Source organism: Amblyomma mixtum, chromosome 8 (genome assembly GCF_055824585.1).
Source record: "Amblyomma mixtum isolate Tamu chromosome 8, ASM5582458v1, whole genome shotgun sequence".
In the NCBI taxonomy this organism is placed as follows: Eukaryota; Metazoa; Arthropoda; class Arachnida; order Ixodida; family Ixodidae; genus Amblyomma; species Amblyomma mixtum.
The window spans coordinates 33,104,104-33,175,912 of record NC_143019.1 but is presented as its reverse complement, the minus strand read 5'-3'; the positions used below and the strand labels follow the sequence as shown (position 1 = coordinate 33,175,912).

Below are 71,809 nucleotides of genomic sequence, written 5' to 3'. Positions count from 1 at the left end.
ACGTCAATTGCTCGCCGCGTATGTCAGCGCTGATCGTCGGGAGCGAGCTGAACGCGCCCTGCAGTCCCGCATGCAGATGCCCAATGAAACGGTTACCATGTACGTCGAAGACATGACGCGTCTCTTCCGGCGGGCTGACCCAGCCATGTCGGAAGCCAAAAAGCTGCGCCACCTAATGCGTGGTGTGAAAGAACAGCTTTTCGCCGGCCTCGTGCGCAGCCCCCCAAGCACTGTTGCCGAGTTTCTAGCAGAGGCTGTCACGATGGAGTAGGTTCTCCGGCAGCGTTCCACCGCGTACGACCGGCCAGTCCTTGCTGCTTCTGTTACGGAGCCTCTACCGGCGTTCAACACCAATACCGACTTCCTCCGTGACATGATCCGCACTGTCGTCCGTGAGGAGCTGCAGAAGATCGGTGGTACGTCGCAGACCACGGCCAGCTCCTTTATGGGCGTTATCCGCGACGAGGTGCAGCAGGCTGTCAGGCCACAGTTACTACGCGGCGAACCACAGCCAGTACAGCCAGATTACTACCGCCCGACGTACGCTGAAGCTCTACGACGCCCTGCCCCAAATGCAACGGCGTTTGTTCAAGCCCATCACGACGTCCCGCTACCCTCCGTGCAGCCAGTGCAGCACATCCCGAGTGACCGACGATCCCTGCGCAGAGCGGACGTCTGGCGTGGCCCAGACTGACGACGTTTGTGTTTCCATTGTGGGGAGCCCGGTCACCTGTTCCGGCGGTGCCCATATCGTGAACTTGGCCTGCAGGGTTTTTCCCCCGATGAGCCAAGACCCCGATTTGGTGAACGGCCCCCTGCGATTGAAGAGTACGTGACGCAGCAACCTATGTGGTCCATGGCGCCCCGTCAGTCCCGATCACCGTCCCCTCGCCGGTAATCATTTTCACCGAATCCGCAGAACTTTTCGCGAGCGACAGCGGACCGCTCGCCCAGTACTCGCCGGGAAAACTGAAGACAGCGACCTCCGGGGACGTGGTCGCTGGATATCGATGCTGTAAGGACCCCCTGACGACGCCGACATCCGATGATAGAGCTTTGTCGACGTCGACGACAGCAGGTGATCTAAAGGAGCGATTCTCACTCGACAGACCCGTGCTTCTCGACGGTCACAGTATTCACGCGTTGGTCGCCTGAGGTCGTGCACGTACTGCGCATGAAGCCTTACTGTACACAGTAAGGGACGTAGCCTCTTCCGCGTGTTCTTTTTATTTGTACCTGCAGCCGTTGAGCGGCATGTGACCGTTTGTTCACTTGCTTACTTCCTCCCGTTCACTCAATGTGCGCCCACGTTTTTGCTTTCTTTTTTGGGGGAGGGGGAATAATGCCGCCAGGTGTCCCCGTGCGGCGCCGAAAGGACGAAGAAGTGAAGAACTCGCGTGCTCTCGGAGCTGGGACTCTGCTTCTCTGTTTGCGGCCTGTGCCTAGCCTGTGTGATTAAGGACCCATCTGTGACAATATTATTATCATCATCATCACCACCCTGGCTGGGTACAGAGATATAGAGATACTGATAACGGGTAATTGAATTACCGTTGCACTTCGGCAGACCCTGCCGCACTACCCGAACATATTATTAGCTGCTTTCACTAGGGTCAGCACTGTTTTCACAACGGACATGCCGCCATATCCCCTGCCTAATTACCTCTAGGTTATCACCTGTTTCTCGAAAATTTCTTATTGGCACTACCCCTCTTTTTGATTCTTAACATTGCTCCTATAATTTTTATTGAAACGAAAAGGGTGAGCACAAGAAATTAAAGTCTGAGAACTATTATATAGAAGGTAAGGAATCAATTGTGCCTCAATTTGGGCGAGAAAAATGTATTTCTAAAGCGCTACCTTCTCTTACAGGCTCGTCGCTGCACCAGAGATGTCAAGAAGAATCTCTTTTTAATGGGCATTAAGTGCTTAAGCTGACGCCGGCTGCCACACCAGCTTTTAATGGTGGACGGGAGGCACAACGTGTTCAGTGAATCGCCACCAAGGAATGCGATTTTCTTGCGCAAGTACATATTTTCCCGCTTGTGTGCGCTACTATTAAAACTCATTATTACTTGTGTTACTCGAGGTCGCGTTAGTATGAAGCACAATGTCATTCAGTGGGTGGTACCATTGGTACACATTTTGTGGACCGCCTAATTGGCGTAGAAATGCTCGGAATGGTATCAAACGATTTAGCGCATTACGGAGCATAAGATTACTAGTCGAATCAAAACGTAGCGAATCATGGGGACTCACAATAACTACATTTGGTTCCCCAAACCATGGCTTCTTGAAATGTCAAACGTCCATTACGGGCAAACTAATTGACGTAGGGCATTCGAAGTGGTGTCAAAAGCTGAAGAATCTCACTTTTGGGCGTCTCAGAAGAGACGCCGAAAGAAGAGGTCGTTCTTCCATGAGGTTCGTTCTTCCATGAGGTTGTTCTTCCGGTCGCGCCCACGATGGTGGGCGCGACCGTGAAAGTGAGCAATGTTCTTGGGAAGATATCTAATGAGAAGTTTTCGAAATGCTCAAAATTCATGTAAATACTTGGCTTTTAGCCTGCTGTGCCCCTGTCCTGAGCATCATCAACACTTGAGGACGTGAGCGATGGAGCTCTCAGGACTCACGATACGTGGGCCTCAAGGCCTAGGTCACGATGAAAGGTCTTATTGCTGTCGCAGCCTGGAGCCGTTAGAGATAATTTTCCGCCACGACATTTCTCATTTACTGCCACCCCACCCCACCCCAATTTATCATCCAACAATCATGCACACTCGGACCACATTAACCCAACGCTCTCTGCGTGATGTAATGCTTCTGAGCATACCGTACCCAACCTTTCATACCCTAACTCCTGCTGTATATACAACTACCTGGAGCATTTTCGCTACCTCTGCTCCGTCGCACCAATGGTCACACAAACGCTGCCAACATCCAGGAAATACATTTCAGGTGCAAACCCGCAAACTAGCAGCAGTCAACAAAGCGCTTTCTGGTGGATCGGAGTTCATGTTGTGGGCTGGCGTCTTGAGTCTTCATTTTCCCAAGTAAAACACTACCCGAGACTAACAGTTACTACTGGTATTCAAAAAGCTATCTCGATCGCAAAAAAGATCACGATACCTAGGTCGTTCGCATGAAAGTCCTGGTATCAGGAAATCTGCCATGTTAACTAAAAGGAAACGGCGCTCCGCACTCTTCAGTCCCGCCTAAAAATTCGTCGCTTGGTAAAAAAGTCGCCAATTACTTTTAAACTTAAAGTTGACTTTTTTATACAATATAAACGATAAAATCTAACACTGCGGGAAGTGCATTGTTGGCTCAGAAATAGCACATATTTTCTGGTCACCGGTGCCCCATGCTCCATGAGCGCGGCCAGGGGAAGTTAAACACTGCACCCACAAATCGACTTCCATGCGCCTTCGACAAATGCGAGCGGTTTGGATTTCGTTGAACACCTGGTGACAGAAGAAAAAAGACGGACAACTTTATGTCCCACAATATTCTGAAGTCTACAAGAGGGAAGAACAATGTACCGGATGGAATACCTTTTCTGTAAACCATGCTTGCCGGAAGCATAGACAACCGTTAGAAGCCACTGTGTCTGTTTGCAACCCGGGCGCTGACCGACTACGCTGAAAAGGGGGAGTCATTTTGAGAAGTGCGCCGTTGTCTACTTCTTTAAATGTGCCATCAAAGCACTTTCATTTGCGCATCGTCTATTCGGAACCGGTATAAATGGAGTCGCAGAAGGCGACTTCTTTCTCGCTGTCTATCGCAGCCATATTCCGTGTTCTCTATCCCAGCTGCTTTCAATCCAATAATGAAATGAATTAGGCAATGTAATTAACCACTCTCAACACGTTCATTTTGCTTTAGGTACTACAGGGTGGGCACCGGAAGTAGTTTACACCTACTCTATCTCGCTGAACGCCTGACACCGAGCTCGCGCAGGACGCATGGCAAGCCCGGATAACCTGGTACTTTATTTAAATGAACTTGAATAACCACTACCACTTTGTTCAAATCCTACAGTCAGCTACCACTGATTGCCTCGGGGAATCTTTTCATATAAGCACAGTTCATTGCATAGATCTTGCTGCAGAGAACATAACACGGTTGATGTGCAAACTGAGAGAGTAGGTGAAGGTACTTATGCAGCAATGCGCAAGAAACAATCTGAGGAAGCGTCGACATTGATGGCACAAAAAACAAACAAAAAACACTACACCAGAGGAAGAAGTAGTGCATGAGCGCTTCTGTTTAGTGTTTTTTAGCTGTTTTCTCTTTCACGTCCCCGTGTGTCTTTGGCGCTATGAATGTTCACTTACTTAAACAGGCGCATTTACCACGCGTCGCCCTGAAGGAATCAAACTGAACGCTTCACTCAGAGATCGTACTGGACACGTCGCAGGTCCAGATAATCACGTATTTTTTTTAAAAATGAACATGACAAACCATCACTGCATGTTCAGGCCCTAAACTTTACTACTTATGGCCTCAGGGACGCTAAACGTATACGTATCCTGGAAAAATTTTGCTGCGAGTCAGATGCTACAGTAACGGATATACTGTAAGAATGACTGCGATCGCTTATTCAGGCACACGTAAGCAAACACATTCACCATGCGTTGCCCCGAAGGCACCAAACTTATAATGCGAGATACATTAACGAAATGAGAGGCGTGCGGCATTGCTAGTAAAGAGACCACTCTCAGGCGTACCCTCTCGTGCAGGGTAGGAAATCGGTACCTTCTCCTGGTTATCCTCTCCACCATTCTTGTTCCACTCTCACTCTCTTATTCCCTACCCTCCAGGCAGGTGGCTTGTGGGCTGTCGCAGCCGCACGCCATTGTCTCGTATTTCAACTCCTCTCAACTCTTCGAATGCTGTGCTCCACAGCACAGCGCCCGTCACTAGCGTCGACCGTCGAGGTCACTTCGAAACTGTCTGTTGATGCCGGACATCGAGAAGGAAAGTGCTGAGGTGTGGCCCTATAAATACTAAACACCCAAAGAAAAATGCCGCCTGCATATGTCAGCTTCAACGCCAATTTTCATCGAACCGCATCCGGCCCACCCCGGGCAATTTTACCCAGGATCGTTTTTACTACTTTCATCGCCAGCGATAGGTGATCAGCATTCCAGCATGACGAATGGCCCCGCGCTATACGCCAGAAGGCTTTATGCCAATGCTTCCTGACACGCACACGAAAAAAAAAGATGTGAGAGAGTTGTGTGTTTGCGCTTTTCCTGATAGGGGCGTGGCTTGAATAGGGAAGAAGAGGGAGCCAGTTCTCGGAATCTCGGCATAAAAAAAAATCTTTAGCCCAATCACAGAGAGTTTACACGCAATTTATGGACTGCGAATTGAACGTTTTTCCGGGCGACACGTCCACTAGAACACAAAGGTGAGAAGCTCACTTCTTGACTCGTTTACAGGAGCTACAAGTCAGCATTTAACAAGACAAACAGGGAAACAGCGCAAACAGAGGACGAAGTAAGAACAACACAGTTGCTCACTAACAACTAAATAACTTATTTTAACCCTCACCTCTTTGTTTCCTCCATTTTCATTCCAATCTTCTCAAAATTCGTTGCTCATTTTCCAGGTTTCCTCAATTTTTATTTATGAGCTACTTGAGATAATTTAAGGCAGAAAGCTGGGCTAGTTAGTGTTTGGACTGAGAGGACATAGTAGTAGCGCTAAAAAAACAAGGACGACAGGGTAGAGAGAGACAACACAGGCGCTAGACATCAACTGACTTTATTCTCGAGAACAACAACGAATTTATAGACGACAATCAGGAGCATAAAAAATCTGTCAGTGCAGATCAGAAAGAGCGGGAGGTATTGGAAGCCTTTCTCATTCACTTGGAAAGGCAAACGTGCGTGAGCAAACCAAATGTTTATCTGTGCACTTAAGATTTGAGGTTCTTGTATCGGGAAGTGCCATCATCATGCGATTCAAATGTTGATTTTTTTTGCTCCTGATTGTCGCCTATAAATTCGTTGTTGTTCTCGAGAATAAAGTCAGTTGATGTCTAGCTCCTGTGTTGTCTTTCTCTACCCTGTCGCCCTTGTTTTTTTAGCGCTACTACTATGTCCTCTCAATACTTGAGATAAGCCTGGATGAATTTTTCTCCTGTTTGGATCTGCACCAAACCCTGGCAAATCCCCCACTGTGGCTGTGTGCCATCAACTCTGAGACAACGACAACAATAAGAACAACAACTGAACAGCTTACTAACAAGGGAAGTCCCGCCTTTTGTATGCGATATTTTGTTATGTTCTTTGTTGCACTTCTTACCCTGCGTTTGCTTCTTTAATTTTTGCGGTGCTCTGCTACTTTTATTCACCTCTTTTTACCGAACCTCGAAACCCTGAAATTCGCAGCCCATCTGTCGCCACATACCTTGCTTCCAGTTTTCATCTGTCACTCTACTCACAGTCTCAAACCATCGTCCTTTGTTGAAAATTTTATCGCTTTTATAAATTTTACATTTTATCGCTCTTATTCGGCCTTTACACTTCTTCATGACGTTGACTCCGCCTTTAATTCACCTCAAGGCCCCTTATTGTACGCGCATCTTCGAATAAACTTCAAATATTAGTCAGTGCCTTTGTTGCTTTTCTTACTCCGTCCTGTGTTCGCGCTGTTTTCCTTTTTGTTATATTCCGTCAACTAGTCCGCAACAGCACAGCCATGATCAGCATTTAATCTGGGAACATTTGGTCATATTTTTAACTTTTAACTAGCTTCTTTGGAAGATGTCACCGCTCCAATTTGGAAGCGTGCTACAGAATGGCACTGCTAAAACCCTATAATCTATGCCGCTGTCATAAAAGTGAATGCCCAGAATAATTCTACATGTGCAAGCAAAGCAGAACCATGCTTTGAGGCAAAAACTTTACTGTGACGCAGCTTCATTTAAAGAATATAACTAGCTTTCTTCGTACTTGTCAGTACGCGATAGTTCTCGTTGGAGGCTTAGCTTTTACCTTAGAGGATTAACCAGGGACGATAAAGTTTTTAATAATTTACCAATATTATTTCTCTATTCTTCCTTTTGTTTGCTGACTTATAATATTAAACATTCTTTGATTATGATTACTTGCGTAGAAAAAACTTAGGAAACATGATATTCATAAATCAGACCCCTATAACGGTAACACTCTCTGCATCTTATATACTTAAAAACCGAATAATTTAGTGATTGTGGCGTTAATAAAGAATCATCTAGTCCACATATATCTGATTACTCTTTTCAGTACCAACTGTTTTGCATGGATTTGATTTACCTTTCTATTCGCACGTGTGCACACCACTTGCCTTAACGTGCAACCACAACCTCCTGACCATTATAGACTCTCGATGCCACAATTATAGGTCGAATATATGTCCGAATGACACATAGATCGCACCTGACTTTCCTATAGAATTTAGTCACGAGTCTATATGTTACCATAGTATTGCTTTACAGAATAATCTAGCGCTGATCGACCGGAGGCGATACCGAACATTGCAGTTCAAACGCATTTCTTGCTGTCTTGAGCACCAAGATTTCCCTTTTTTGTAATTTCTTTATGTTTATTGGTTGGAACTCTTACTTCTGGGTTCTTTCTTAAGTCTTTGCGATGCTTTCCTTTGATTTGCCACAAATGCTTTGTATTTGGGATTTAGATGATGCTAGTTTCTCCATGTTTTTCTTTCTCGCTCTCTAGGCTTCTATGCTGTGAATTTTTTTTAAATATTAGTTCCGAGACGTGTGTTTTGAAAATCTGCTTGCCTGCATCCATAAAGAAGGATTTTACCTGTGATCCTCCTTCTCCTGCAGAGAGGAAGATCAGATTTAATTTGAAACCTTGGTATGGTATTGTAATCACGACATGGTATAAGAAGCTAAAGGTCCCAAGGCCTCTGAAGGACACCATAGTTCAGCACGGCGAAGTTCTGAGCCAGTTGGTGCGACTTGTTCAACGGTAAAAAGAACCGTGACAGGAAAAGGACGTGCGAAGAGAAGTGGACAAGACCAGCGGTGTCTAGTAACACTGGTTTATTGGAAAGAGCGTCGTCCAGCAAAAGTGTGCGCCTGCGCTAGCCGTATCACAACAGAGTGAGGTGAACGCCCGTGCCAGAATTCCGGAATAGAACCTTGAAAACTAAAAGAATACAAAAAAAGGCACACAGAAAAAGCGTACTTATCTTGTCAGGAACTGAATCTCCTAGTCTAGAAGAGCCCGAGAAGGCTCACTAGCATATGGGACTAATCCAAGTTTAGGATGCATGCCGCTTCTAAAATTTCCCTTTCTAGCCTAGGCTTTCTCCTCCAGATGGCAGTATAACTTTTGAGGGATTGGCGCCATTATCTGGTTTCAAGGACCGAAAGTGCTCACGCAGCCTGTCCTTCGAGCATTGACCCGCCCGGCCGACGTAAACGCTGAAGCATTGCAGCGGAAACTGGTACACCACTTCTATGGTATAGCGTACGCATTGGTGCTAGTGCTTGGTGATACAGCCGGCCAAATCTTTAGCTGGCGTGCGCAACGGCCGCGTTTTTCGTGCTTCTGCAGCTTATGACGGAGCAAACTTGCGGAAATATCAAATTTAAGCAGAAGATCACTAAGTCTCTGCCTGTAAGCCTGTAATATTGAGGTTTCTAGAAGTTTGCGTTGTCTCAAAGCGCAGTAGCGCTGAAAAAGTGGTCTCGCGCCCGCCAGCGAAAGATTCGGCCGGCTGTACAAACAGCACTGCGCTGATCATCCTCCACGCGCTTGCACAGTTAAGTTTCAGGGGGCTGAAAAAGCGGCTCGGATGACTTGCTTGCCTCAGGCTGTTGGCCAGCTTATGCACATAAGGCACAACTGCTAGCGTACCTTGGCTCAAAGGGCAGCTGGCACCTATCCACTCACTTTGTTCCTCAGCTTCCACATCAGCTATTCAGCGATTGCCTGAAGAAGTGTGATGAAACGCCCCACTGATGTAACAACCATATGGCCCTGAAAACTTACCGCTACTTTCTGCTGGCAGGACTTCAAACGCGCTGATCTCAAACAGATCATATCTATGCCTCTCTTGATTAGCTTTGTTGAGTGGGACGAAGGAGATGGTAAGATGGCTTTCTTAGAACGTGGCCTATACGCCTGGCAGCACAAGGTAGCGGAAAGTTTTCAGGGCCAAGTGGTCAGTTGCAGCAGTCGGGTTGCAGTACCCCTTCTTCAGGGAATCGCTGATGTGGAAATCGTTTTTTTTTCCGCCCCCTGTAAGTTATCTCAACTCTGTAGGCGCGTGGCGGATGGTCAGCGCAAGGCTGGTTGTTCCACCAAGCACGAGCATCAGTACGTGCGCTCTGACACGGAAGTGGTGTACCAGTTTCCGCTGTGATGCGGCAAAGTTTACGTCAGCCAGATAGGTCATTGCTTAAACGGCAGGCTGCGCTAGCACTTTCAGTCCTTGAAACCAATGGCACAAATCTCAAAAAACCTTGCAGAGAATGCCAAAGGTGCTACCCCGAGCTGAGCAAAGCTATGGTGTCATCGGGAGGGGAAAGTCTAGGTAAGAGAGAGAAATTTTAGAACAGCATGCGAGCGAAAACTTGTAGTAGATATATGTATTGGAGAGCCTTCTGTGGCTATTCTAGATAAGAAGATTCGGTTCATGACAATATAGGAACGCTTTTTTCTTTGTACCTCTTGCTTTTGTTTTTATTTAGTTTTCAAGGACATTTTTCGTGAATTCTGCCACGGGTGTTCACCTTGGTCTGTTGTGATACGGTTTGCGCAGGCGCACACTTTTGCTGGGCTTCTTACACCATGGCCAAGCTCCTTCCAGTAAACCCTAGTTGTTAGTTAGCGCTCACCCTGCCCACTTCTCTTCCCACGTCGTCTTCCTGTAGCGGTTCTTTTTCTTGAACACTCACGTTAACGTCTTCAACGTTGGTAAATTTAATACTTGTGGCTAAATACCGTCAGGAGCCTTGTGCTTCAAAATTTGAACTCCCGCACATCAACAGTATCGAGTTTCGGGACAATTGTTTTGGACCGTTATATTATGGAAGCGTTACGAAAACAAGGGACATAAAGAAAGACAACTATGTCACTGACACTGAAATATTTGTTTATTGAAAAAGAAAAGCGCAAATATAGCTACAGAAAAAAATGGCACTCGATTTGGATAATCAGGCCAAATACGGATATGTGCGCTAGAATGCCGTAAACTGCCAGTTGGAGCTACGATCTACTAGGTGCTACCAGGCTACCACATAATTACTACCCCAACTACTTCTGCCATTGGGCTACTGTGTCAGCACCATTCCTATCACGTTCTCCTCCTAACCGCTGCTGCTCATTCCGCTTAGCTCGGTGCGCTTAGGGGCGGTGCCGCCTAATTAGAGCCCCATGTTCTCGTCTGGTTAACACCGGCTATAACTTGGCAAGTAAGCCACCCTGTGGGCAGGTGGCGCAGTGGCGCAAAGCAGGTGCTATGGCAGGTGTTGCCATCGGTGGCACTTGGGTTGGGTTGCGACCCAGCTTGCTCTTCAGGAGCAGCCTTTCACGATTAAATGGGCTGCCGCCTGACACGGTGGACAGGTTGCCCACCACCCGGTGAAAAGGTGAGCTGCCTGCCAAAAAAACCGGCTGCAGACAGACCGACCGACAGGCAGACGGACGGACAAGGACGGACAAGGACGGACAAGGACGGACAAGGACGGACAAGGACGGACAAGGACCATTCATATTTGTTTTTGGTAGTAATATTTTAACCTCTTTCTAGCACCATCTTACGGTATTTGGACCCAACAGCACGCTTAGCGTATGAAACAAGCCCCATAGTTCATCAGGAAACCGCGGAGACCTTTTTGCGTGCGGTGAGGCAGCGCCGTGAGTTCTAGGTAGTCATCGTGTTGGTATTTGCAAGCGTCTGCGTACAACGTGCGTATCTGCGCGAAATATTGTCTTATTTTGATGTGTTGATCTGACTAAATGTCACAGTGATAGCAAGGTGAAGGCTATGAGCGCATGTAGATAACTGTAGCTGCTGCTGCGTGCGTGTTTTCTCGGACGCTCCGACCATGCTGCGTCAGCGCTTGGTCCCCCGGAGGCGTCGCGCTAAGTGGTCGCACGTTCTGTGGGTGCACACCTGCTCGACCGGTGCCTTGATGCGTCGCTTTTACATGTAACCCTGAAGGTTATTATGGTTTGGTTTGGTTTATGGGAGTCTAACGTTCCGAAGCGACTCAGCCTATGACGGACGCCGCAGCGAAGGGCTTTGGAAATTTCGACCACCTGAGGTTCCTTAACGTGCACTGACATCGCACATTGTAAGGGCCTCTACAATTTCGCCTCCATCAAGTTCTACCTCCGCGACCGGGTAGAACCCGCGTCTTTCGGGTCTGCAGCGCGGCTCAAAACCGTGGAGGTGAGGTTTTTTTTTGCTCTCAGGACATGCGACGCAATGCGAAAAGCCTTCCGTACGTCCCCTTTGCTGCGCGTATACTATAGGTGAATCCTGCCCGTAGGTGAATCTGCTTTGTTACTGGCGGATGCATTTGTGAACGGCAGTTATTGCAGCGTATGCCTTAGCGTTGACGTAGCCGTTTTAATAGGGTGGCGTTATTCTAGCGGTCTCTCCATCATCCTTCGATGCTCGCTGCCACCGCAGCTGCAGTCAATGGTGCAATAAAGCACGCATCTGAATAAGGACGGGAGGGACCTTAGTAAATTTGGTAGATATTTAGGCTTTCGCATATAGCCAAACATGTGTGACCAGTGCCGCTTAAACTGTTCGCTTTTTCGCTTGCATTAGCATCTATCAGCGTCAAGTGCAACCCGAGCTGAACGAATGAACCGCGCATACCCTGACGAGTTCTGAAGAGAACTGAACTACTGCGCAGTTTATTTCCACCTCTAACACGCAATAGCAGCTCTTTTTTAGCGACAATGAACCCCGTTTGAGATTCCTATCCAGGGGCTCATACTTCTTTGTTTTCGCGCTCGCGTTTCAGTTATCTTGTTCGTATTTCTTTTGCCGTCGCGGTGGCTCAGTAGTTACGGTGCTCGTCTGCTGGCCCGAAAGACGCGGGTTCGATCCCCGCCGTGGCGGCTGAATTTATATGCAGGTGAAATTCTAGAGGCCCGTGTACTGTGCGATGTCAGCGCACGTGAAAGAGCCCCAGGCGGCTGAAATTTCCGGAGCACTTCACTACGGCGTCCCTCATAGCCTGAGTCGCTTTTGGATGTTAGACCCCCATAAACCTTGAACCAAACGTTTTGTTTTATGTTTATTGTATCCGTATTCATTGCTTGTTCGTAAGTGTTACATTCTTATACTGTGATCATGCTTCGTACGCTACGCTCAGATTGCTTTACTGTCACCAGTGCCTACGTTTGAATTCACCACGGCAGATGAATGGAGGGTGGGCACCTTTGTACTGTAGCATTCACCTTAAGACCCTATGTATTTAAGAAGCTGCCTCTATCAGCAAGCAACTGCATGCGTTTACATGAAACGCGACGAAAGACAAGGCAAACGACGAAGGAGGCCCGAGCGGGACCAATCGGCTAAGAATTAACCCAGTTCAACATCGCCACTATAAATTCATCAAACTTGCCAGTCAAAATTCATTTGAAGAAAACTTGCTGGAGAATTATGATTCTTAAGAATCGTCGTTTCCCTTGTACCTCGTTATTCAGATGCAAAGAAGATAAAATTATGCCGTCATCACGGAACGGAATTCCGCCATGATATTTATCAATCCTGGAACTCTGGTTTATTTGTTGCTCGGCCGTTGCACAGCACTTAGGCGACGCCACATGAGCCGTGCCTAGCTCTATCGTAACTCTGGCGCACTATGGGACACTCAATACCAATTGATCTATCTTGCAGATATCATCGAGGAATATTTAATCGTCAACTCCTAGGGACACGCACGTTGCAAAGCCTTTGCAAAGGTTACAGGCAAAACAGATAACTTACCTCAGTGAGTGCCTGACGGTTCAACGTACGCATTGATGCATGTTTTTTTTTTTTGTTGCAGCCTTGCGTGCGCTTCTCCTGTAGCTATGTATGCGCATTTTTTTCCCAGTAAACAACTAAGCGGTAGCCCGCGCCCATGTCGTCTCTCTTTCTCTCCGTTGTCTTCGTCGCACTGTATAGCAATTTTATAGTGTCTCGTCACGTTGTGTCACAAATGCGCTTAATGTACGGAATACTGTGCGATTTAAAGCATTCTGAGCGCATGAATTATGAGGTGCTTCGTCAGGGAGGTGCGTATTTGATGCCGGCGATAAACTTAATGACCACTGGCTTTCGTGTGTCGAATTAAAACTTTGTATATTGCACGACAAGAAGATGAGCAGAGTTCATGTTGTTTTTTCGGGTATTTTTGTGGCATATATGAACCCTCCTACAGGCTTTTTTATATTAATTTGATTCACTTGACGCTAAGGGGAAATACCTTTCCGATCGGTGTTGTCGCTGCCAACGTCGAGCATATCGAAACAGGAAACATTAAATTCTTCTCTTTAATGACAGCAGTACAGAGGTAAAGGACAACACCTTAAACTAGTAAGGGCCTTTTCTTGCCGCATTAATGTATGAAAACCTACGGGAATTAACACGGAACCACATGTGAAGCAGCGCACAAGGGTGCACTGCTAATTATAATAGCACGCAACGTGCAAGTGTTAACATGACGCCCTTCCGCTGATTGCGCTGAAAAGCCCACGCCTTTAGCACGCGTTCAACTCCGGGAATTTTTCTAGGTTCGCACTTTTCAAATACTTGCTTTATGTTGATTTTTGCGCCTTTTATTTCAAATTAGAACTAAGTTACGCACCGGGCATTCCGATATTACGTTTATTTTCTTGATAACTGCATTTATGAAGGCCCATTTCAATGCGGGAAAGGCTTCATTTAGACGCCAGCATAGGTTTTGGTTATTTCAGGCCGTTTATGAACGAAGTCATCAACTAAAGCCTCTTGTCTAGTCACTCAACATCTCCTAAACAATTTTGACGAAATGTTTGTGGTGTCATCGCTACCACATACAAGGTATCACCTGAGGCTGCGCAGCAGCGTTTTAGTATCGCTTAGCCCTTTCTCTACCTCTGCCATTCGCCGACTTTTTTATTCTGTGCGTCGAAGAAAACTTAGGGGACGCTCAAACTTCGCCCATAAGAGTAGAGCACGGTAACTTTATCGGGTCTCGTTCGTTTTACCAAATCAACACTCACGCAATGACCTAATCCCAAATTAGCATACCCATAAATCCGCCACGGTGGCTCAGTGGTTAGAGCGCTCGGCTAATAAACTGGAGTTCCCGGGTTCGAAACCGGCGGCCGCGTTTCGATGGAGGCGAAACGCAAATGCACCCGTGTACTGTGCGATGTCAGTGCACGTTAAAGACCCCCGGTTATCGAAATTATTCCGTAGCCCTCCACTACGGCACCTCTTTCTTCTTTCACTCCTACCTTCTTCCCTTTCCATACTGCGTGGTTCGGGTATCCACCGAGATGTCAGGCAATTACTGCGCCACTTCGTTTCCTCGAAAAACCAATTTTCAATTTCATACCCAAAATTACTTATGCGTGCATCAGTACATGTCTCCAAGACAACTCAGCAATTTGAAAACAATGCATTCACTAAGTCCACCTTTATTCAGCTTGAACTAACGAGCCTAGGACCTGTGTGCCAAGACCGAGTTTAAACCGGAGTAGCACACACTCGTAGTTCTCTTCTCTTCACGGTCTTTTTCTAGTGACGAATGGTTGTTTAGGTGTATGACATTATTATGTACTAGTGATGCGGCCTGAGTCGCGTCTTATCTCGTGCTTATGTGTTTAGGTGCGTCGTATTATTCATGGGGCTGATCTGCGATTATTTTCTTCATGGGCTGTAGTACATAGTTCATGTACATAGGATATTGTTTCACTGTAATACATACCATGTCCAAAAAAAAAGGGCCTTTGTGGCCTATGATTGATATGGCCGATTCCCAGTCCGATAGTCTTGGGTTCAATTTCTACCACGCCAAAGTTTATTCAATTTTCTTTTCAGCTCAGTTGTATTAATTCAATCTTTGCTTCCATCGGAATTTTTCGCTCACGGCTTAGGACGCCGGCTTCTACGACTGACGGTGACACTGGCTTTACTGCCATACTGGACCCTTAACGCTATGAGCTATAAAGGTTTTGCGTAGGCAAAATAGATGACTTCCAGAAATATGGGATTCAACTCATTGTTCAAGTAACTTCTGAAGTTTCTCTTTGAAACACTGACGCACATGGCTCTAAGTACTAGTCGAAAAGGAACACAAAACAGCGTTGAAGACGGGACAATGGAGTGCGTAGGGTGCCGCGGGGAATCCCTTGCCCCATCTTTCACTCGTTTTTGTTTTCTTCGAACATGCACCAACCGCCCCAGTAACGATGATTTTAGACTCAGGACTAGTGCCTATTGAAGAAACTGCCGGCGTGCTCAACGGCGAGTGCTATCAGAGTCCTCTTGCCAAAGTCCTTGGCGTCGGTCGGGAAAGGGAGTTTCGGCAGCTCCCGGCAGTCTTCCGAGCCTCGCCGGTACTGGCCGCACACCAGGCTCAACGGCTCGCCGAATACTTTCTCCATGATGTCGTTCATGAACTGCTTCGCCGGCGTGTCCGAGCAGCCCTCCAAGGCGTTGTCGAAGCAGTCTTCCACGGCGTAGAAAGCACTGCGAACGAATATATAAATAAACAAAAGCTATACTTTCATTGTACATTGTGCATGAGGACCTCCCAAGCCTTGATTAACGATAAGGTAATAAATGTAGGCTATCTGTTGTATACCTTCAGCACGGAAAGTTATCTATTAATTGGTGCCTATTTCTTTCCTACAAATTCTTTTTGTTGCATAAGAAGCCGCTCAATGTATATTAATGTTCGTTTCTACTTATTGATGTAGCGGTCTTCTCTACTGTGCTAACATGGCAATATGTTCTGTATATCTTAGTGCGATGTGATTACTACTATGGTTTACGTTTATATGCTTTTCCACAAAAATTCTTTCTTTTGCATTGTTCGCAATGACTTGAGATGAATCCTTGTCATTAAAAGAACAGTCTACTGAGTTTTCGCGAATTTAATTTTTTGAGTCAATGAAAAGCTTCTCCTATGCTAACATGAAAATATATTCAGAAATTTTTTTCCTTTGCATTGTTCGCAATGACTTGAATTAATTCTTGATATTAAAAGGACAGTTTACTGAATTTTCTAGAATAAATTTTTTTGGCATAATTGCAAAGCTCCTTTCCCACATAAATAGATAGCCGGCTGTGACGCTGAAAAACATACCACAACTGTTTAAAACGTAATTTTTCTTAATGGTACTCTCATTTCTCACAGGAAAATCTGAGCAAATTACTCGTATTGCAAAAAAAGGCAATGCGAATTCTTAAGAGATTGCCAAGGTTACATCACACAGGAGAAATACTTTTAGAGCACAAAATTATACCAGTAACAAAAATCTGACTATCGCCTTAGCCGAACACTTAAACAGGAATTTTTGAATAAAACGACTTTTATTCAATATCTTTCAGGTCTGAAAAGGCGCGAACGAACTTATGAAACAAGAAATAATGACATGTGGCAAACTAATACATTTCGAACAACGTACGGTCTGCAAACTTTAGAAAACCGTCTACCACGACTTCTTAATGATCTACTAAAACAGAATATAACACCCCAATGTGTAACATTTCAGAGACTTCTAACTTACTTTCTTTGTAAACATTTCATGTAATTCTTCATGCAACGAAAACAGCCGCCTTGGAACTGTTGATGTTCCTGGCTCGTATTCATATGTTTTCTATTAAAGTGTCTTTACCATGTAATTGCATTGTGTTAAATATTAGAATTCCTTATTTCTTTTTGCCATGTGTTTATAGTTTTGTACTGCTTTAAATATATGTGCCAGGTGCATCTGTTTTGTAACATGTTTCTGTACTGTCTTTTAGTGCGGTGTGCTCATCGCACGTAGTTTTCCCTTTACCTTGTATATTTTGTTTTTGCGCCACTTTGTATGATGCCAAAAAGGAGGGCCGTTGCTCTGTCAAGCTGTTGAAAGACAGCTTTACTTCGGTCCCCTGCATCATCATGTACAACGTGGTGATCAAATAAACATTATTACTATTATTTTCCCAATAGTAGACGTCATCTGCAAACTCTGGTTTTAGGGACCAGGTGTAGTATGGTAACTCTATGCAACTATAGACACGACGACTGGCGCGCCTTCTAGGCCACATGGCCAAGGCTGTAATGAGTGCGACAATAACCAAAATGCATAGATTTTCTTAAAGCTACCCTTGAGAGCACTAGAAAAGTTTTAAAAATGCCACCGAGAAAACAAAACTGGAGGTATATATCGCAGGTAGCAGCTGCTGTTTGTTCCTCCAGCATCACTGCCGATGGCATCATGTCGGCAGCCTGCCTTTTTGATACCTTAGAATAGCTGATAAGAATGCGTGGTTAAACTGCGCAAGGAATGGTTACAAGTTACAAGAGAAAGAAAAAACTGTCACCTGAAGCTTTTTCCAGGAAAAATATAAAAAAGCACAATGTGTTCCAGGAGATCTAAGGAAAAGTGTCTAAGGAAACGAGGGGCTCGTTATGACACATATGAAGAAAATAAACCAACAGTCATCTAAACCAATGGAAGCATAGAGGAATTTGAATAAAATTTGTGACGCTGATCAATGAATAAATAAGCCGTCCAGTCATTGTATGCCTGAGTAGCATTTCATAAGAAAGTAGGAAGAGAAACCCCAATCCCGCCAGGGGTGTCACTGGAGTCATGTGATTATATTTTATTTTGTTACTTTGCCGCGGCGGTGGATCAGTGGTTATGGCGCTGGGCTGCTGACCCGAAAGACGCGGGTTCGATCCAGGACAGGACGGTGGAACTTCAATGGAGGAGAAATTCTAGAGGCCCGTGTGCTGTGCGATGTCAGTGCACGTTAAAGAACCCCAGGGGATCGAAATTTCCTAAACTCTTCACTACGGTGTCCCTCATAGCCTGAGTTGCTTTGGGGCGCTACAGCCCCCCAAAATATAAAATATATTGTATTACTCTCAAAGTTCACCACTGAATCATCAGATCACTTGATGAGCCGCTATGTTTTGACACAAGAAGTGAAATCATCAGTTCTGGTGGGACTTTGCCGATTAAATATACAAATTACGACCAAAACCTCTAGTATTGCCCGCGCTAGTGTAGTTGCAAGGAAAAGTCTGCAAAAATATGCTGCAATTTTTGTTCTCGTCGCCACGTAGACTGTTCCTTTATAATCACTGTGTTGTGTTACATACCCGCGGTACTTCAGTGGAGCGGGCGAGGTCACTTTCAACCTCAATCTACTTTCTGTGTTGTGTTACAGTTTTTTTCTTCGCGAGCGCTCCTTAATTCCAGCCTTCTAGCTGAAATGAGGCGAGTGCAATTACCGCGAAGGCTGGCACCAGACTAGGAGCACTGAGTTCGACGAACGAAAGTGCTCACCAACAGGCATAGCCTAGTGTCTTGCCCTTCGGTGCAACGACGATTCCTTTTTCCATGTCGTCACGCATCGTCTTCTGGCAGAGGTTGAGCTGAGTGCCGGCCTTGTTCAGGCACGCGATGCTTTTATGGTACACTGCAAGGAAAAGATAAGATTAACGACGAGGAGCTAAACCTGTGAAGTGGCAGAAGGGGTTTGTACTTTCTCAGATGCTATTCAAATGTTCTAACGTTTTGATTTAAAAAAAACAGCCTCTCCCGTAACCGAGAGTAGAGTAAGCATGAAATGTTTACGGGCAGAACACATTGGTTGTAGATGGTACTAGTCAAAATCTTGAAATGGGTCTAGTGTTCAACACACCACACCACACCACACCACACCACCCATACTGTGCACTGGTCCATGTGGACGCAATCGTTTCCTGTGAGTGTTTGGGGAATCTCTTCCGCCCTGCCTCGTCAGCTGTGTCCGGTTTCTGTCAGGCTCCATTGCTCGGCTTAAGCAGCTGTGACGGTGGCGGCATTGAAATGCAGGACGATGCAGAAGCGTACCCGGACACGACGAGACGCAGGCCTGACAAGAATGTATATGCAGCGCGTTCGAGTACTCCGCGAGCGTGTATACACCTGCCTGCCAAAAGGGGAAACGTCATGAGCTGAAGGCCCAGCGGCCGGTCTTTTACATGCGTGAGTGTGGGACCGCGGCGCCATCCTTGGGGACGGCGCGCAAGCAGTTTTTCCGCCCAAAGCCCTTCTCGCCCTGGAGCTCCCCTCTTGCTCTAAGCTGCCCTCTCTCTTAGAGAGTCTCGTTAAATCTCGTACGGTGCCCGGATGCTCTCGTTTCAGCTCCCGGATATGTGGCATTCAGTGCCCGGATGTTGGCTCTTGGTCTCGGCGTGACGTCACCACACTGCCGACAACGGGAGCTAAAAACATTTCATGCTTAAAAAAATGGGTTGGAGGTGAATGACGTGCAGCTGGGCGTGTTCAGATAAGAACGGTAATCGAGGTCCCATGACCATTTTTTGTTTTCAATGAAATTTTTATATATGATGGGCAAATGTGTCCACACAAAGGAATGAACCTTAGTTTTGCAAGAAGCTTCGTAGTTTTCTCGGAAAAAAATCGCACGTCAAAAGAGGTGGAGAATCTCGTTTTTGGCACTTCGCAAAGTTGCAAGTTTGAAGCCTCATTCCATGCACAAAAAATTTTTTCCGCGCATCATTATTTTTTCAGAACTTCTTTACAACTTGTACAATGTGAGAAAGTAAAAATTGTTTGCTTGCTCTTTCAACGTTCCGAGTAAAAAAATTGAAAACTTCGGTTCTGGAGCTATGCGGTGCAAAAAAGGCACTTTTCAGGGCAGCCTTAGGGCAAGATGCCTAAAGATCTTCCCACTGAATATTTTTCTCAGTATTTTTCAGCTGTTTTTACGCACTTCAGGCAAGTTCTGTTGCTCTAGACTTGGCAGATAGTTTTCAGTACGGTCTCAAAATTGGCCGAAGTTCAAAAACGCCAAAAAAGTGACAACTTTGACTTGGGTTTAAAAAAAAACATCATCATCGAATTTTCTTAAAATTTGCCTGAATAATCCTCAATACATGATAATTTTAAGGCATTAGAAAAGTGTTGCATTATATTGTTTTAAAATACAAAAATAAACACAAAACTGAGTTCATGTTTTAGTTATATAGAATTGCTTATTACTGCCTCTTAGAAATAGTAGCTGCCAGAAATTTGATTTAGCACTCATTGAACGTGGTTACATTTTATTTACCCCAATATCCGAACCATTCTCAATACTTACAGAGCTTCTATTCGCTTGTTAGCGGCGCTCTTAATGCGTGAAAATGAGAATAAATTCGCTATTTTGCCTGATGTCGTAAGAATTGGCTGGTGGCGGTCAAACGTTGTTTGTATTTTCAAATTTATTCTTCGTACTGTCTATTGGTATATATAATCGGTTCATGAAAGATATTAGATCATTTCTCGGTTCTTAGAAAAATTTTTGTATATAAAAGTTAATATTAATGCGTTTCTGAAGTCGGCGTTTTCGAACCTGCGTCTATTTACCTCTGTGTTCGATGGTTCTACAAGGCACTGTCAGGAGGAGATAAAACGTCGTCTCCTGAGGGGAACGATTTATCTGCAAGGTTTTTAATCAAGGGGAGTTTTAATCCGGAGGCAATTTAAAAATGGGATTCCGCTTCATGTGCACATTGCAATTCAGAAAATCGTAACAAGAAATAAACGGCGGCAGTTGATTTCGGTTTTGCGCACAGTATATTGTCCAGCACGAAGCACTAACCAGATCACAGCGTCTTCCATTCCGAAGCAGCGGTGGAGGCCACGTAGGATGCACTGCCTTCAGTTGACTGAAACAACTTCCACAGGTGGAGCGTCTGAACTCCAGGCACTTTCTTTGCCAGTTTCCATTGTTCCTTCTTCACTTCGCGAAAGTCTGCAAGCTCCCTCTGTGGCAGCTCCAGAATGGTGATGTTCTTTAGTGTTTCTTGAATTACGTCTACGAAGACTCCGGCTCTGTGTATGGCCTCACTTGCAGGGTTCCACAAGTTGTGGTTTTATGCTCAATGTTTCAGTAGCCCACCAAAGCCGTCGCAAGCATTTTTGCAGTATCCAGAGGCCGAAAACATCAATATCGTCCGTTGACAATCACTGCGCTGCACCTCATGAAACTGGTATTTATTCCTGAAGTGAGCGGGAGCCCGTCGCTCAAATATATTATCTTGGTGTAGATTGGCGCGTTTTCTTCGAAATGTGCTTTGACTCTCGACAGAGCCAAGCATGCATGAGCGGAATCATGAGACATATCGTCGAAATTAACGGCGTAGTTAAGAGTCGATTTTCTTGACATGACAACGCAGGTAAACACGGTTACCTGCTTTTTCTGCCAATGGTACGCTTGTACTGAGTCTGAAAGCACAACTGTTCATTTTTTGGCGAAATCAAAATGTAAAACAATTGCACGTCTCTTGCAGCCGTGTGTTTTTTCATGTATTGCTCTTGCTTGCACAGATATAATATAGTTGTAGCGAATGCATTTCATGGCCACTCTTAGAAATTCTCTCTTAAACGATGAAGCGGTCAGAGTTTTTTTAACTAGCTCACCGTATTCCCATGTAGCAATCAGCACCTCATCCTCGCTGCTCATTTAAAAATTTTCCGAAATGAAAATGCCAACATGTGCATAATGGCACAATTCCATAGGAAACATGACGCAGCATACCACCATTGAGCTTCGAACCACAACTTGCGAAAGCCTGCAAGTGAGGCCATACACAGAGCCGGAGTCTTCGTAGACGTAATTCAAGAAACACTAAAGAACATCACCATTCTGGAGCTGCCACAGAGGGAGCTTGCAGACTTTCGCGAAGTGAAGAAGGAACAATGGAAACTGGCAAAGAAAGTGCCTGGAGTTCAGACGCTCCACCTGTGGAAGTTGTTTCAGTCAACTGAAAGCAGTGCATCCTACGTGGCCTCCACCGCTGCTTCGGCATGGAAGACGCTGTGATCTGGTTAGTGCTTCGTGCTGGACAATATACTGTGCGCAAAACCGAAATCAACTGCCGCCGTTTATTTCTTGTTACGATTTTCTGAATTGCAATGTGCACATGAAGCGGAATCCCATTTTTAAATTGCCTCCGGATTAAAACTCCCCTTGATTAAAATCCTTGCAGATAAATCGTTCCCCTCAGGAGACGACGTTTTGTCTCCTCCTGACAGTGCCTTGTAGAACCATCGAACACAGAGGTAAATAGACGCAGGTTCGAAAACGCCGACTTCAGAAACGCATTAATATTAACTTTTATATACAAAAATTTTTCTAAGAACCGAGAAATGATCTAATATCTTTCATGAACCGATTATATATACCAATAGACCGTACGAAGAATAAATTAGAAAATACAAACAACGTTTGACCGCCACCAGCCAATTCTTACGACATCAGGCAAAATAGCGAATTTATTCTCATTATCACGCATTAAGAGCGCCGCTAACAAGCGAATAGAAGCTCTGTAAGCATTGAGAATGGTTCGGATGTTGGGGTAAATAAAATGTAACCACGTTCAATTAGTGCTAAATCAAATTTCTGGCAGCTACTATTTTTTAAGAGGCAGTAATAAGCAATTCTATATAACAAAAACATGAACTCAGTTTTGTGTTTATTTTTGTATTTTAAAACAATATAATGCAACACTTTTCTAGTGCCTTAAAATTATCATGTATTGAGGATTATTCAGGCAAATTTTAAGAAAATTCGATGATGATGTTTTTTTTTAAACCCAAGTCAAAGTTGTCACTTTTTTGGCGTTTTTGAACTTCGGCCAATTTTGAGACCGTACTGTAAACTATCTGCCAAGTCTAGAGCAACAGAACTTGCCTGAAGTGCGTAAAAACATCTGAAAAATACTGAGAAAAATATTCAGTGGGAAGATCTTTAGGCATCTTGCCCTAAGGCTGCCCTGAAAAGTGCCTTTTTTGCACCGCATAGCTCCAGAAGCGAAGTTTGCAATTTTTTTACTCGGAAGGTTAAAATAGCAAGCAAACAATTTTTACTTTCTCGCATTGTACAAGTTGTAAAGAGGTTCTGAAAAAATAATGATGCGCGGAAAAAATTTTTTGTGCATGGAATGAGGCTTCAAACTTGCAACTTTGCGAAGTGCCAAAAACGAGATTCTCCACCTCTTGTGACGTGCGATTTTTTTCCGAGAAAACTACGAAGCTTCTTGCAAAACTGAGGTTCATTCGTTCGTGTGGACACATTTGCCCATCATATATAAAAATTTCATTGAAAACAAAAAATGGTCATGGGACCTCGATTACCGTTCTTATCTGAACACGCCCTGCTGAAACCTCCGGTGGAAGGATGAAGGCATTACGAACGATGCGACAGGGCGCATTGTCGATAAAAGTTGACAGTAAAGATGAAACGTGTGTCCTGATGGGTAACCTGAACCACGTGCTATCGCAGCGGTGTTTTAATAGATATGAGCATTTGGGTCACATGCGGAAGGTGCGGGGTTCGATCCCCAGAGCTGCCGGGTGCACACCGCTTGTACAATGGGTACAACTTTCACTTGGCCTAGCACCCGGCTTGTCTGGGGAGAAATGGTAGAGAAATGAGTCGACTACCTCGCCTTGTGTTGTTGAGCTCTTTGGACAAAGCTTCCCTTGCGCCAAAAAACAACGCGATTTCTTAAAAATAATGGACCATTTCACTATAACGATCAATACTATATGTGCATATCATTCGATGGCAGTACTGTATTTTTTTTTCTATAATGCTTTTCCTATCGTCGAAAGCGTTCCCCATTGGTTTTCTATGACAGTCGGAAATTTTCGTAGTGATCGATGGAACCACTTTAAAAGAAAGATTTTGCTCTATATTAAAAGAATGGACCATTACTTTCAATATTTTCAGAACAGTGCCTGAGAGTTCTTCAATTTTCAAAACTTTTGTCCGAGAATGTCAAAACATTTAGACATCTACAAACATAAACAAACAAACAAGCAAACATCAACAGCAAAGCTCAAACAAACATCACCAGCATAAACCATATGCTTTGGTCATGTCTTGGAATAGTTACTGTCAATACCATGAGCTGTTGAGCTTTACCCCCACGGTATTTTGTTACTTTTGCATCTTGAGGCGAGGCAAAAAAAAATGTTTCTTGGGATAACCATAAAATAGTCCTAGTACGTCAAGAAACGTTTGCTGAGGCCAGTTGCAATGCAATGGTTCTTTATCTTCCGTTTTATGCCGGACTTGTTGGTTTTAATTTTGCCTGCGCAAAAACGTTTTGCGACTCGATAAATTGGGGCCATCATTGCGCGTATCGGTGTGGCCATGGGAAGCCACAAGACGTCGCTCCAAAATTAAACGGCTTTCACGTCTTTGAAAGAACTGCCTTCGCCCTGCTGGTGGTGGTATAGTCGGGAGCCTACCATGCATCTCAAGCCATGTCCTGGTCAACTGCGAACTTGCATTGTCTCTCCTGTGACTTGCATGTTTCTAACTCTTACTGTTATTTGAGCTCTCCATCATACCGGAGTTGCTCTGCGGACGTGGTATCAGGGTGTATAGGAAGAGACTCTAGTTTATGCCCGGCACCAAAACTTCCACGCAGAAATCTCCGCATCATGCACTGAGGGGAGTAAAGGCAGGAACGAGGTCGTAACTCATCAGAAATCTGGTCCCAAAAGCCTCCTCAAAAGCAAGTGGAGCTGTAACGTAACCACTGCGGATCAACGCGTTTCGTGTAGTTACATTCAAGTAGCATATGGGCTGAGTGGCACTCAGCTACCATGCCTTTAATAGACCTGTCCGCTGGCACTCGGTAAAGGAACAGTAGAGGAAGCGCTGTTAACAGACCTTGACTTGCTGAGGTCTGTTAATATCCTTTCTTCCTTTATTTCTGCGGCTTCCTTTTTGCTATGCTTAGTAGAGCTAAGCTTGGGGGGGGGGGGGGAAAGCTGAATCTGTGTTCGCAACGAGTTTCGCGTTCAAAGAGGTGCATATTCAAAGACACCATGCCCTCTTTCTCCGCGACACTACCCGCAGAGATATTTTATCAATTTTCCATTGAGTATATGCTGTCTGTTAGTTCAAGTACACCGATATTCTGCTTGCTTCACAACACCAGTTTTTTTTTCTGGAGAATTAATTGTTTTGCCTTGCCGGTGGGGAAACGAAAACCAGCTGCTGAGTTTAAAACGTTGAGAACCTTTACGCACCTTCGTTTTGCTCGGTGCCTTCTGTGCAGATGACCTCGTACTGCTCTTCCATGGCCTGCAAACCTATGACGAGGGCCACCCGTGGGATGCCGTCCAGGCAGCGCTGCGCGAAGTCCTCGGAGCACGAGATCTGTTCCATCAGTTTCCTGAAAGCATTGAGTCGGTAAGCACGGGGTCTCATCCATTACTGCGTTAGCATTATAGTTCACGTGAAAAGCAAAAACCGCTGTCTCATGGCATGAAAATTCGCTGATTGGTTGAGAGAGGTCTCATGGCCATCTGACGTCATCACAACCTACCCACCGTGTTGTGAGCAACACCCACCGTGTTGTGACGAACTTAGGTTTTAGGTAGAGGCCTAGGTAGCATTACAGTTCACCTCAGGACACACCCGGGGCCGTCCGGTGTCACGAACTTCACTGATTAGTCGGGAAAGGTACGACGTCATAAGGTCACGTGACACAAAAGGAACCAGTCACAGGCCGCTACTCACTGGAGGCAAATTCAAAAATCGATTGAAATCGATTATCGAATATGAATTCCTTTTTTTAATTTACATGAACATAAAACGAGATGTCGCTGCCCGATTATAATGCCGGCTACTCCTTTGCACATAATTGAACAAAAGCACTTGAACTGGCGACGTAAAGCTCATAAAAGCACAGCTACAACACACAAAATCCACAAGACAAATAATACGAAGGACATGCCAGAAATGCTAACATAAAATAGAAAAATGAACTTTAAGTAATTATATTTCTGAGTGACATAAAATGAGGATGTAGTATAAGCAACGATATGTACTAACCACAGGAAATGTTCTAAAATTCACAAAACAGAGAAATGTGAAATCTAATCCTGTCGTGCTTCATTCTTAGGGGGACGCAAGTGCCCCATAGTTTTTGGGATTCTTTTGGCACTCTGTGTGCTGCGGGTACAGTTTTTGAATGCAACTAACCAAAAAAGAATAGTCGACAACTCTCATCGAAAGATACTGTTCTGCCACAGTGGACACCTGCAGCGAAAACTAGGCTTGTCAGGGCTGAAATTTCCAATAAAATTTATGAAGTCTAACGAAGTAGCCCGAGCCAGTACCTCGCTCAACGTCATATCCAGTGCTATCCTTTGAGCCGTGCAGTCCTTTCAGTGTGGCATTTAACGCAGGCGCTGTAAAAGTGCTCATGTCTGACCAAGCAAAGTGTACTTGCAGTACACTTTGGTCACTTTGAAAATATAGTAAATTGATCGAGAACTCATATTTTAGACAATTTCTTTAGTGCATCTAACATCTTTCTGTCTGTGGTACTCTATTCCGCAATTATTTTGTTAGAAGCTCTGCGAAAATTTTTAGATGAATTTTTCGGCTTCTGTACAAATCTAATTCTTAATGTGCTAAAAGTAACCTCAGCACGACAGCGACTACTGCGGTGACGAGTTCTTTGAGCGGAAACAAATTTACCGACGAACTTGGTGTGTGTGAAATCACCGCTACTATAAGCTGCATTGTCGCTAAAAGCCTTAAACGTTCAGACTAATTTTATGAAGCGCACTACTCGCGGCATTGTTCTTTTCTAGTTTCACTGGTAGCACACATGAGTTAAACTTTGGGATTGAGAATACTGGACAGATGTTTCATGCAGAGGGAAAACAATGCCTTTACGTTCGTTTTTTTACTTACGCACAGTAGTCGTCGAAAGCTTTGCCATTTTCCGGTAGTGTGGTTACGTTACTGTAGACTAGGTAGTCAGAGCCGCACGCGTTCAGCTGGTCCCGAGTGCAACCAGACTTCAGATTCAACTCCTCGGACAAGACTATGAAAGGGGAGTTTGTTCAGAGGAAAAAGAAACGAATACTGTACTTTTTATTTTTTATTTCATTTTCTACAACATACTGCAGAACACAAAAGGGTTCAAGTCATACAGGAACAATTAGAAATAGCATAAAGACCAAAGAGATATGGGGAAAAATAATCAGAGTTACCGAGACAATGGCACAGCTGTAGGGGTGTTCCAGTCTGATGCTGTTGTAGAAGAATAATCTACACCATCATCCGAAAGTAAAAGCACATATCTAACGGCTAGGATAAACGACCATTGGCCGGTATCAGTTGTGCTTTTCCACTGTGTTATAGTTTGGTTTGGTTTATGGGGTTTAACGTCCCAAAGCGACTAAGGCTATGAGAGACGCCGTAGTGGAGGGCTCCGGAAATTTCGACCACCTGGGGTTCTTTAACGTGCACTGACATCGCACAGTACACGGGCCTCTAGAATTTCTCCTCCAAAGAAATTCTAGCCGCCGCGGCCGGGATCGAACCCGCGTCTTTTGGGTCAGCAGCCGAGCACCATAACCACTGAGCCACCGCGGCGGCCCTGTGTTATAGTTGCTGTAAACGCCTTCGTCATTCTCACTAGAAATTCCGCCGTGTTTCTACGTCCTTAAGCACGCATTAAGAAATCTCGTAGACTCTTTTCTGCATAGCTAAAGTATAGAAACTTTGTGGAGCATTCGTAGTCTACAAGCGATGTTCACGACATCGAGGCCACACTGCGGTAGGGCCGCGAACGAGTGCAAGGAGGATCGGAGCGGGCGGAATTGAGTGGTTCGCTCACGTTGTTTTATGTGTTTTGTGGTAGAAATTGACTTTACAACTGCTGCTGCGCCAAATTCTTCACTGTAATGACGTGAGAAAAGCTACTAAATTTCTTTGCCTGAGTCATCTAGTGCCTGCGACGCAGAGGGAGCTTAGGGAAGAGGAATTTTCCATGCTCTAGAAGAACGCTTCTAAGATTTTTATAAAGAAGGAACACACCACAGATTATTTCAACGGGCGTTTCTCTGCCGCAGGGCTCATTCCCGTCTGAAAACCAGCTCAGTTATGGGCGTCGCACTGAGTGACCCTCTCAAAGGCCCCGCGGGAGCTCAGTAATTATTGGGTGCTGAGATTTAACATGGTTTGATGTCGACTGCTGAGGTGGCAACACGATATATACGAGACATAGCACTGCCGTTTACAGATATTTCGGTGAATTAAAAAAAAAATTCTAGAGGCAAAAGGCCGACCGGGAGCCTTATATTGTGACGTTCAGATATCCCAAAAAATCTACAGTAAATGTTTCTTATAGAAAGAAAAATGAAGTTTTTACTGGCCCGAAAAACGACCACTCAGTTTTTGTCATGCACAAAGATCACTCCTAAAAAACCATTTGACTGATCTAGAATGGTCAACCAAAATATGAGGCGCTGTTTTTCAATAAACATCGCTGGGCATACGTGATTTACGGGCACATTTCAAGAGCAGACATGACTGTCTCAATAATAATAGCGCTTATTAGTTCATACGTATGTTGCAAAAAGGTAATTTTTCATCCATGACGGCGATGATATAACAATATCATTCGAATTTCATTTATTTCCGGTTATTTTCGCCCTTATATCAAACACCCTCCTTCGCTGCACAGGCAGTCAGTCACTCAGAGAGGCGGATGGTAAGGATGAAATAGAATACGATAGAAAGAATTGCTATATGCTTCTAGTCTTGCGATCAGTACAAGCTTCTTCCTCTGATGGAAAAGAAATTGATTGCACAAAGCGCGGTTGCTCTGCGAAAAAAGCGTGCCGCGATAAGTGACGTCGACCTTCTTTCTCCCTTTCTACCTGTGCACAGGATTAGAAATATATGGTCACGCTTAAGCGAACATGTCGGTGATGAAATTCATGGGCATGAACGAAAATAAAACCCTGAGTATTTTTAGTTGGGAATCAAGCGACACTGACTCCGAAACTTCTTTAGCTGCCTATTTTCTGCGCAAACAGCATGACAATTATTGTGTCTTGCTTACACGTACGGCTAAACGCACAAAATCTCCCTTCTAGTTTTGTCTCCGATCAGTTGCCCTAGAGTCTTCATCATTGACGTCACTAACCTTAAATTCTTTCCAAAGTGTGTTTTTTTTTGTCTTTCGTTTCTTCCATCACACTCTCGAGAAACGAAAGAGTGCTTGCCTTACAGGAGGTTGCCGATGCCACCACTGCCCAACAAGCGCAAGACAATTATGCCATTTGAAAACAAGCTCTGATTTCACCTAGACTGACTGCTGAAGGAGTCCTCTTTATAGCCGTCATATTAGCTTGACTCAGGCGCCCCCTATGTAAGTCGTGAAAATAACCGATTTGGACTATACAGAGAAAGCAAAATGAAAGAAGAAATTCATTTGAACTCCGTACCAAGCCAACCGCCTAAAATGGAAAGTGGAAACTGTGTGAGAGGGATATGGAAACGATGCGAAAAGCTTTCGAATCTTCACATTTCCATATCATACGGACTCCGCGTCCCAATTACTTAACATGCGTGGCTCATACGGACAATGTCAGTGTGCATGTGTGTTAGCTATAGCACCGGTTGATTCTAGCGCATGCAATCTGCGATACAGTGAATTCTGTATCAATAGACCGTGGGTCTCGAAGGCAGACATTGAAAGGTCGATTCCTCGTGGTGTTGTGGGAATGGTTACGTTAAGACCAAGATGTTGCTAGTATTACAAGGTCATTAGGTGGGCCTTGTAGGAGCGGTAGCAGAAGGAGGTGCCGCTACAGCACTACCCTAGAAGGGCCATAAAGTTTCAGCAACTTCAGGATCCATCGAAGTCATGCGTGCAGCGTTCAAACACAGAACTCATACAGATGGTGTGAAGCTTGAAGGAAGACGAGCTGCCATTAAATCTTGCATGTAGGGCCCCCAGCCGTCCCGCCTTTTCATTTACTCACTGTTCTGAATGACATAAAATATACCGGTTTCCCCTGATAGACTGTACATAGGTCCCGTTATAGGGATTGATGTTGTGAAAGGTCACAATATGTGAAAAAATTGCGTTCATAAACTCTTTCTCGTTCGAAAATGCGTTTGTCCTGAATTGGTGTGTATGTCGCGTTTTATTTGACGCTCATTGTACTTTAAAACAAGGTGCCGTTCACAAAACCTCGTACGTCTGTGCTGAGCGTAACTAGCCGCTCTCGATACAGACAGCGTGTGTACAGAATGACGAAGAGAACCCAAAGATTTTAACTGCTAAAAAGGCTATTGCAGTGAGCATGCGGAACAAACCCAGCAGATTCTAGCAGCTTCAGTAAAGTTAGCCATTCTATGATAAATTCTTTGCAAGAAACATAAAAGGCATGAGTGTATCACTACTCTTATTAAATCTGCACTATGTTAGAGACGTTTTGCTCGAGCGTGTTTGTGCAGTTTCTGCCAAAGGTTTTCATTGTTGTTTCACTTCACAAGCACGAAAATAAAATGAAAAGGTCCTGGAAGATTCTAGAAAAAGATTTCAACTACTCACCAGTCGCGCAGGTTAACACGCACAAAACAACACTCCGTTTGGCGAGCTTCATCGCGCCGAGTTTGCAGTCCTTCTTTACAACAACAAAGCAGAATGTTTTCTGGGTTCACATTGGCCGCGAGAGCGCGGACACTTATGGGATACCTTAATCGACTAGAGGAAAGTAGTTCTTTTTCCCGTTCATATATTGCGATGTAGGCGTACACCTCGCAGTAGCAGCGAGACTTTTGTAAGCAGATGTGGTCCACCCCTTCATGTTGCAAACATACCGTGCTATCTTGATTACCCTGCCGAGGCGACTGGCTGCCACAAGGCACCAATATTTAAGCACGACGCCCCGGACTTCCCCATCGTATTTCGCATTCGAGAAGTTTCCTTCTGTTTGCTAAAGAGAGGTGAAAAAAGCAAGAAGAAACGAATCTAATTATTCCTCTCTTCGGGATGTCTTTTCCAATATAAAAAATGAAACAAACAAGAGCTGCAAAAAACAATCTATTTAACGTACTGCCTCGCCATGATATACCGGAGCCCATGTGTGCATTGTAGTTGAGAGGTTTATTGGGGTTTAACGTCCCAAAGCGACTCAGGCTATGAGGGACGACGTAGTGAAGGGCTCCAGAAATTTCGACCACCTGGGGTTCTGTAACGTGCATTGACATCGCAGAGTACACGGGCATCTAGAATTTCGCCTCCATCGAAATTCGACCCCCTGCCGCCGGGATCGGACTAGTGTCTTTCGGGTCAGAAGCCGAGTGCCATAACCACTGAGACACCGCGGGCGACATGTGTGCATTGTATTCCCAAATGAAGTAAAAGCAAGAAATAATTTTTCGGCATCATTATTGCGATCTAATATACCATAACCCATAGGTTTGTAGTTCAGCTCTCCAATTTTGTTTTGTAAAATGACTGAAGTGTGCTGTGATTTTGTCCTGTCATGACAAGGCCTGCCAGTATTATTGCGCTTGTTTAGCATTTGGACCCATTACTAGCCCTAAAGGCTGCGGGTCCAACCAACTGTGTGTGACTGGTTTTGAACATGAATAATTAAAAAAAGAAAAAAAAAGCCCGCACCTTTCGTTGGATACCTAGGTAGCCGGCACTGCATAATTCTTCATAACCACAATTCTTCCGGGTCTTCCTTTCAACTACTGGTGATGTTGCATGTTGTTTACTTGAGAAGCAACTTCAGTACATTTGGACCATTTATCTTAACTGTTCAGATATTGAAATCGCTGAAAAAGATCTTTTGCTCATGTTCTGGCGCAATTTTTCTTTCTAATCGTTGAGCGGATTTCCAAAGATCTCGAAAGCTGGTAGGTAGGGGCAGCTGAAAACTTAGGCGACACTTTTTGTACTGTACGCCTTACGAGCGGCCTGAGACGAAGGCGTTCTCACCAAGACACTTAAGAGCTGTATTACCTGAGGCAGGTATCTTTTTATTACTGTCGTCACTTCCTTGAGGTGGGTGCAGGTTGTCTTGGGCTTAATGACGTCTAAATGTGCGCACGGTAAACATGATATTTCCTTTTCATTCGCTTTGTCGTCGCCATCATTAGTGCTTGCTGTTTTCTTCACCAAACGTTCTGGAGAAAGCTCTAAACACGCCTTGCTAAAGTGAATTTTATGTTGTTGTTAGACGACCATATTCGTTCGGGACGTGAATAATGATGAGAAAAAACGATTGTTGTGGCTTAGCTCAGCTAGGGGAGGATATACATAGCGAAAATTACGTTAGGCGCCGAATATGCTCGGCGCCTAACAACTATGGCAACCGGTTGCCATGGTTGCCATGGTTGCCTAACAGCCATGACAACCGGTTGCCATGGTTACGGCGCATGCGCAGTACTGGCCTGCGACGACCGCCCGAAATGCGCCGCTGACTAACATAGTGTAGCTTTCGCTACAAAAGTGTTACTCTCGAAGTCTCTGAGCAAAGATATTATTCAGCAAATGATCAGAAAGTCACACAAACATAACGAAGCTTGTGCGTATGTCCAGATGGCCACAGTAGTTTTTGGGGAGGGCGATATGTTAAAAAGCTGAATCTTCTCACTGTCTGCAGGCACGGCTTGACGCGGGGCAGGTCGCGTTCACGGGTGAGCCACACTGATGAGTGCGACCGTCATTGAGCGACTTGATGTGCTCTCCTCTGAAGGTGTCTCAGAGCCCCTTTAATTTTTATTATTAGGGTTGGTGAGCCTTGGTCTCGCGCGACGATAATTAAACCACAAGTAGAAGCTAAAACACAGGTTTATTACGGGAAATGCAAAACAAGAGACACAAAACAAATACAACGAAGGAACTCAGAGCACAAATTGTGCGCTTCCGTTAAATGCGGAGCCACTTTCATGCTCAACTCAGCCTAACGACGCCGGGAATATCGCAGCTGTATCGTCTAGGCTCGAAAAAGTTGTGGACTGAGATATCGTGGGATAAAAGGCCTAATAGAAAGGCGAGGAATAAAGCGTATAAAAAACGCGCTTCAGCCTGAAATAAGGCGAAGAATTAATGAAATGTTGGTAGTGCAAGAGACAAGGAGAAAAAAAAAATAACATACCATAAGATCTGATAGTTCAGCGCTTGTGGTGTCTGCGTTTCTTCTTTTTCGCCTTTCCTTTTGTGCTACCCACATTTTAATATATAGTACATGCAATTGTCGAAACTTTTCGTTCTCGCCAAAAATTGTAATACCGATCCATCTCATCCTTTTGTAACTACCCCGCACAGAAAACTACATGCGTGTGTACCAGCATAGCCTATGGATACAAACTGTGTGATGAGTTTCATCTCATATCGTACATGCTAAGATGAACACATGCGGAGAAAAAAGTATTCAACTGACAACGAATGAAACGTGATAAGCAAGTTGTAATGTGGTGAAAAACTATTCATTAAGAGGAGGTTGAAAGGAAGGGAACGGTGATACATGCACTACTTGATGTGCTTGAGCATCTGAAGCATAAATTTGACTCGCCGCGACTCAAAATGCGCTAAGGGACTTACTACTCTTTTTCAGTCCGTGCAGCCAGTTCTCTTTCTTCCTTTCTTCTTTTACTTCCTCCTTTATTCCTTCCCTTTCGGCGCGATTCGGTTGTCCATCGAGATATGTGAGACAGTTACTGCTTCATTTGCTTTCTTCAAAAACAATTTTTTTCAAGTGTGTTTTTGTTACGGTGTTTGATTCATTGACCACTGCGCATGTACAAAATGCACTTACGAAATGAAGTAGTTTCTAAGCATGCATATCCTGCACTAATTACTGCCAGTACTGCTTACAAGCAAACGTAGTGAGATGAACACATACTGAGAAAAATGTAACAAGAACTTAGTCATAATTGTATCCCGGAAAAATCATACCTCGAAGACGCCTTGAACACCGTCTTAGCTCTGCTCTCCTTTCCCTTCCCATCAATCTGTTGTCGCAAGTATTAATCAAATCCGCAGCTGTGAACATCCTCAAGAAGTCACACTGTACTATGTGATAGTGCAGCGCTCACCGACTAAGAACGAAAATGAGGCCTCCTTTCCTCTTTATGGCCTATTCATCACGCCATCATGACTTAATAGAGCAGGTGGCGTTGAAAGGGGCTTTCGGGGTGGGGAGGTTTCGAGCCTCCGCACTCGCCGGTGGTCCCACCAGCACTGCCACACTCGACAGTGGATGGATAGCCGGAGTGCCGTGGACCATAGAGCCGGCCGCGGCCTTAGTAAGCAAAATGATGCCCCTAAGGGCGCCAAGAAAAAGAGAAGGAAAGCGCTGGAGTTGAGGGATAAGGCGAAAGTTAAATATTCTACCCTTAACTTCAACACTCGTGTTTTACATTTGGAGGAAGAATTCTTTCAGTACTACATTGCAAATAAGGCGCCTTCTAGTTTCCGTGACGCGTCTTGTATTCGGCAAGAGGAGGCTGATTTAAAGCTTGTGCACATTAGTACAGGCTTCCGTCTACCCGAGGTCCGAAAGGTTGTAATCGCTACACATAGAACGCGTTCGTTCTCCGCGACATTTGCAGCTGCGCTGAAATTAACGAACGCTAAGGCTTGCGACCGATGACAGAAGAAGCTTGTATCAGGAGCTCGATGAGGCTCTCGGCTTTGGGTTCTTTGGGACCCAACTGCGGCAGCGTAGGCAGGGATTTGCAGTTGCTGGCGCCTTTATCGCTTTGGCCGCAGGCATTGTGCAGCGTCTTGCCCATTACGTTCTCCGCGACGCCCAGCAGGAAGGCCTTGGCAGCCACGCTTTCGCAAGGCGCTAGCGTTTTGGCGATGCAGTCCACGGCGCTGTGGTAGGAGCTGCGAACCAGATAAGAAGTCACACAGCAAATCAGCATGACGACACCTCAGTCAGCGAGGATCCCCTATGGTGGGCATGAGGACAGCAGTCCAACTACAGAATGTCGGTTATTCAGTTTGCATTGGCTACTGTAGTATGCACGGCGTCATTTTGTTTGGTTTGTGTGGGTTCAGCGTCCCAACGCGACTCAGGCTATGCGGGACACCGTAGTGAAGGGCTCCGGAAGTTTGGACACCTGGGGTTCTTTAACGTGCACTGACGTCGCACAGTACACGGGTCTCTAGAGTTTCGCCTCCATCGAAATTCGACCGCCGCAGTCGGGATCTTTATACTGCTTCGTATAAAACTTCATATCCGAACACGGTTGCTATTGATCCTGCTACTATTATAATAAGGGAGTAACCAACGATCAGCATGCACTCAAGCGCAGCCATATGGCTAGACCAGAAATTTTTTTTTAACTGCTAAGTTTCTGTCTAAGTTTTTGAACTAACACCGTTCCTAGTTCGAGTTATTGATCAATTACTCCTCGTCCTACCATATGTTAGCCGTCCCGGTTAGCTTAGATAGTGGAGTGACCCCCGGTGGGGTGGTTGTTCAGGTTCGAACCCTGGACCAGGACGAATTTTTCTTTAACTGCTAAGTTTCCGTGGAAGGTGATAGCTTTCCTTAGTATCCTACCATTATGACTGCGCTTGTGTGACTGCTAATGAGTAATTACTCCATTATTACAAATACACTCCACCTTGAGAGATTCCCCTGAACATTGGACTGCTTTTGTTATTACCGCTACTGAGGATACTGGTATTATTACGGCTACAAATACTACTTGTTGCTGATACGACTGATACTGCTGCATGTCACAGATACAGTTACATGCTGCTAGTACAACTGTTAATGGTGCAATGTTACTGATACTATTACTACAAACTAGTACAATCTAAACTGCTGCATTGTTACTGTACTAATACTACTTACAGCTAGAACATTGGTAATGATGAAATGTTATTGCTTCTACTGGTACTACAACCTACCATTACGGCAGCTGCCACTAACACTTATCACTTCTACTACGACCTCCTTAACTTTTGATAGCCCCGTCTCCAAAAAGACTTTTCTAGCATATCTACGAGTAAACTGGCTTTCTACGTACTTACACTAAAACACGACCCCTCTGTGTAACACCCAATCACTGCTGTTTCTACGACTTCTTCCCGAACTATAGTTAACCGAAGCATTGCTAGCACCCCAAGCTATCGGAAGAAATGCTTCGCCATAATACACAGAAATCTAGAGAACGTTAGAGGCACTCTGTGTTAGCCTGTCATTACCTGCGGAATGTGCTTAGTCAGCTCTGAGTGGTGACCATCCGTGAACATCATCTTTACCCGCACCATACGTGCAAGACGAGTATTCTCCAATTCATCCCAGAATCAGATGCCAGATTCGACGCCAGTGAAGACTGATTCTTCATTTGAGGCTTCCAATGTTGACTATTCTAACCACTCCAATCGTAATCCTTCACTTCTCTCCTCCCTCTACTCAGGAAATGCTGTTACTGCTAATAGTTAAAACAGTTCACTTGTCCTAACTCTAAGTGTTCAGCAGGAATTTTGTCTGTAGATTAAGTTATGAAAGACAATGTAAGCTTCTGTGCGCTTTCGGCCACATTAGGTAAGTTAAGGCTCGATTCTTTAGCGAAGAAAATAAAAAGGCATTAGCCCTTGCGGCGGACAGCCACATTAATAGCAGTATGCTCACTGGCTGTTACCGAGAATTGAAAAAATGAAGGAACCTTTTTTTCCTTCCCTAACAACTTCACGCATGATATGCATTAGTCATGTTTTCTTATCTATTTTTATGTTAGGCTCTTTCTGAGCAGACAGATAAGGTACAGTGTCGTTAACTAGGAAAGGGAACACGGGAGTGCGTGTCTGCCGCTCTCAGTGAAGCGCAGCCGCAGAAAGCCGGCGAGAATCGGCGGAAAATGCGAATAAGCAGTAAGCAAGGTGAGCTGCTTTGTCCGCGCATGAGCCTATTGCCGTCCATTGCCGTCTGTTTTCGGCGGCAGGACTTCGCGAAGCGCGGAAGCCACACGCTCCCGTGTTCCCTTTCGTAATTAACAACCGCGTACATATATGAGGTCGTTCTTCATCCACAGGCGCCTCGCTTCGTATGAGAGTCATCCTGAAATCAGTCTTGAGCCACCACGAGACCTCGTTGCATCAAGCTGCATTATTTAGAGGTCGCAAAATTTCTTCTTTCTTATAGCACAAAACGCTGGAGAGGTTGTAGTAAACCTATCACACCATATATACCGATAGCCCGACAGTTCACTTACCAGCAAGTGTATGAGACCGCTTGCTTGACAGGTGCCTTGGATACTGCTCTCTGCACTGAGCTCTTGAGATTCCTGAAGCAGGCGTGGAGCTTGTCACCAACGGTGTTCATGCATTTGGCGCCTCTCAGGTAAGCTGGCGGATGAAAAACAAAGCAGAGAAAGCAACAATGTAATTATTGGAGAGAAACCACTAGAGGAGATTGAGTGTTTTGGAGTGGCAGGCGGGGTTTAATATACCGACGATGCAACTAGGATATCATTGACGCCCCAGAGAAAAGGTCCCAGTGAATTGGGAGACCACCACGTGAAGTTATTCAACGTGTCCCGAGATTGCATAGCACTCGTTCTTTTCGTATTTCGCGTCCATGGAAATGCGGCTGCCGCGGTCGTAATTCAATACAGCGGTCTTGGCTTCACCAACTCAGGGTCATATTTCCTCCGAACCCCAGCGAGGCGTGGAAAATAAAGTCTTGTACACGTCACACAAAACAAGTAACCGATTACAATTACCGAGAAGTAATCGATTACTAAATCACGCCAATTTTTATGCATTTCTTATTGGCAGAGTACAAATATACCGGTACGAGAATGAGCTGGTGTGGCTTGCTTGATCACTTATAGTATGTTGCAGTACATACGTCGGGAGTTTGATTTGCAGTCGTTTTTCTAAACTTTCTTGGGACTTTCTTGCCCTTTTCCTTGTGAATACATCTCAGTAGCAGTACTGAATGATATCTCAATGCTGGCATTGGAGGGAAATGCGTTGCTTTAACATACGAAGACCTTGTGCAGCCCCTTGAAGTTACAAAAAGTGACTCGTTTCGCTGTTACGATGGCTGGCAGATAATCAAGAAGCTAGTACCGGTGCGAAAGGAAACTTATTTCCTTTTGCATTTTTGCATCACAGAGATAGACGACGTGCTGACGCAATTATCTCCTTGCTTGCTGATGGGATCACTTTCGAGAATTTCGCGCTACACCTTGCCCTTGCTTCGCCCTAGAAGACTAACACTGGAAAACAGCGGGTATCAGGCGCAATCCCGGCATTGGCAAGACACGTTTGCTCCGTCTGTGGGGTTCAAAGAGTTGTGCTCTGGCCGTCTATCAGTAATACGCCAGCCTGTTTGGCTGTTGTAAACTTTGTCGCAAGTCAGGGGAATCTTGTACGCCCCACGTGTCACACATGTAATGCAACAGTTCTCATGCGGCGTCATACACACCGGAGGTCTGGTTCTGCCACGTGCAACACGTGAACAAAGACTTGAAAGTTTGCATGGCGCAGAAAAGACGACATTAACGCCCTGCCTCACAGCGACTTTTTGTTATTGTGGGAAAGCCTATACACATATGGCATCACCTCAAATTTTTTCCGTTGCGTTTCTGTTGGGTTAACCGTTTTCACATATCGAACCTTAATCTTTTGCAGGAAAGTTTCTGCCAATGCGTGCAAAAGGAATTTTGGAAAACCGGTGGCTTCTAAATGCTCAAAATTATTGTCAAAACTAGACTTATGGTGACAACTCTTTTGGAGTGCATTATGAAAGCTTTTGTTCACGCCCTGGGGTTACAAAGGCCAAGTTCACCAACGCATGACATTTTGTAGGGCCGTCGTGGTAAAGTGCATTATTACGAGAAAGGCACCAGCAAAAAGGCACCAACTATAAGCAAGCTCTCAGTGAAGGAAATAATTTTTCATGCCCATTTCTGGCTTTAAAGCTGTTTGTGCTCCTCGCGTTCTTAGAGCAAAGGATGTCATCATGATGATTCTCGTCAGAGCAGGTACACTGCGCGGCTAGTTTGGGAAGATATTTGATCATGTGATAAAAACATTCCTTGTTATGATTAATTATCTTTAAGGGACAAAATAATTGCATTGTTAATCTCTAATTAATAAACACCACAAACTGGAAAATAAAAAATCCCCTATGGTCCTCGGTTTCGATGGCTGTTGGCGTCCGTCATGTATGTCATAACGAGTACCTCTTTCCATTCCCCTCTTTGGCGTTATTAAGTCATGCTTTAATTAATATTGCGTCACGCAGGTATTGTACGGAAATACTGAGGGCAATGCGAAGGGTTTTTTTATGTTGTTAATAAGTAAAAACTGTCGAGCATTGTTGATACACGTAATTACTTCGTACAACTTAATCCACAAGGTATGAGTAGAAACAATCTAAGACGCTGTAATGAGATTTAACCAAAGTTGTATTTATGAAAACCTCCTTTTGGTGGCGCATTTTCTTCAGCAACATCGAGCCTTTTCCCTCTGCCTCCTCACATTGGAAAGAATGCGCACTCGTACTTGATTCATGCTCCAGTTTCCCTGGACATCGCCAGATAGCACCATCTATCGGCGGTCAGCTAGCAGTGAACATCGTGCAAATCAAATGGAATATATTCATTACCAATTGAGAGAAAACGGAAGAGTGTCGTGTTACAGAAGCGCTGAGATGTCGATATCGATGGCCTGCTCCTGTTACTCGCTGCAGAATATGAGTCATGAAATGAGCACTGCTCTCGTACCGACTGGTCCTGACGGCCATAGGAACTGAATGGGGTAGACAAAATATTCGAAATTCCCGTCGTAATTTTTGATGCTCAGTACCATGCAGTACATGATGGCAGACACGAAAGCTAAAAGCATATGTAAGGAGCCAGCGCCACACTGCGGCGACAGAAGACTCACGGGAGGCGGACGAAGAAGAAAAGGGAAAGGAATACGTGGCAGGGAGAACGTGCGGGGCAGGAGAAGAGGACGGCGGTCGGCGACGGAGGTGGACCTGTTCTGCTGGCTCCCCGAGTTACCAGGCTTGGGCCTCAGCCGCAGACGTCCGGGTGACCAGACCCGGACAGCCGTCGTCGGGAGCCTAGGCCGTCACATCCAGGTGCCTCTCTTCCCGCCCAGCCGACAGCTTCTCGACACGGGCCGCCTCTAACATCTCCGTGGCGCACCCGGGCTACCTGACCTGAGGGCCGTGCCCGGAGCACACAGACGCTATTTTCTTCGGCAGCGTTGAGGCCGCCGTGGAGAACGCCGCCAACCGGGTGTCAACGAAGGGAACCCGACACACGTGCCTAAAGTCTGCCCCGACGCCCAGCCACGCCTCCTCGATCGACGCACCAGGCTCATCACCGGGACACAAAGAAACTTAAGTGTGACTTTCCTTTTTGACTGTCTTCTCGCGAGTGTTTGTTTTCCTTTCCTTTTTCCTCTTTGTTCTCTCTCTTGTCTGTTTTTTTCCCCCGTTTCATTTCAATACTTCAATTAGATTTTCCTTTCATGCAAATGCCGCCTCGTTTATTTCTTTCCTATAACTCATGAATGTTAATGCGTAAATTTGACCTGCAGTCTTCACCTCCTCACAAATTTGGCGTCCGCTACGACAGGACGAGGTCGGCTGTTATCGCTTTGGTACTTGTTTTTCGTTAAGGACAATGAGCGCGTCCGAGCTTGTGGCGGCAGGAGAGCGCATGGGGCTCCAAGGTGCAGAGTTGCGCGCGTGGGTAGAAGAGGAGCTTAAGAGAACGCGGGATGAGAGAGCCGCTGAGCGTGAAGCTTCCAAAGAACGTTTGGAGAAAGAGGCACAAAACTTACAGTTGCGAGTGAAGCTTATGGAGGGTGGGGAGCAACGTGCTGATGTTGAACCAGCTGTTCCCAGGGCCGAATCGTCTATTCCCATCAACCCTCATGGGCTCATTCCCGTTTTCAACGAAGGTCGGGATGATCTTGACGCATACCTCAAGCGATTTGAGCACGTGGCCACAGGTCAGGGTTGGCCGAAAGACAAGTGGGCCACGGCGTTGAGCCTATGCTTGGGAGGAGAAGCTCTTCGTGTTTTTGGAAGGTTATCGCCGGAAGACTCTCTAGATTACACCAAAGCTAAACTAGCGCTTTTGCAGCGATTCCGCTTCACGGCGGAGGGATACCGCGAAAAGTTTCGCCATAGTAAGCCCCACGACGGCGAGACCGGTAAGCAGTACGCTACGAGGCTGTTTAGTTTTTTCGATCGTTGGGTCGAGATGAGAGGACGAGGCAAAACGTTCGAAGAGGTTCGCGACATGATTGTCGCCGAAGAATTTTTGAAGAACTGCCATGCGAGGCTTGCAATATTCATTCGTGAGCGGGACTGCAAGACAGTCGACGAAATCGCGGTTGCCGCGGATCATTTTTTGGAGGCCCAGCGGCAATCCAACTTGTCAACTTTCAAGGATAAGTTGGAGCCGAATATCCCCAAGGCGAAGGACAGTACTACGGGATCCAAATTACAAGTGCGATGCTTTTTGTGCGATAAGGCGGGGCACAAAGCGTCGGACTGCCGGACGCAGCCGAAACAACAGTACTGCACGTTCTGTCGCACGCAGGGTCATAATGTACAGTCTTGCAGGCGCAAGAAACCAGAAGACCGCGAGGCGTCAGCCAGTTGTATGTATCCTGCCATTCCTCCGGTTGAAGTGCGGCCTGATATCACCAGTGTGGATGCAGGCTGCCGGCCAACGGTCTTGAGTGTCAACATGCCGGTGCAGCAAGGCGAGCTGTTCGGGCAGCCGGTTTCTGTTTTGCGGGATACTGGCACGAACAGTATCGTGGTGCGTAGAGACCTGGTTCCCGACGCGGCTCTTACTGGTAACAGAACTACTTTGCTCCTGGCGGATGGCAGAAGTTTGGAGGTCCCAGAGGCGGAGGTGCTGATTTCGTCGCCATATTTTTCGGGCAAGTCCATCGCTCGCTGCTTGGAATCTCCACTGTACGACGTGATCATTGGGAATGTACCAGGCGCTCAGGACCCCTTTTCCATCAACCAAACGGTAACAACAAGAGTTCTGTCTGTCGAGAAAGGGATAGAAGAGACTGAAGGCTCTGCCTTGCTGGGGACGGCGAAGGTTCCTGTGGCGTGCAGGGGCGTGTCCATCAAAGCATTGGAGGTATCGAGACCCACGTTCCGAAGGAAGCAAGAAGAGGACACAACATTGGATGTGTGCCGGAACAAAGTCGGCGGAACTTATCCTGGCAAGAACAACACCGCCTATTCGTTTCACTTCGAAGACGGAGTTCTGTTCCGTGCGTTCCAGTTCTCGTCAGGACAAACGATAAAGCAGGCCGTTGTACCGAAAAGCCTTCGCCATCAAGTCCTTATACGTGCGCATGGAAGTGCTTTCTCCGGCCATCAGGGCATCCGCAAGACCACTGAGAGGGTGCGCAGAGAGTTTTTTTGGCCAGGAATTCAGGCGGATACCAAAAGATTCGTAAAGTCTTGCGTTGTATGCCAGCATATTCTACCCAAAGGGAAGGTAGCGAGAGCCCCGCTGAGCCGTCTACCGCTCATTGATCCACCGGGCTGAATGTCTTGAATTACTGAAGTGTACTCATGCTGTAAATATTGTACATAGGGGTCAATGTATACATGCTCCTTTAGTGTGCTCCTTTGTTTCCCCTGTAGTGTTTTATTGTGTTCCCGGCTGTATGGTTGACTGTCGTGTGTTCAGTGTTTTCTGGTGCGAACTGGGCTAGTGCGAACCAGTAGTTCGGTTCAGAGTGCGTGTGTGTGGTGATGTGGTGCGTGCAAAACAGTGTCCAGCGCCTACTCGTCGCGTCTTCGGCTTCAGTCTTGTGTGCCGCTGCCCCAGGTAATTTTTTCCGATGGAAAAAACTCTGAAAGGGGGGCTTTTGTAAGGAGCCAGCGCCACACTGCGGCGACAGAAGACTCACGGGAGGCGGACGAAGAAGAAAAGGGAAAGGAATACGTGGCAGGGAGAACGTGCGGGGCAGGAGAAGAGGACGGCGGTCGGCGACGGAGGTGGACCTGTTCTGCTGGCTCCCCGAGTTACCAGGCTTGGGCCTCAGCCGCAGACGTCCGGGTGACCAGACCCGGACAGCCGTCGTCGGGAGCCTAGGCCGTCACATCCAGGTGCCTCTCTTCCCGCCCAGCCGACAGCTTCTCGACACGGGCCGCCTCTAACATCTCCGTGGCGCACCCGGGCTACCTGACCTGAGGGCCGTGCCCGGAGCACACAGACGCTATTTTCTTCGGCAGCGTTGAGGCCGCCGTGGAGAACGCCGCCAACCGGGTGTCAACGAAGGGAACCCGACACACGTGCCTAAAGTCTGCCCCGACGCCCAGCCACGCCTCCTCGATCGACGCACCAGGCTCATCACCGGGACACAAAGAAACTTAAGTGTGACTTTCCTTTTTGACTGTCTTCTCGCGAGTGTTTGTTTTCCTTTCCTTTTTCCTCTTTGTTCTCTCTCTTGTCTGTTTTTTTCCCCCGTTTCATTTCAATACTTCAATTAGATTTTCCTTTCATGCAAATGCCGCCTCGTTTATTTCTTTCCTATAACTCATGAATGTTAATGCGTAAATTTGACCTGCAGTCTTCACCTCCTCACAGCATATCTGTCTTGATTTTCGGGGCTTGCCTTTAGTTAGCTTCTGTGTGCGTACGTTTGTTTTATTCTATTTTCTCATCGGCTTTCCTTCACAATTAATACTATCGCGCTGTCGACTTGACGACTTTCATGATGCCCACCACATTGTTCTTTCCCTTTATTTGCCTGATATGATAGGGTGAAAATAGGCACCCGAAACTGTCAGCAAAATAAGCAATAATACTAAAGCCGTTTAATAATAATAAAGTCGTTTTTTCTTCTTAAGTTCGCTTTATGAAACATATAATCCACCTTTTCGATAATGCCGAGGTAGATTCATTGAAAGACGGAATTCCCTATAACGAAGGAGCAGCCTGCGTGAAATAAAAAATACACACGAATTTCGTGTATTTCATTACAACGAAAATACCAAAGAGGATTCCGCGAAGACGCAAAGTGCATCTGACTCCCTCCAGCACTGCCTTTCTACATTGCGTCCCTTACAAAAATTTTTTAGACAGTCTATAGACTGTCCATAGACTTCTGTTCATAAAGTGTATAGTCTCTCTATAGAAAAATACTATAGGCAATATAAATGCTATAGGAAGTCTATAGACAATCTATAGATAATAGACTTTTGTCTATAGACAGTTTGTAGACTGTGACTATTCAAAAATAAATATCGATAGGAAGGCGATAGTCTATAAGAAGTCTGTAGGTTGTCTATAGATCATTTTTAGAAGGGGTCATCTTATGACCTGAGACGCTAGTAACGTTATTCTTAGTGCATTGTAGAGCTTGCGGAATTCAACCAAATGCTTCCGAAGAGGTGCACTGATTAGAAAAACAAAATTAGTTGGAGTACCTTTGTTCGTCCCGGTACCTGTGGTGCAGACAGCTTCGACGCTATCCCGCAAAGCCTGGACGGTCACGAGGGCAGCGGCTTTGGTGAGACCGCGCGTGCAGTTGTTGTGAAACTGGAGAGCGCACGCAACTTGCGGTTTGACCCTCCTGAAAGCATCAAAAATACAAGGAGGAGGAGGAGGAGGAGGTAGAAGAGGAAAGGCAGGGAGGTTGAAGTGTACTCACTACACCCGTCGCACTCTGTGTTCAAACACGGCTTAAATCGCTACAGAACAACCAAAATGCACGAAAACTTGTCGTATCCAGTAAAAAAGTTGTGGACAAAATCATTTTTCAAAGAGAAATAGTTTATGTTCGCAATTTTTCATATATTCAAGACTTAATATATGAATATAGGTATTGAATAATATTCAGGTATATTTCGACATATTTTTTTTATATATATTTCGTATATGTCAGCCTTGAGTATAACAATCAACATCTCCACAGATCTCCACTCGACAAGCGTGCATTTTTGTTTATCAACAATTTTGCTATCGTCAAAAACGTTCCCTAATGGTTTTCTACAGCAGTCTTAACTAATCGGTGCGGGCGACAGAAAAACGTTAAAACAAAGGTTTAGCTACGCTTCGGAAATGTGGACCATTGCCTTAAACATTTCCACAACAGTATTTTGCGGTATTCGCATGTTTAAAATATTTCTCCACGAAAGCTGTACATGGGTTCTCTATACTGCATATTCATTCATTTATCACTCGGTTGTGCGCCCCGTATTATGCCAACATCATACATCTCTCACTGCACCCCTCTCTCGCTTTAAGTTTTCCACCAACGGGCCCAAATCGTTAGTCCTTCAGCGTACCTCTTTCCGGGTGCCGCAGAGTGCAGTAGGCTTTATAGAAACATCTTCGCCATCACGTTCCCGTATTAACTCATAGTCAGCTCCCTATCTGCAAACGCGTTTTTCTTACTGCTCTTAAATTCAGTCACTAAGCCTCCCATGTAGTACTTCTCTAAGAGGCGCTTAACTTAATAAAATCAAAATGAATGACAGCACGCGTATTGTAATTTTTGTTCTACTTCAGCGGTGCCAGGTTTGCAGCCAATACTATTGTGCACAAGAAAACGGAAGTGGTAGGCACTTAATGTGGACAGAAGAACCTCTCGGTGGTTACCGGTTACACTCTAAACCGGATTAAGCCTATATGAGAGTAAAGAGAGAATAAGCTGTACTCTAGAGCACGCTCTTTTAGGGTCAGGGTATTCTGTCCCAATTCTATAGTACATTTCCATCATTAAAAATACGGAATGCTTACAGTTGCCAACGAAAACCAATTCCCCGTTGAAGACATTGAAAGTTCAAGCAGTTACGAAGATTTTGACCAAGGTTTCTATTTCTTCTATTTGCTAACCTCAAGATCTCCGGTGCCGTATCTACAAGCCTCCTCCTATTGCTAACTGCACTAGTTTAGTCACTATGCTTTGCGGACGGGAATATGCCTTCACTGCCAAGAGTAAGCAATCAGTATATTCAATGATCGAATCTACCCTGGGGATTGCACAGCAAACCCGGCCCCCAAAATTGAGTGCGATAGAAGACATGTTACTGCCTTTTTACTCTCATATAAGATAATTCAGGTTTAGACAAGTTGTGCAGTGTCAATTAGAGCAGCCTGTGGGATGGAACTTATCGAAATGGAGGATATGTTACTGTCTCTATACTTTCATACAGGCTAATTCATGTTTACAGTGTACAGTACAGATGGTTGTCAGCAGAGGTGTCACGCTTTTCGGTTGGTTTAAATGGTTATGACGTCAGAGCGCGCGGATTCGAAGTCTTGAGGTCACCCACGGATGCCTGACGCCCCCTTTTTGAGCAGACGACAACTAATAAAATAGTTGTCGTACGCTCCAACAGGTAGCGTAAGGCGTCCGTGGGTGCCCACATTACATAACTCATTACTGCGAACAGAGCCATGGATGGAACCGAACTCCTCGAAGCAGAGAGAGAGTCGTGCTAAAGAAGCAGTCAAAGTCGGCAGTCGAAGTGTCTATTTGTAATGTGTAGTCAAAGTGCGTAGTCAAATAAAGCACTAATAGAGCACAAACAGTCTCGCAGTCAATGTCAAACAGTGCGCCAGGAAAGGCTTTCGCCTTGTAGCACTTTAGAGAGCCAAAGTGCCCCCTGAATTTTTTGTTCTGCCACTGGCGAGAGATGGTGCTGCTAGCACAATCTATGCGAAAACTCTCTTCTGGCCAAAATTACCACAGACGATGCCGAATGCCTATTCATTCTGAAAGAGAATGCAGGAAGTTTACGAAGGCTGCCACAGCAGATGGAACTTGCAAGCTTGGTAAGGGTTGGCTTAAAAACACGAGTGCATATCTGGGGCGTATCGAGTGCAAAACGAGTGCATATCACTCGCCCAACAGGACCCTGTCATGCGTATTTAATTAATACCTGTATCGCCTTGATGGCAATACAACAGGAGCGAAAAATGCATAAACAGTTGTTTATACGATGAAAGCAATACACGATAGGTATAGGTAGCATCAGTAGGCTGGTGTGATAGAGTTGATGGCAACGTACTCTATGTTAGTTTATACAAAACTCTTACAAAAAGCAAGTGATCTTGTCAATGCTTGTCTTCAGATTAAAGGAAGTGCTGTGGTTAATTTCCTTCATCTGCGTTTCTTCTAGAACGGTACTTGTGTCTGGGAGGCTTTCAATGTTGGCGTTCCGGGCGCAATTAAAAAAAATTACCGAAGACACTTTGGAAATTTAAAGTGTGCTTGGCAAAAGCCTTGTGGTCAACCCACCACCGCTTTCCCGAACGGCTTGGCGCGTGGCGTGGCTTCCCGCTTGTGCGGATTTTATTGTCTTTGACTGCGGTCTCTATTTTGATTGCAGTGTTTTAGAGCGAGCTCTTTGGCGCCCGTTTTGCGGCGTCGCCGTCGCCGTTGTCTGTTCGGCGTTTATCGTGTTCATTGGCGTTGGCGTGGACGTTTTACACTCCGATCATTTTAAGGAAAGGAAGCGCTCATAACTGGCTCAAAGACGGACACCGCGAGCATGAACGGACGCCGCGAGCATGAACGGGTATCGCGGGCATGAGCCATTAAAGACTTTCACCTTAATAATTGACCACATGGCTGGAACATTACAAAATCACAAGCTACTGTGGAGGCTTCTAGTTGCACGAAAGCACCATAATGTCACACCTTCCTACAGCCTCAACTGCTGCTGGTATACGTAGCAGAGTGATAGCGTCCCTACGTTGCCTGGTACAGCAAAGGCCATACGCTATTAAGGCGAAAGCCTTCAATGGATCATGCTCGCGGTGTCCGTCCTTGCGCTGGAATCGTGCCAACTGTGGCCTCTCCTCCACGCTGCGACGCAACCTCCTCCTTGATTTCCTTTCCTCAAATTCATTTTCTTCACTACGGGCCCTCTTTCTGTTTCTTCTTTCACTCCCACTTCCTTCCTTCCTCTGCAAACGGATGCCGGGTGTCCACCGAGAGATGCGAGACAGTTACTGCGTAATTTCCTTTTCTCAAGTAGAATTTTCATTTTCTTCACTACGGCCCCTCTTTGTTTTTCTTTTTCACTCCCACTGCCTCCCTTCCTGTATGCAGCGGTTCGGGTGTCCACCGCGACGGTTGCTATACGGCTCTTGCAGCCGCAACAACAACACAAAAGCGCGATTCAGGCGTCCACTGACCCAGGGAGCCAGTCATGAGCGCTTCCTTTCCTTAAAATGATCGGAGTGTAAAACGTCAACGCCAACGCCAATGAACACATTGAACGCCGAACGGACAACGGCGACGCCTCGAAACGGGCGCCAAAGAGCTCGCTCTAAAAATTAAGGAGGCACTTTGTTGACCTAATGTGCGGTGAGGCGGAAGCCTTAAGCGCGGTGTTGCTGGTGTCGCTGATGTGTGGTTAGGTGGTGGTGGTGTGACATTTTTATTCGAACATCCTTTCTGTTAGGCGTTCAGTACATCCTGGGCCAAGGCGACGAGGGCACGTTGCAGTCCCAGATCCAGGGAGGCGAGCCAGATGGGCCACGGTGGGGGTGGGGGGAAAGGATAGGCGGGGGATTGGAAGGCTGCGTGGCACTGTGTAAGGCAGTGTTCTATGTCTGCATATGTGTGTGGACAGTTTGGGCAATGAGGTGTGGAAGTGTACCGGTATAGGTAAAGTTTGGCTGGTGTATGTAGGATGTTAAACTGTATTCGGCGAAGAATGCGAGCTTCACGGATCGATAAGGATGGGTGCGGTGGTGGTAAATCAGCTAAATCCAATTTTTGCGGCGCGTAGTATTCGTCGACAGTGGGTTTGTAAGCCCTGACCGCCTGCTCCGTCGGTGGGCTCGTCCATGGGATCCCCGGCGGCCGGTGTATAGTTTCGCAGGCAAGCTGGTGAGCCAGCTCATTGCCGGGGATGCCCATGTGACCAGGGATCCACCGAAGGGTCATCGGTCGAGGGCTTAATGCTAAGAAGGCGGCATCTAAGGCCGATCGGGTAGGGAAAGGGAGGGCTCTTTCATGGAAGGCACGTAGAGCTGCCTGCGAGTCTGTATAGACAACGTATTCGGGGGCGGGGGGTAGGGTGGCAAAGTGTGTGATGGCATCGGCGATCCCGTGTATTTCTAGGGCGAGCGTGGAGGGTGGGGAAGTGTATGGACCGGTTGTGTGAGTGCTGGTTGTAGAGAGGGAAGGGTGGAGGAAGAAGGCTGCTGTGGAGCCCGCGGTTTCCGTGAGACAGGCGTCTGTGTAGGCCACCGCCGCAGCGTCCAACGGTGGCTTGTGGTTGTATGCGTATGCTTGGCGGCGGCCCGCGTGTGAGATGTTGAGCTTCGCCTCTGAGAGTGAAACGCGACAGCGTCTAGCAACGCTTCCAGGAAGTCCACAGAACGCCATCGCCCGTTCGGCTCTACGCCTTGCTCGTCCGTAATTTGGTTTTTGAGGAAAGGAAATGTATCTCTCATGTCTCGGTGGACACCTGAACCTCGCCGTAAGGGAAGGGAGAAAGATGGGAGTGAACGAAGAGACCGTATTCACTAGACGCGCCTTTGTTCACTCCAAACCATCGAGTTGGCATGGCGCAATGGTTAGCGTGCTCGTCTGGCACTCCGGAGACACTGGTTCGAATCCTGAACTCGACCAAATTCCTACTCGGTTTTATTATTGCGAAAGCAATACTACTTGCACTTTCACGCCTTGCCGTGCCGCGGCGGTGACCACCATTGACCTTCAGCTGAACCCTGTGTGACGTCATGCGTGACGCGCATCGGAGAGAAGAGAGAGGCGATCGTTCCCGGCACGCTAGCTATGCGCCGCTACTGCGCAACTGGCAAGCGCGGCGGCGGCACCTCTCAGTCACCCGCCAGGGACGGCGTGCCAGCTGTGAGCCATGTGACGTCACTGCTCCTCGCGCATGCGCAGTATGGCCTTTCCTCGGCTCCGAGAAATGGTTCGGCGACTAGAATGCTTTCACGATATGTCTACAGACACTGCTGCTTCAACCAGATGCTTTCGCCCACTCGCTCCCCTGCGCCGTGATGTAAAGCACGAGTGAGTGCCCCGGCCATGCTTTAATTTCTACTTCCACTGCTCATCTGCATCCTTGCGATCGAATGCTAGCACTCCACGCTCGCATGAGATGCCTCACAACTCGCAAATCTCTTACTCTGGGGTTTAATTAAAAAAAACCCAATAAATAACATGATGGTCGCCACGTGTCAACGCGATATTCGGCGACAGCTCTTAATGCGATATGTTGTGGTTTGAGCGCGACCTCTTGTCTGCGTAGTTCTTTGGCGCTCTTCAGAGTATCCCACGCACAGTCGTTTACGCCCCAGCGTATACAGCTCGTTCGGGCGAAAAGCCGTCGGCGTCGTAGTTGTAGTTGCCGGCAACGCGCGTCGGGAAAAAGTCTTATCATGCCAACCGTTTGTTGCAGAATGTTCCAGATGCTGTAACACCATTCAGCGTTGCGAGGAGCATAAACTCACTAAAGTTAAAGAGCTTGCGGCAGGAATTCGAACCGGCGACCTATAATCGGGGCTGCGGGTGTCCACCAATATATGTAATGCTGTCTTCGGCTGACACGCACCGCCTCCGTGCCGCTGCGCAGGAAGTGACGTCAAATACTACACGAGTGGCACGTCTCCTTGCACAACAGCTGAACGTGCGAAACACTCGGAGAGTGCCATTGCTCTTTCTGCCGTCTCTTAACCGAGGCCTCCGAGATGATCTTGATGATCTCAGAGGCTATTCCTACGAGCGGCCGACGCCAACGAGCGCAGTCAACAGTTTGTATAATTAGCAACAGCCTGTACAGAACAGTGCAATACCGCGCTTGTAACAGGCGTTGATAGAATCGGCGGGAAACGCGGGAGCCACGAGCCTGCTCGTGAGATACTGCGATTAATTATGGGGGCGCAGGTTTGTAAGACACCACACCAAGGCGTTATGCTTGCTGCGCATACGATGGCAAAAAGAACGATGTTATAAAGTCCAGGCATGCTGGATGAACAGCATAACCCTTTCGCTGCAAGAGCTAAGGCAGAAATTGCAAGAATAAACATATTGACAAACCTTTAATTTCCTCATAATGGAAGGCACAGCTCACCGGCCGGTGGCTGCGTGATTGCAGCGCGAATAAATGCATTGCAGCTGCTATAATATTCAACATTTTTTTAAAATGTGCCCACTTGTAATGCTTCGTCCGTTTTTCGTCTTCGTCGATGCTGCGTCAACCAACGAGCGTGAACAGCGTCGTCTGCTAGCGCGCGCTGCACGACGGGATTGCACCGCGCTCCACCGTCGGTCTCCACGGTGGCGCGCACGCATGTCGTGCTCGTCCCACCCGAATGTACGGCACTGCACGAGTGGCATCCAGACGAACGTGGGGCACCGCACGAGTGCGTAGAAAACTCCACGAGTGTCGTCAGCCCAAGACACCATAAGACAGTTACTTCTACTTCCTTTCCTCAAATAAAATTTGTTTCCTTCATTACGGCATCTCTTTCTCTCTCTCTCTCTCTCCTTTCACTCCGACCTACCTCTCTTTCCTTACGGTGGGGTTCAGGTTTCCACCGAGATGTGAGACAAATACAGATTTGCTCTCCTCAAAAATGCGTTGCGTTCAGTGCTGTTTCCAATGGGCAAGGCGTCGCGCTGAACGGGCGATGGCGTTCCGTGGACTCCCTGGCACCGCAGCAACACGCTGTCGCGTTCCACTCCTAAAGGCGAAGCTTAAGCGTCTTCCAATTTATAAACCCTGAAAAGTACATAACAGCTACATCCTCCAAGTATTGTCCCATGAGGTCGAAGTATTGAAGCTAACAAAAAAAAATTATGGCTGAGGCTTAGCTAAGGTTAAGCCTAGTCAGATGCGAAGCATATTGGTGGCTAGGCTTGGTAATACATGGCTTTCCTTGGTTGCATACTTGGTCATTTTAATACAACCACTAGAAGCCTTCGTCGTGGGGGAAGACAACGGCATGGCTACAGCGGAACGCCGACTAACCCCGAGACGCGCGTTGGGTGAGCGCCTTGATTGCCACGGAAGCCGGCGTCTGCCTGCCCGGTGGAGCGAGCGTTTCACCTACACCGAGTGTGAACGCGCGTTCGAAATGCGCGGGAATGCCGCTCGAGGACATTCCGGCGTCTGTGCGATGGCATCGTCACGACGACGTCACGGTGTCACTTGGCGTGACGGCTAGGGGTCCCACGGCGACGGCGCGAGGTGGAGGCCGCCTCTCTCATCCGATGTCACGTGGTGTGACGTCACGGCGTCACGTGGTGTGACGTCACGGTGTCACGTGGTGTGACGTCACGGTGTCACGTGGTGTGACGTCTAGGGGTCCCACGTCGACGGCGTGAGTGGTAGCTCTAGCAATATGCTTCGCATAAAAATTGGCTCTTGTTTAGCTGTGGTTAAACCTGAAGGATTGCGAAAGCAACACGATCCCGGCCGCGGCAGCTGAATTTCTTTGGAGGAGAAATTCGAGGCCCGTGCACTGTGCGATGTCAGTGCACGTTAAAGAACCCCAGGTGGTCGAAATTTCCGGAGCCCTCCACTACGGCGTCTCTCATAGCCTTAGTCGCTTTGGGACGTTAAACCCCATAAACCAAACCTAAACCAGCAACACGTGCGCGTAGCCTTGTATGGTTGCGTGAGCTACATTGCCCACAGTGTCGCCGTTTCGCGTGCTCTTGCACGACCATACTGCGCATGCGCGAGGAACAAGTGACGTCACTACGCACAGCTGGCGTGCCTCGCAGCGCGCGCGCGCTCGCCTTCCTTTCCTTAAAGTGATCGGAGTGTGAAACGTTGGCAACGAAAACGCCAAGAACACAATGGACGCCGATGGCCTAAGGCTTCAGCGCCGCGTTTCTGACACAACCTTGTCAATGCTTGCGGCTCAAATCTCTCTCTCTCTCATCCCCCCACGTACCTATAAGCACGATTCAGGTGTCCACTGACCCAGGGAGCCATTATGCACACTTCCTTTCCTTAAAATGATCGGAGCGTAAAACATGGTCAACTCCAACGCCAACACCAATGACCACATCGAACGACGATGGGCTAAGCCACTGCCAATTTTATATACACCCCAAACCGCGCAGATGGCGATGCGCAATCGCTACTGCGCATCAGAGAGGGAGAGAGACTGTCGGCGAGGCAACGGAGAGCGCGCGGCGGCGTTGCCGGCTCCGGCGGTGGCTCCGGCGAGCCAGCTGTGCGCCGTGTGACGTCACCTGCTCCTCGCGCATGCGCAGCTTGGCCTTTCCAGAGCTCCGCGAAATGGCTCGGTGACTATCGTAGTGTTGCTTTCGCAACAAAAAATGATGCCGAGGCTTAGCTTGGTTAAGCCAAGAATGCGTTGCATATTGCGCGGTCTTTTTGCGCGAGGTATTGCTTGGCGGCACTGGATTTTCTCAGCAGCTTTTCCTCCGTGACGTATGAATGGATGGATGAATGAATAGGAGCGCCCCCTTTGAAACGGGGCGGTGGCAACCGCCACCATGCTCAGCCGTTCTTTTTTTTTCTTGTTTCTTTTTTTCCCTTTTTTCCTGTTTTTTATCCTTTTTTTCCTGTTTACTGTGTTTGCAATTCTCACCAAGAATCGCCATCATCTTTACCTACGGTTTTTCCTCCGGCTCTCGTGACGTCACGTCACGTGGTTTGGTGGCTGCCCGGCCGCGCCCAAGGGCTGAACTGAGTGATTGCAATATGCTACGCATGAAAGTGTTAAATCTAATTAGGGACAGGACGGCGAATGTTTGAACAAATGATAGGAATAACGTTATGCGACAGGAAGTGACCAGCGTTAGTTTTAGAAAAAAAAGGTAGCATTGTCCAAACTGATATCAAGAGGAGAAAATAAGATGCGGCAAGACAAGTAATACGGTAAAGAAAACAAATGGAGGTCTGCCAGAAAAACTGATTGGGTTCCGAAGAAGGGACACGTAACAGGGGACGGGAGATGAGATCAGATCAAGAAATCTATTGGGACAGAATGGATACATCTTGTTTCATCTACCGCAGCGGTGGCCTAGATGCTTGAGCATCCGCCTAGCATGCGGGAGGAGCGGGGTTCGATCCCCAGTGCCGCAGGGTACCCACTGGTGACACAATGGGTACAAGCTTTCCCCTGGTCTTGGGCTCGGCTTCTTTAGGGTGAAATGCTTGGAAAATGGGTCACTGACCCCATCTTGAGTTGTAGAAAATACCTTGTGCCATGGCGCTCTTTGGCCACAGATTCCCTTGCGCCATAAAAATCCATCATCATCATCAGAATGGGCGCATCTAGCACAGGCACGGGCAAATTCAATACTAGAGATAGAGGGGACGTTGTTCTGCTGTGGACGTTACCCGGCCGATGGCGATGGCTATTGTCAGCGCGAGAAGGCATCATGTTTGCTCTGATTTTTTTTTTTTGAAATTGTTCACTGGGTTACATTTCGTGTTTCTTACTTACGAGCACGCTATTCCCAGCTGCTTCTCCGATTCTGGTATGCGAGACCCCTTCAAGTAAGGCACATAGTCTTCACCGCATGCGCGTAGCGTCTCAACCTTGCAACCGGCTCTGAGGTGCGCTGTGCAGGTTCCTGCAAACAATATCAAAAGATTAATGGAATGACGCCATCGTGACTTCACGATGGTCGGTAGACAGTCTATAGACTACTGCAGACTCTATTCCCTTATCTATACACTGTCTACAGACAAAGGTATACTAAAGCTGCATGGCCATAAATCTACAGATTGTCTATAGACTGCCTACAGCATTTGTACTGCCTATAGAGTGTTCTCTAGGATTTGTCTATAGACATTCTATAGACTTTATAGACAATTTTATACACAGTCTATAGACTGTATAAAAATTTTTGTAGGGTCGATAGAGTCTAAAGTAGCGTTTATGGGTCTTCTGGTCCTTGCAAATCTCCCGACATCACAGGCACATTGATGTGCGATGTCAGTGCACGTTAAAGAACCTCAGGTGGTCGAAATTTCCGGAGCCCTTCACTACGGCGTCTCTAATAGCGTCAGTTGCTTTGGGACGTTAAACCCAAATAAACCAAACCAAACCGATTTCGTTCCTTGCTCAGTGTGCCCAGTGCTGACACCAGACGCACGCCAGTGTTGACAGTGGCCACTTAAAAAAATAGCGCCTGTACCATAAATTTTAATTTGGTTTTAGTTCTTTTCTAATATGCATTGTAGCGGAAAACATAAGAGAGCACAATGGATCCTGTGAATGTGCCACAGAAAACAACACTTAAAAATATAAAGAAATAAAACTCCGCAGTGACGCACCTGATATAGTAGGCTTTATAATCGGTCTGTAAAGGATTAACGAAGAAAGAAACTGTTCGTTCTGGGTCACTTGTCATTTTGAAGCCAAGACTGCGTTCAACCCTGAATCCTGTTGCGCAGTTGCGATGAGTTGAAAGACGCATGCCATATAGTAGCGTCCAAGCACTGTATGGTTGGATTTTATAACTGTGCGTTAAAACACTTTCGTTCAATACATTTCGTATAGTCCTGAACACCGACCAGCCAATATCCACGCTAACAGTGGCATGGAACCTCTCGAGAGATTTGTGAAGGCTAAGGGGAACTGAAACCAACGAGACTGAGAAAGTGAATTCAGTTTTGCAATACGAGGTTTGGTGTGAAAACTACAATTATGCGTTATCTGTTGTCGTTGTAAATTCCTTGCTTTGCTTCGCAGATTCCCTCTAGAGCAATTTTCATTGATAACTGCAATTCTATTGTGACTGATACGCAATAGGAAGCATAAAATAGTTTTTTAAGTTATAGAAGGCCTTAATATTCTGAATTCTCGCAAGCATACACTATACTCGACGTGCAACAATGAGAGTTTGCCAGAAACCGGAGAGGTGTTCTATTTCTTATCCGCCCGGCCGCGGTGGCTCATTGGTTACGGCGCTCGGCTGCTGACCCGAAAGACGCGGGTTCGATCCCGGCCGCGGCGGCCGGATTTCTTGAAGGCGAAATTCTAGAGGCCCGTGTGCTGTGCGATGTCAGTGCACATTAAAGAACCCCATGTGGTCGAAATTTCCGGAGCCCTTCACTACGGCGTCTCTCATAGCCTCAGTCGCTTTGGGACGTTAAACCCCAATAAACCAAACCAAACCTATTTCTTTTCCCTTATAGTTTTGCTGTCAAGTGCATTCACCAGTGTCAGGTCATAATTTGTGTTTTGACAGTAAGAAAGAACGTTGCTGATAGGGAGGTTTCACTTGAAAACAAAACTATGAGGAAAAAAATAGAATACCTCTCCTGTTGTGTGCGTATCACTTAAGTGATACGCATTATATTAGTGCGAAACCACTGATACGCCCACCAACACCGACCAGGAGTCTTGTCACCTACGTCCGCCCGTACGGAAATAAAAAAGAAATCAAATAAATATTCACGACTGAGAGTCAAACCAATGGCGGCGTGAAAAGGTCAGCTTCGCAGGCCGCTGCGTGAGATCACTATGATGTCGCCGCAGCCGGACAGTCCTCGTGTTAAAGTGCGACGCACTTTCACGCTGTGCATTGCACATCGCCGTCTTCCATCTCGGCGCGAACAGATCAGATCAGCTTAACCTCGATCAGAGCTTAACCTGAGTATAATATCGTCGCCATACGTGTCTACGACCCAGCAAACCAAAACGAGGAGGCAACCAGGCTAAACCTTTCGCACGTCTGCTCGGTTTAGTAGTAGTAGTAGTAGTAGGTTTATTTGGCCATATTATATACAATATGCCCTCGAGGTGAGGCTAAAGGAGGTAGACCAAGCATGCCTCCTGACAAGGCCTACACCCCGATCACACATCATGGAAACGGGGGCCGAATGGACAAGAGATAAAAAAACAATGAGCAAACATGATCACAATAGAAAATAGTTAATGAATAGACAATAATAAATATCAATTTACAATAAACAAAACATTTCATAATATGCACATTTAAAAAAAAAAGCAGAACACAAACACACACTAAAAAAAACAACTAAGTATGCAGAATTAGCTGAAATTTAACCGGGCGAGAAAAGAATCGTCAGTTGTTTCTTGAATACAGACACACTATAACTTTCTAAAGCAATCTGAATAAGAGACTGGTAGGTATTACACAATGTTATAATTTGATAATCGGTTGTTTGTTTACCATAATTTGTTCTGGGTCTTGCAGTAGATAGGGCAACGGAACGTAGACCATACGCAACGTTTCTTGAATTATAAGTGTTAGAAAAAGAGGTAAAGTCATGCTTGACTTTATAAAAAATATGAAGAGCCAAACTAAAATTGTATGAATGAAAGAAATTGCGAACATGAAATGTTTCGAAAAGATTTGTTTCAACAGATGAACTTGAACTTAATAAACGTAGAGCTCTTTTCTGGAGAGAAAGCAATTTGTATGAATCAGTTTTGTTGCATGTACCCCACACTAGGTTGCAATACACCAGGTGAGAATGAACAAGGGCAAAATATAGCTGTTTTTTAACTTGTAGTGGGAGGAGATGTCTAACACGAAAAATAACATAAATAGATCTGGCCATTTTTAGTCTAATGTAGTTTATATGATCAGTCCAACCCAAATCGCTACGAAAAAACACACCAAGCAACCGGCAACTATGAACTTGCTCGATGTTAAAGTCATTAAAAAATAGTTTGATGTGATGATCTAATGGTTTGTTTTTTGGATGGAAGAGCATAAACTTTGTTTTGTTTACGTTTAATTGAAGTTGATTAACATAGAGCCAAACCGTTAACTCCTCAAGCCAGGCATTACATTGGTGTTCAATTACTTGGAGACTGGAGCCGGAAAAAAAGACATTAGTATCGTCGGCATACATCATGATATTAGGAGTTAATGGAATGTTTACAATGTCATTAATATAGAGAATAAATAAAAGTGGTCCCAAAATTGAACCCTGAGGGACACCGAATTTTATCATACCAAAACTGGATTTTACATCATGAATCTGAGTGTACTGTATCCGTGCAGTTAGATAACTTTCCAAAAGTGAATTTGCCACTCCACGGATCCCGTAAGTCTTTAATTTATGGAGCAGTATTGTATGTTGCACAGAATCGAAAGCTTTGCGCAGATCAAGAAAAATTCCAACTGAAAAAAGCTTAGTTTCTAAATTGTTAATTATAGAGTTCTTAATATCTAACAGAGGAGATTCTGTTGATTTACCGGCCTGAAAGCCATACTGTTGGGGGCAGATAAGATGTTTAGCTTGTAAGAAATTGTTTAGTCGCCTATAGAGTACACGCTCAGCTAACTTCGAAAACAAAGGCAATACCGAAATAGGACGGTAATTATTTGGGTCATTTTTGTTGCCTCCTTTGAATAAAACGGTAACTCGTGCGACTTTTAATTTGCTAGGAAATACACCAGAAAGTAGCATTCTGTTACAAATATGCGTAAGAGGGCCAGCAATAATATTTACAGCACATTTGATAGGAAAAGCAGCAACTTCGTCATCTCCAGGTGAGCAGGTGTTCCTAAAAGAATTAATGATAGAAATAACTTCATCCTCTGAAGTAGGGGACAAAAATATAGATTCAGTACTGCAAGAGGGTAAGTATGAGTCTACAGTCCGAGTTGAATGACAGCTAGCAGAGGGTCGGTATGCTCCGGCAGCTAAAAAGTGTTCATTCAGCATATTGGCAAGTGAAACTCCAGCATAATTCACCCCATTGACTTTCAGCTCAGAGGGAAGACAATTCTTCCTGTTCCCTATAATAACGTTAATACCTTGCCAAAGTAATTTAGGATTGTGTAAGATTGATGAAAACTTATTAATATAGAAAAAAAGATTTAGCTTTCTTTAGATTTGAGTTTAATTTATTTCGAAACTTCTTAAACTTAACTAAATCATCCGGGCATCGCGTTTCCAAAAAACGAGAGAACATTTTGTTCTTTTCTTTAATTTGTTTCAAAAGTGCTCCTGTCATCCATTCTTTTCTAGCCTTTCTATGTTTTTTTATAGTTTGAGTTGGGAACGCAGCGTAATAGCATTCAAGCAGCTTCTGAATAAATATATCATAAGCACGTGACGAGTCATTTTCACCATATACATCTACCCAATTCATTGTAGACAACAAGTGACAAAATGTGGAGATGCTCTTCTCATCATTAACTCTACGAGCGTGAACGGGTTTGTTCAATTTGGTCGTATCAGGAAAAAGTGAAAAGAAAGGCAAGTGATCACTAATCCCAGAAGAAAAAACACCGGATATGCAACTCTGAGGTGGGAAATTAGTGAAGCACAAATCAATTAATGTTTCAGAGTGCAAGGATATGCGAGTAGGCAATTCAATAGTATTGTCACAACCATTAGACAGCATTATTTCATTTAAATTAATCTTCAGAGCGTTATCCTCCAAAAAGTTGATATTGAAGTCACCTAGCACAATGATACGCCAGTTGTTTTGGTTTGCAAACTTCAGAAAACAATCAATGAAGCGAAAAAAATTGTCAGAATTTCCTTGAGGGGGGCGATACACAACCATAATAGCAACTCTATGAAAAGCAATGCAGACAGTTTCAAAATCAGTACAAACAAGTGAATAATCCGACAAGACCTCAAAGCACAAATAATTTTGCACATATAAAGATACACCACCACCACGCTTTCCATCTCGAAATACTGAAATAGGTTTGTAACCAGGAAACTCGCTGACATCTGCATTTGAGGTAAACCATGTTTCAGTGAAGGCAATAAGGTCAAAATTAAAGTTCAGTTTAGTTAATTCAGCTTCTACTTCTTCTGATTTATTTTTTAGGCTTTGACAATTCAAGTGGTAAAGAGATAGTGTGTTGCGAGGATTGTAAGCACCGTCCTTTAGAAAGTCGGTGAATGACTCGGCAGTAAAATAAGCCATTGTTGAGCAGGTCTACTGCGCAGTCTCGCAGCAACAGTGATTAAACCATCTTATCAATGTCCTCCTCACAAGCTATCCTGATGGCTCGTGCACCAGCCTGCTTTCGAGCGTAGATCTTTCCTTCCTTTCCTTTCCTTCATCGCCACTTCGAAACCGTAGCAATTTTTTCAACGCTTCTTTATGCTCGATGCAAGAGTAAGAGGAATTTCGTTTTTAGAGAAAGAACTCCGTGCTTTTTTTCCCCCATTGCCGCGCCTTAACGTGCAGCGCGTGTATAAAGATTCTTGAGTCTTTAAAGTGAAATATGAATATGGCCCGTGTACTCCGTCATCCACCGGCTCCCTTTCCTGATTCTCAGTAGCAGATAATCTCTTTGTCTTCCCAGCGTCCACCTCTAAAAGCCATTGGCTTGGGGCCCTAATATCCTGCTCCCCACTGCCTTTTATAAATGTAATGCCCGTTACTGCGCCAATGTCCCCTTAGACAACACAGCAGGGATAAATGTCATGTACTAGCTAAACAAAGGGAATTACTTATACAGTCCACTCACCCAACAGCGACGCTGCGAGAAGCAGTAGACGAACACTAATATCGGCACGCATCTTTCTAGTCCGTGCTTTCTTCCAGGCGCATCAGTCTCGACATGACGTCTTCATCGATGGGTCGTCTCACTTTATCATCCGTCCTTTCAAGCACATACTGAGGGGTGAGGAAAACATCCGACGCCGGCTGAACGGTCGCGACGTACTGGGCTGTCTCCGTTTCCCATTGGCATTCGGTCGGCGGCTGACGTCGTTGGCAGACCGGCAGCCTTTTACTTTTATCTACAGATCGGAAAGATCGATGCCCAACCGTCTCTCCCTTTCACACGCTGTAAACCCGCGGTAGCCGTTGTGAAGGAGTAGGAAGATAGTTTAAACTACATTAAAAAAAAGAAAGGAAACTAGGTTGCAGTGAGTGTCTACCAGCTCGGCAGCTTTTGCAGGCGCTATCCTACCCTGGCATCTCCTCAGGCGAAGCTAGAATAGATCGTTAAGGATCCCGTCACGTACCGTGGATCGTGGTTTGTCCCGCGCGATCGATACGTCAAATAATGAGTCCTTTCAACTGAATTTCATAGCGTGGCAGCGCAGCCTCCGATCCACGCGCTTGGCGCTTGTTATGTGCTGCGCGACGTACGTTCGCGACCATTCTTTTTATACTCTTCCCTTACGGCTGTACAGATCAGGGCCTCCACATCTAAGAATATAAAAGCACTAACGGGGACCTTGGCAGTTTCGCAATCATCTAGACGGGGTACACGCCCTGCAATAGGAATCAGTGCTAAAAGGATTTGTGTGGCGCTTTAGTAAAGCGTGGAATGACTTAGAGCTTCTGGCCGTAATCTATACAGCGTCAACCACATACAACTAATGCGAACATAAGTACTTGTCGAGCAGAAGCTGGTTTACTGTGTTTCGTTAAATGATCCACTTCTTCGTTTACGCTAAGTGTCTTCGTTAAGTGTCATTAAGAATTCTGCGGTTTATACGGGGCTCAACGCACCCAAGTTACAGGTGGGCTTTAAGTGACGCCGTAGTCAAGGACTCTGGATTAATTTTGACCACATGGGATTCTTCAGAGTGCATTGGCATCAAACAGCTCAAACGGGCGGCATCGAATTTCTCCACCGCAATGCAGCCGGCGCGCGCTGAGAGTTGAGTACGCAACCTTGGGCGCAGCTGGGCGCGGCAGCCTAACGCCTTGCTAACGCCATAGGCTACGAAAGCGCCGCCTAGCGGCGTTGCTGTCGGTGACGGAGAGCGCCCTCTCCGGTTGAAAAACAAAAACTGGGGCACTTGCCCGCGGCCGCCTGGATCGGGGGCGCGCGTGGCGGGATGGATAGATGGGCGCGGCTTCGTTTTTGGAGTGTGTCGCTTGCTGCCCGGCTTTGAAAAGAAGTTATCTCGGCGGGACGCCTCTTTTCACTGAGTGAATTTACCTGAAGGAGAACAACTCGTCGAGTGCGACCACTTTGTTGAATAAACAATTGGCAATAAGGCAGTACATTTTGAATTTTTTTTTTCATTTAGATCACTAAGACCAAAGGTATAAAGGAAGGCGAGGGGTCAGAAAAAAAAGCACATTTTAATTACAGGAATCAGCGCTTCTTGCTTGTACAATATTAGCTAAAATGGTTTACAAGCTTTGTTGCATTCATAATTATACAATGTTAGCTAGGGTACTGTGAAAGCGGGAATGATCAGCGGTGGAGGTAAGCGATCGGGGAAGGTGATTTGAGTTCTGTGAAGTACGCGGAACGCATGGCTGAAGGAAAGTTTTTGCTTGAGAAGAAGCGATTGCAACTGCGAAACACATGCTGCAGGTCAGCAGCCCCATTGTTTACGACATGTGCCTCGAAGGGGGATGAGAGGGGAGGGAGGGTTCGGCCATTTTCCGATCTATTCAATATGGCGTACGTGCATCAAACTCCGCGATCCAACTTGTGAACGCGATTATTCTTCTCGATCGTTTCATGAAGCGTGCTTTAGTTTTTGTATCCTTGCGAAGGTGCCGAGGGCAGTCGGGGAGGAAATTTTATGGTGAACGGAAAGAATTTAATTCCGCGTGCGCACGAAGTCCCCTTGACATGAAGAAACCAGTACAACGTCCAGACTGCGAAGTGTTTGAAAGCTCCCTAGCTGAGGAATGTTGTTTATTAAGAATAATCCAATAGGCTGAACTCTCGCGGCGCTTTGGGTGGCCGCCCACAGCATGAGGCTTAACAGAGACACTCTCGCAGCTGCCTTGATGGCAAAGGCAGCTGCTCTAATAGCGATGGCGATTATGCTACAGTTATGCAGCAATTCTGGTGTCGGCGGACAGTCGCCACCAGGTTAAGCTGGAACCCCGCTGGAACCGGGGTCCGACCAAAGTCAACTTGAAGCGTTATTCCTTGAAAGGCCACAGATTCCGAAGTCCTTATCTCCTGTACGCAGCGACCCGTGTGATGGAGCGACTTTCTCTCCCATCCCGCAGTTTTAGACGTCTTTAGCGTACCGGAGACGTATTAGCTGAGACGTATACCGGTATACAGGACGCCGGCTGCGCCCGCGTTGTGACCCCGCCTGGCCCCACCTATGCCACTGCGCGTGCTCAGGAGTTGTCCGGTAAACCGATATACGTCTCAGCTAATACGTCTCCAGTATGCTAAAAACGTTTATCGTGCGCACCCGCAAAAATTGCTTGCTGGCGAGGCGGAGACGGATACCTGTTTTCCCGCAAAAAAGTTAGGGAAGACACCGTCGCTGTCGTCGCCAGGGGTCGGCGCAACGCCGTCGCTTAGGTTGATTCGTCTGCTGGGGACGCAAGAGCCGCCGCCTGGGCTTCCCCTAGTAGACAGCGTGATCCTCGTGCTCTAGAAGGCGCTGCTAGTAGTACGATCACAGCACTACTCCTAAACTCTAAGAAAAAAACCGGCCCAGAGGGGAGTAAAAACAACTTTAGTCCTCAAAACGGCCCGTTAGTCCCTAAATTTGCACACGACACTCTTCTTGCCACAAATGCGCGCCGTGCGCAAACTCAACAGACTAACTGCCGAGAAAGAGACCAACGAAGGGCGAACAGCAGCATAGCAGCACGTGAAAATCGCGCAAGAAGACCTCGACTGCAATAGTACTCGATTTTTGAAGCGCAGGGCGTGGTCTAAGACCAGTGAGAGCACCGCCGCTGCCTGTGACGAAGCGGATACCCTTTTGCGTGAGAAAAAGGCTTCGTGCAACCGAAACGGCTGGCAGCTGTGCAAGTGCATAAACAAGTACTACGAGCTTCAGTGCGTGTCGAATGTGAGTTGTAAAGGTTAGGGTTGAGCAAGTACACATAGTTTCATATCGTTGCTGTTTGTGTATGAGCTTATGTGATGCTGTGCAAGTATCGGTGACACTTAGCGAACCGGAGAGTGGCATGCAGTCAATTCCCTGTCACTGCTGTCCGCCAGTAACAAATAACGAAGTGAACCATCGCCTTCTATATTTGTTTTCAACAGGCTGTAATGTGCAGCTGCCAACTGCAAGAAATAAGACCACCTTAAAGCAAAAAAAAAAAGAAACGAGAAGAAAACAACTGTAGTGGTTGGGAAGTACCGGCCGTAATGTATACACAGTTCAGCACCTCTTTTTTGGCCAAAACGCGATTTAGACTGTTGTGCGCATTAAAGCTTACCGCAGGGTGTTGCGAAAGCATATGCCACGAAAATCACCATACTGTGCTCTAAACAGCAATACGTTTGATAACAATTTGAGCGGTTAAGACAGACAATGTGTGTGTTTTGCATATAAGGCTTTTATTTTCTGCCTTGGACCGTCTGTTGTGGTGTTGTAGTCATATCCGCGCTCGGCTCATAATTCAAAAGGATGTCGGTTCGAATCATGGTGTTTTCATTTATGTTTATTTCTGGTTCCTTTATCGTTGTTGAGTATGTCATGCTCTGTCGGAACCTCTCCCCCTCTTAATTACGCTGGAAATCACGTGTAGTTTGTTTTTTTTTCATTAAACGTCTGCTCGTGGGGACTAACTGTTGCACCCTTTCCAAGGGGACCAACAGTTGCACCCTTTGCACGTAGTCCCGAAAAGGACAAATGCCAGTGGCAGGTCAGTTAGTCCTCAGAAGGACTAACCTCTAGCCCCCTGTTAGTCCTTTTTTTTTCTAAGAGTGTATATATATCGGCGAAACGCCCAGTAACGCAGATAACGCCCGCTTTTCTTGAGCTTCCCCGTGAGATTATTGATGCGTTTGCATTAAAAGGGGCTGTGCAGGCGGAAACGATGACCGCTGTCAGTAGGCAGAAGAAAACAGGTTGGACACAACCCGATGGGCAGGTGCCACCTGCCCAATGTGGCAGATGCCACAGTCGCCACCTCGAGCAACGAAAGGTCATTACATCCGATGTGGCAACATTGCCACCTTGGATATAACGACCTTTCTTGTGTTGAAATCGCATTTAAAGAATATCATTAAGCCACCTCGGATACAGATAACTTTCGTGTGTTATCTTTCTTACAATGAACCTAAGTACGCTCTCTTGGAAATAACGAACTTCCGTGCGTTAACGTGTCATATAAGTTAGTTAGTGTGTTGACTTCGGATATATCGAAGCTAAGTGCACCACCTTGGATATAACGAAATTATGTGGGTCAGCCAGGGATATAACGAATATCTGGCTTCTAACGCATTAAACGTTCCACCGAAGAACGCCTACGAGGTTTTTGCTGTATTTTTTATTTAAATATATATTATTCCGCATCTTCATTTTAAGAAATATCCGTCATGCAACGTTGCTATATTTTTCCGTAGGCACACGTAGAGACTGGCAGCACCAAGCATGTAAATAGCTCATAGAGAAAAAAACTGTTGCACGCACGGGAGGTGTTCTTTCGTGGGAACACCTAGGCCTCAGAAATATATTTGGGTTAACGCTTAGGAGCTCTACCTAGTTCTGAACGGGATATTGGTTTTAAAGAATTTCAGGATTCAAGTCCATCTCCTCTAAATGCCACACATGCGTTAACACTGAAAAAATTTAAAAACGACATCAGCCAAACCCGGTTTGATCATTGTATTAGGCTTGGCTTCAGGCAGGTTACCTTATACAGCTGTTTTTAGATAAAAAAAGCTTTGTAATATAGTCTTATTTTCATAAATGTTATATAACGTAATGATCAAACCGCTTCTACTTTTGGAATGCTCAGTTCGACGCTCACTGGAATGGTTTGTCAGTGTTCAGCCCCAACCAATTTCTTTTCTTGTCGTACGCCGTCGTTTTTGCAGCTTATGAAACCTCGCCGTTGCTGTGTGCTTTCCATATACATCGCAAAGCCAGCGATGGCATGTTTTTCCGACAGCCCGCGTAAGAACCGCTAGCACCGCGGAAAACCAGTGCGTCGTATCACATGTGTTTTGTGATGTTGAGCTTATTGTCATAGGAAACGCCCTGATAACAAGGGCAAACTTTCAGGCCTAAGGTAAGAGCAAGAAGGAACAGAAGAATCACCTCGGAATCAGCAAAGCTTCAAAGGCGGTTATCTGATCCCTCGGTGCCCTCTGTAGTGCTATGTCAGCTCACAACGCAACAATACTTTGCACGCCCCTTATGCTTCGGCGTAGTCGAGTAGCAGGCCAGGGCCATGCTACCACCGGCCGACCTCTCCACCTTTCCCTCATTAAAATTCCTTTCTCTCTCTCTCGCCTCCGCCATCGTGAAAATACCACCTTGCGGAACCCGCCTGTCAAACGAACACACGAAAATAGTGGAGCGGTGGTATGTGCCGCGCCTCGCAGATTTTATAGCTTAACGCTAGAAGTGAGGGTGAGGGTGCAGCGCTGTCGTCGTGAGCAAACTTGACTTTGAGTTCCTTATAGCCACGGAGCCACCGCGATGGGTAGTCATTTAGAGCTAGGTAACACGCAGTTTCAGAAAGCAATAACAACGATGGGCGTTTCAAGGAAATGTACTCCTACTAGATGCCGCTGCGAAAGGAAACTGCGCGGGCAGCGTCGACCAGTGTCGCCATCTGCCGAGGAGGGACGAGTGAAGAAGTAGCGTCGGGAAGCCCCACCGACGCCGCTGCTCACCTGTTTGGCAGTACATCAGGAAAAATGTATCCCATGAGAGATCGCTTGACCAGGTACATATGATAGCAAATTTTCAAGGACACCCACTCGGTCAACGTGCGGACGTGCGGGAACACCGCCTAGTTAGTTATCAACACCGCCCCCTAGGTCCGCCGAGGGAGGTATCTGTGTGGCCCTCTATGGACTAGTCTCGTCTTTTTCCGGCAGATGGCGAAACTGGGCGTGGGTTTGCATGCAAGTAGCTCGCGAACTCCTTGTCACCACCGCCACTTTCTCGCGGACCGTGGAGTAATGGCCTTGTTGTGATACGACGAGGAAAACGAAAGAGAACATTGAACTACGTTGAGCGTGCGTTCCTCCGCACCTCTCTAGCGACAAGACCATCGCACGTGCATTCAGTTACGCCTGTGACCGGTTTGGAAGCAGCGGCGCCGATCGGTGGTTCAGGCAAGAAAAGAGATATTGCTTCAATAGTGGCGACCGTGGGGAGACGTTAACACCGCTGCGATCGACTATGCAATGAACCTATGTGTATTCGTCAGGACTGGATAGAATTTTTGTGGTAACGTTGGTGTCTACTGCCACGATGCCTAAATGCATTCTTGAAATGAACTTCGAAGTTCAGGCTGACGGAATATATATATATATATATATATATATATATATATATATATATCGGGTTTAGTAAGAATGATCATTCTCAGTAATCCTACTTGCTGCAGTTGGTGCTACAACTGGTCAACAAACAAGAGCTCCGACAGTCCTCCAGTATGTTTAAATGATCGCGGAAGTTATTTTATTGCTCTCATCTTCAGAGGAGGTGTTACAATTTAAATGCACAAATTAATTCTTGCCTTACATCTCAAAATTCCTTAGTATGGCAAAAGTTGTGGTTTTGCCGCTCTGCTCGTTTGCGGAGCTCGTTAGTTCCTTCCTCCCGCTACGCACGTTCGCACTTTCTGGTGAAGCTCTGACGTGCAATGTCTCGAGCACAACGCCTTCCTTATGCTGTTCTTATGGCCGTCTAGCGCTGACAGTCCTACTTTGTTCTCGCTTCGGGCGCACGACGAGCTAGGTCTTCGCGTCGTACTAAGGGCTTCCGTTCGTCCTCTTGAACTCCGTGTACAGCTTGTGCATCTGCAACGCCTGGTATCTTCGTGGCTTCTGAAGTAGTTTACTCAGAGTTCCACACAGAGGCGAAAACTTGGAGGACACTTCATAATCACCATCATCAGCCTGACTATGTCCACTGTAGGGCAAAGGCCTCTCCCATGTCTTTCCAATTAACCCTGTCCTTTGCCAGTTGTAGCCATCGTATCCCCGCAAACTTATTAATCTCATCCGTCCACCTAACTTTCTGGCGCCCCGTGCGACGCTTGCCTACTCTTGGAATCCACTCCGTCATCCTTAATTTAAGGACCAGCGGTTATCTTGCCTTTGAATTACATGCCCTGCCCATGCCCATTCTTTCCTCTTGATTTCGACCAGGATGTCATTAATCCGCGTTTGTTCCCTCACCCACTCTGCCCGCTTGCGTTTTCTTAACTTAGCACTTAAGGAACACTTAAGGCAACCTCATGAGTATGACGTGATATCGTTAGAGGGTCCCTACGGTCGCATAGCGGTCGTCCGGCGCACCTTTTCGCAGAGATCAACCTCTTGCCATCATATACTGCTTAATTGCACAACATAATCCGTATTAATTTGGGCCGCTAGTTAATCACACTAAGAGTTCCTTAATATAATTCGCCTACTGTGCGTCGTGATGTGCTCATAAAAGGCCTCCTTTTATACACCAGAACGAACGTTCCTCACTGGTGTAGAGGCAGGTGCTCGACTCCACACCCGAAGGACAGCTGTTCGATTCCGCTCGACCACCCTTGCTATATTCAACAAAACTGCTTTTGTGCGTCACTACCTTCTCGACGAATCACGATATTGCATTCACACTACGCCGGCGCCGGGCTTTCAGTGGAGCTTCACCTTCAACGCTGTCGCTTTGAAACACAGCCAAATATGATTGGGGCTCACATACCCCTTCCTTTTCTCCAGGACTGTGTCGTCACTGGGAACGATGCGGTTTGCCGTGGCAAAGAGAAAGATAAAAGTCTTGAGCTTGTACGAGTTTGATCCCCTCCTAATGCCTTCGTGGCGCATCGCTCGGTGGTTAAGGCTCTCAGCTGCAGAGCGCGAAGATTGGTTTGGTTTATGGGGTGTAACGTCCCAAAGCGACTAATGCTATGAGAGACGCCGTAGTGGAGGGCTCCGGAAATTTCGACCACCTGGGGTTCTTTAGCGTGCACTGACATCGCACAGTACACGGGCCTCTAGAATTTCTCCTCCATTGAAATGCGACCGCCGCGGCCGGGATCGAACCCGCTTCTTTCGGGTCAGCAGCCGAGCACCATAACCACTGAGCCACCGTGGCGGCAGAGCGCGAAGACACGGGTTTAGTCATGAACGAGGCGGCTGCCTTTCGATGGAGGCGGAACATAAAAGTTAGGACGACACTTTGGAAATTCTAGAGTGTGTTCGGCGAAAGCTTGTGGCCACTCCGCTGCCTATTTCCATGACTTTGTGCATGGCGCTTGTCTGAACTAAAGTCCCTTTATGAGCTTTTCTAAAAAAAGCTAAGTACCGAAAACGTTTGCGGCGCCGCCGACGCACACTATTGGACAGCGCCCACTTCCGGTTGAGAACGGTTCCGTTCCGCCATGTTCTTCCTAAGTCGTCCGGCTGCATAGTTCGACGGCGCTTGCACGCTACGTTTCTTCGTGACGCGAGAAGCGCCCGGACTAACCTCGACTGATCGAAGCCATGCAGAGCTGCATCTACGTTTTGCCAGATTACTGTAGATGATCCTGACCTGGTTGTCTCGAAGTTTCCTTGCCGGCTTTAAATTGAGCGATGCCGCGAGCGGCGGGCATTTCGTAGTTCGGCGACTGACGAGCACGTCTGTTGCTTACGGCGCCGCCGAGTGATTCATTTGTTTTGTGGGCGCAAGTCAGCCCAAATAAAGAGCTTCGTTTGCAAGTTTAGTTGCTGTCTTCCTGACCGCTGGACTGCCGTCACTACAACGTGACAGTATAGTTGGGCTGGCCACGGACATTCAGCGGAGGTGACTTTTTTATATTTGTCGCTGTTTGCTGGAAGTCACTTTAGTTTATCGGACGCTTTTTTTTTTGTGTCCGCAGCAGCACATGAAATGCCGGGTTGTTGCGCCTTCGGGTGCTCAACCCAGTCACGAAAAGGGCTGGCGTTGTTTTCAGTGCCGCTGGCGAAGAACGATATTGTGCTACAGAAAGCGTGGCTCCACAGGATTGGGAGAAAAAATTTCAAGCTGACGAATTCTAGCAAGTTATGCGATGTAAGCTCAATTCCTGTTTTCCATCGTTGAGATTCGATGCTATAGTAGCAAACTTTGGCTGGCGAGTCAGAATTGGTAAAGCTCCCAGCTCGCACTATGCTTGACGATTGTTTGATTACGCGCTGCTGTCCGCCTTTGTCATTTCGTAAACATGCATGTCAGTGCAAGTATGCGCGCGTATTTCAGCCTACGGCTCAATTCCGGCACCTACTGCAGCTGGCCCATTGAGATCAAGTAGCCAAAAACTTTTCGCTCAGTAATGCGCCCTGAAACCGTAGCCTCTTGCGAAGTGTTCTGCAGTACGCCCCGCCAATTCTTAATAGTACCGCGCGACCGTCGACCAGCCGGCTTGTCAGCGCCTGATGACAGCGCTGAGCGGCAAAACGAGCGAGAAACAGTGCATCTGAAACAAATGCTCTTATTCTCGCTTGATTCGCGCTTCGCGCCATGATAAGGCGCTGACAAGTCGACGCTCGCGCGGTACTATTAAAAAATTGGCGGTGTGTACATAACTCGCGCTCCAATTTGTGGGTTCCTAAGTGGACACAGGCCACCACCCACCGCGGGTTCGAGCTTCGCGCGAGCCAAGGGCCCCGATCAGCCGTCACCACACACACACTGGGACACCGATGCAGTGCACTCAGCCTCCGCTGGGAGGAGAGCGATTCGCCGCAAAGAAATAGGCCTCCAAGTTCACAAAGGAGACGTTTATTCACATCGTCCTCCAGCAGGTACACACGCACTCAATAGTCACCCCGTCCCGGGGGCGCGCGAGGAGCAAGGCTCCGCTGCGCGCACGAAGCGACTCGAGTAATGCGCACCGCTAGCACGCCGCTGCAGGAGAATGTCCCCGCGGCAGTGCTGTGATCTCTCTCTCGTGTCGACCGTTGGGCCGGTTGCGAGAGAGAGTGGGCAATCAACGCAAGGTACGCCTGTCTGAGGTCGCTGGACCCCGCTGGACAGGCTCGAGCCGCTGCAGGTCAGAGGGCACGTGCGGGCGAGCTCGAGTAAGCACTGGTCCGAGCGGCCAAGCCGGCACGGACAAACAGTAACGTACGCACCTTACGCTGTCTCGGAGGGATCTCTCTCTCGGGGCCCCGCTCGGACGGTCGCGCGGCGCGCGGCCGCCCAAAGCGGGGTCCCGAATTCCCGCCAAAAGGCGCCAATGGCAAAGGCCCTTGGGGAGCCGGGGCGGAGCTGTGGCTAAATGACAGTGATTAGTCACCCAGCCGCCTCTCCACCGCCTGAGGCGGGAGCAAGGGAAAGAGGAGAAACAACGCGGGCGGCCGGCACAGCCGCGCAAAGGCGACGGCGGAAAGCCAGATTCCCACATCCCCCTCTCCTTAAATGCCCTCCTACCCATCGGCAAAGCACGCGGCCAAAATAAAGAAATCAATACACAAAAAAAAATGAGCTACACTTCAGTTCCAAAATAAAGAAATGAATACACAAAAAGAACTAGATACACTTCAGTTCCAGCCACAACAACGTAAGAAAAAAAAACAACACAAACAAAGGAAAACAAGGCAAACAACACTTGCATACGCTTCAGTAAATCAAAACAGCTTGCAGATTATATACACGGTACACAAGAAGATGTGAATACAACTGTACAACTATGTTACAGGTGGATGCCAGCCTCAAAGTTCGGTGGCGCGGCCCAGTGGGCCTGTCGGCGACTCACCGCTCGCAGACTTCAAGTTGAACGGGTTCGGAGGGCCGACGACTGATGGCGGTCTTCTTTCCGTTGATGTATGGTGCGTTGATGAGGACGGGGCCGCGGCAGAGCACTGACCTCGCGCCCTTGGACACGACATCACGTTCGGGCACAAGACAGTTAGTGCACCCCCCTTCACGCCAGCTGAAACGGGCGAGGACGTTCGGCGGCGTCCAGATGTGTAACCTTGTCCACAGCG

The 71,809-nt window shown here is 46.5% G+C and overlaps 2 protein-coding genes across 2 annotated transcripts; both read right to left on the bottom strand.

Annotated features, from left to right (window-relative positions):
- Positions 1-15,407: 15,407 nt before the first annotated feature.
- Positions 15,408-30,816, bottom strand: LOC149331943 (uncharacterized). The gene is made up of 5 exons (XM_089555603.1): positions 30,626-30,816; positions 26,965-27,097; positions 25,287-25,432; positions 18,534-18,666; positions 15,408-15,714 (listed from the first exon to the last, which is right to left on the bottom strand). The coding sequence occupies exons 1-5, from the start codon at positions 30,675-30,677 to the stop codon at positions 15,453-15,455; spliced, it is 726 nt and encodes a 241-aa protein (XP_089411729.1). The 5' UTR covers positions 30,678-30,816; the 3' UTR covers positions 15,408-15,452.
- Positions 30,817-34,503: 3,687 nt separating this feature from the next.
- LOC149331942 (uncharacterized) lies at positions 34,504-60,651 on the bottom strand. Its single transcript, XM_089555602.1, has 5 exons — positions 60,467-60,651; positions 54,487-54,616; positions 44,493-44,638; positions 37,264-37,396; positions 34,504-34,921 (listed from the first exon to the last, which is right to left on the bottom strand). Exons 1-5 carry the CDS (start codon positions 60,516-60,518, stop codon positions 34,663-34,665), a joined length of 720 nt encoding a protein of 239 aa, XP_089411728.1. The 5' UTR covers positions 60,519-60,651; the 3' UTR covers positions 34,504-34,662.
- Positions 60,652-71,809: the final 11,158 nt, after the last annotated feature.

Bases quoted from the DNA above. Each gene is read 5' to 3' on its own strand.
- LOC149331943 (XM_089555603.1), bottom strand. From the start codon at position 30,677: ATGAAGCTCGCCAAACGGAGTGTTGTTTTGTGCGTGTTAACCTGCGCG. The intron at 25,433-26,964 runs GTAAGTAAAAAA...CAATGCTTTCAG, and splicing joins GCTTTCGACGACTACTGTGC to GAAACTGATGGAACAGATCT. The intron at 15,715-18,533 runs GTGAGCACTTTC...ATTCGTTCGCAG, and splicing joins ACACTAGGCTATGCCTGTTG to TGCTTTCTACGCCGTGGAAG.
- LOC149331942 (XM_089555602.1), bottom strand. From the start codon at position 60,518: ATGCGTGCCGATATTAGTGTTCGTCTACTGCTTCTCGCAGCGTCGCTG. The intron at 54,617-60,466 runs GTGAGTGGACTG...TATTGTTTGCAG, and splicing joins TCTCGCAGCGTCGCTGTTGG to GAACCTGCACAGCGCACCTC. The intron at 44,639-54,486 runs GTAAGTAAGAAA...TGATGCTTTCAG, and splicing joins CAGCTGGGAATAGCGTGCTC to GAGGGTCAAACCGCAAGTTG.